Source organism: Oncorhynchus mykiss, chromosome 23 (assembly GCF_013265735.2).
Source record: "Oncorhynchus mykiss isolate Arlee chromosome 23, USDA_OmykA_1.1, whole genome shotgun sequence".
Taxonomy (NCBI): Eukaryota; Metazoa; Chordata; class Actinopteri; order Salmoniformes; family Salmonidae; genus Oncorhynchus; species Oncorhynchus mykiss.
This window is the reverse complement of record NC_048587.1, coordinates 26,564,590-26,636,678: the sequence shown is the minus strand read 5'-3', so window position 1 is coordinate 26,636,678 and position 72,089 is coordinate 26,564,590. Positions and strand designations below refer to the sequence as shown.

At 42.1% G+C, this 72,089-nt stretch overlaps 1 protein-coding gene across 1 annotated transcript; it reads right to left on the bottom strand.

The window, feature by feature from the left end:
* Window positions 1-33,593: 33,593 nt before the first annotated feature.
* LOC110502510 (wings apart-like protein homolog) lies at window positions 33,594-71,393 on the bottom strand. Its single transcript, XM_021580578.2, has 20 exons — window positions 71,006-71,393; window positions 66,046-66,438; window positions 62,551-63,280; window positions 61,916-62,214; window positions 61,590-61,711; window positions 54,347-54,442; window positions 47,850-48,014; window positions 46,253-46,389; window positions 45,948-46,059; window positions 45,478-45,711; window positions 45,267-45,378; window positions 38,970-39,067; window positions 38,730-38,806; window positions 38,310-38,482; window positions 37,937-38,052; window positions 37,361-37,615; window positions 37,026-37,239; window positions 36,832-36,920; window positions 35,776-35,871; window positions 33,594-35,656 (listed from the first exon to the last, which is right to left on the bottom strand). The coding sequence occupies exons 2-20, from the start codon at window positions 66,410-66,412 to the stop codon at window positions 35,591-35,593; spliced, it is 3,558 nt and encodes a 1,185-aa protein (XP_021436253.2). The 5' UTR covers window positions 66,413-66,438; window positions 71,006-71,393; the 3' UTR covers window positions 33,594-35,590.
* Window positions 71,394-72,089: the final 696 nt, after the last annotated feature.

Here is a 72,089-nt window from a genome sequence, read left to right as displayed (position 1 = left end):
TGGGGCTGTATGCGAATTGGAGTGGTTCCAGGGTGTCTGGGATGATGGTGTTGATGTGAACCATGAGCATCCTTTCAAAGCATTTCATGGCTATCGAGTCCGTTCTACGGGGCGATAGTCATTTAGGCAGGTTCCATTGACATTCTTGGGCACGGGGACTATGTTGGTCTGCTTGAAACAAGTTGGGATTACTGACAGGGTCAGGGAAGGGTTGAAAATATCAGTGAAGACACTTGCCAGCTCGTTGGGAAATGCTGTGAGTACGTGTCTTGGAACTTTATCTGGCCCCATGGCCTTGCGAATTTAGACCTGTTTAAAGGTCTTACTCACATCGGCTACGGAGAGCAAGATCATACAGTTGTCCAGAACAGCTGGTGCTTTCATGCATGGTTTAGTGTTGCTTGCCTCAAAGCGAGCATAGAAGGCATTTAGCTCATCTGGTAGGCTCAAGTCGCTGGGCAGCTCACGGCTGGGTCTCCCTTTGTAATCCATGATAGTTTGCAAGCCCTGCGATATCCATCGAGTGTCAGAGACGCTATAGTAGGATTCAATCTTAGTCCTGTATTGACGCTTTGCCTGTTTGATGGCTCGTCGGAGGTCATATCAGGGTTTCTTAGTGTCCCACTCCTTGAAAGCGGCAGCTCTAGCCTTTAGCTAAGTGCGGATGTTGCCCGTAATCCATGGTTTCTGCTTGGGGTATGTACATACCGTCACTGTGGGGATGACGGCGTTGATGCACTTATTAATGAAGCTGGTGACTGATGTAGTAAACTCCTCAATGTTATCGGATGAATCCCAGAACATATTCCAGTCTGTGCTAGGGAAACAGTCCTGTAGCTTAGCAGCCTATTCATCGGACCACAACCGTATTTGGCATGTCACTGGTACTCCCTATTTGAGTTTTTGCTTGTACGCAGAAAGCAGCAGGATATAGTTATGTTCTGATTGAGGGAGGGCTTTATGCATTTCTGTGTGTGGAGTAAAAGTGATCTAGAGTTTGTTGCCTCTAGTTCCACAGGTGACATGCTGGTAAAAATGAGGTTCAACGGATTTCAGTTTCCCTACATGAAAATCGCTGTCCGTGATAAACATTGCCTCTGGATGTGCATTTTCTTGTTTACTTCTGGTCCTATACAGTCCTATATTGAGTGTTGTCTTAGTGCCAGCATCGGTTAGTGGTGGTAAATAGGCGAGCAAGACTTGAGACTCCCTTAACATTAGAGATTGCGCACCAGATGTTGTTAACAAAGAGACACACCTCTACTCCCTTTGTCTTACCAGAGTCTGCTGTCCGGTCTTGACGATGCATAGAAAAACTAGCAAGATGTACATCCATGTCCACAATCAGCCACGACTCTGAGAAACATAGGATATTACAGCTTTTCAGGTCCTATTGATAGGATAGTCTCGAACTAAGCTCATCCAGTTTGTTCTCCAGTGACTGCACGTTTGCCAATAGAACAGAGGGCAAATTTGCTCGCTGACAGAATTGGTCAGGAACCGTAAGACGGATGCTATCCAATACCTTATCGTTTTTTATAGAGATATTGAGATAAAGAGAAAGACCACAGACAGGCACCTACATAGAGAGGGAAACAAAGCTTTTCATAGAGGGCAGAGAAGAGAGGAAGATAATGTCCCACAAAAGCCTCCTGAACAGTTTGAAGCCTGGGTCCTGGGTACCTGACTGTCATCATGGCATCTCTGCTCTGGGTGTACCATGGATGTTGATCCAGAATGGCCAGGCAGCGAGCCCATACAGCCCAGTATGGATCCCTCTGAGTGAGCCTGGAGCAGCTGCTCTGTGCCCAGGGACTGGTCTGGGTCAGCTAGCTGAGTGGCGCTAATGCGTCTTGACTATTATCACAACCCCCACGGCCCCACAGCCAATGAGCCCAGAGATTGCTGTGCCTCTTTCACTCTAACAGTGTAGCATCTCAGGCTTCAGAATGGGAGCAAAGACAAATCTGCAACATTTTATGTTGGTATTTAGCTGTTTCTTCAAGCCTGCTATCCCCTGATCTGTATTCAACACCAGCATACCAACACAAAGGATCCCGTCTCCACCTGCTGGAATATTCTATTCTTTCTGCCATCATCCCCTAGGTAAATCTGAAACAGATGTAAAAACCTATGAATTCAGTTTTCTGCATGGGCCATGTGTATTTAAATTTGTCACAGGTACACTCCCCTACGTATTTTACATTTGTCTCAACACTCCAGTATTTTGGATTTCAGATCAAATGTTTCATATGAGGCGAAAGTATAGAATGTCAACTTTTATTTGAGGGGCACTTTACATATCCAGTCCCCCAATTTGACGGTGTCATAAGTTTTTGGACAAATTCCCTTATATGTGTATAAAAGTAGTCAAAGGTTAGTATTTGGTCCCATATTCCTAGCACGCAATGACTAAGTCAAGCTTGTGACTCAACAAACTTGTTGAATGCATTTGCAGTTTGTTTTGGTTGTGTTTCAGATTATATTCTGCCCAGTAGAAATTAATTGTAAATAATAAATTGTGTCATTTTGTAGTCACTTTTATTGTAATTAAGAATAGAATATGTTTCTAAACACTTCTACATTAATAACGGATAATCATGAACGGATCATGATTAAATGATGAGTGAGAAAGTTAGAGGCATTAATATCAGCATTAATATCAAACCCTTTTAAATGATAACCTCCCCTGTTATTGGTAATGGTGAGAGGTTATAAAGTCTTGGGGATCTTTGTGCCTCTGCAACTTTCTCACGTATAATTATTCTCTATTCATTCATGATTATCCGTTATTGAGGTAGAAGTGTTCAGAAACATATTCTTATTTACAATAAAAGTGACACAATATACACCGAACAAAACTATAAACGCAACATGTAAAGTGTTGGTCCCATGTTTCATGAGCTGAAATAAAAAATCCCAGACATTTTCTACATGCACAAAAAGCTTATTTCTCTCAAATTTTGTGCACAAATTTCTTTAAATCCCTATTAGTGAGCATTTCTCCTTTGCCAAAATAATCCATTCACCTGACAGGTGTGGCATATCAAGAAGCTGATTAAACAGCATGATCATTATACAGGTGCACCTTGTGCTTGGGACAATAACACAATGCCACAGATGTCTCAAGTTTTGAGGAAGCATGCAATTGGCATACTGACTGCAGGAATGTCCTCCAGAGCAGATGCCAGATAATTAAATGTTTGTTTCTCTACCATAAGCTGACTCCAACGTAATTTTAGAGAATTTGGCAGTACGTCCAACCGGCCTCACAACCATAGACCACGTGTAACCACACCAGCCTAGCAGACACAACCAAAACAAAATGAAAATGCATCCAACAAGTTTGTAGAGTCCCAAGCCTGAGACAGTCGTTGCGTGCTAGGACTATGGGACCAAATACTAAAGTTTTGCTACTTTAATACGCATAAGTGAATTTGTCCAAATATTTATGACACCTTCAAATTGGTATCTTTTATTTTAATTTTTTACAAATATTATGTGTCCCTGTTTTTAATGTCATTGTCATTGGCGTTACCGCCTTCAAAATCCCTCATTACAAACATATACAAGGACATTGAGCATTCGCTCCAAACTGTTATTGGGGGAGGTGTCTTTTTTTTTTTTTATGAACTAAAATGATCAGACCTTTTAGTATGTCAGAAATGTGAGGATTTATCACTTATCCAGAGTAGTAGAATGCTCTTTTCCTATGCCTATTCCATGACTATTGTTTTCTCATCATTTCCGTTTAGCAGACCTGAAAGGAAGGTAAAGTAGAGGCATAAGAGATTTTTGTGACTAAATTAACGCTTTACATTACGTTGCCCCTGTTACCATGTTACTACACAGTAATAACTGTAGTAACACAGTAGTTACATAGGCATTACTATGTACGTACATGGTAATAAGGTTGCAGTTCTATCAGTAAGTACACATCCACTTGCTGAAGGTTATTCTGCAAATGTAATTATTGACATTATTACACATTTTCTTGTTATACTATGTTAGGAATGTTTTTGTAATTACACGTTTGAAATTAACCTGTGAATTACTATGCTATTAACTCTAACCAAAATCTGACTTTCTTACATGTAACTTGGTGCCACTACCATGGATTCCACATGTAATACCAGAGATAATAAATAGGCCAGGACCTGGTGACAACAATTGTAACAAGGCACACCCTGTCATGAACTACCCGTCATTTTCATTTAGTTTATTTCTATATGATGACCTGACTCGAAGGCTATACCGAAAGAGGAGTAATGTAAGAACAATGTAGTTACTTAGGATGTACTTGTAATGACCATGTGCCTACCGACGAGCAAGCAACTTAATGTAAAGCCAGTAGGTTCAACTTTATAATTACTATATTGTGACAATGTAACAACATTTGCAGAAAATAGGCTGACCAGGAGAAATTAGTAGACAGGATAACATTAGGTATGACCCTTTAAATTACATTGTTCTTACAATGTAACAGTCTTTAACAAAACATTAAGAGACAGAAATAGCATGTGGCTTCCATTTTGGCTGCAGAGGAGCATGTGAGAGGTGAGAGGTCGGTGTGATCTCATTTAATTAATTTGAATGTGCCAACATACAATTTTAGTCATCTAAAGAGTGAACAAAAAAAGGTTAAAGTCCAGGTAGCAGATAATGGACCTTCATGTGGTTGGATAATATACATGGGTTTTAACTTGAAAAATGATTTAATATTTTACAATTGTAGAATGTATGCTCCTGTTAGCAGTTTATGTTATTCTTTAATAACACAGACCCCAAAGCAAATCAGGGGGAGGAAAATGGGTTTATTCAAATAGGACAAATCATGCTTGGAAGTAGATGGTCATTCTCCCCTGTCCTCAGGGATGCTCTCTCAGTTCTCTCTCCTGTGTTCTCTCCACAGAACAAAGGGTCATCATGTAGTTTTCTAACCCATCCCTAGCCTGTGGTTGGCCAATTAGAATGCCTTGCAATGAAACTGGGCCAATGGCCAAATAACAAGTATCCAATTTCAGACTCAATATATAGACTAATTCCTACCTTCTCTCTGCATTGATCCCCTAGTACAGAAAAAACACTATTTCCATTGATCGTTATTACTCTATTGACCTCTCGTCCTCTGTCTCTGCGTTGTGTATTTAAAAATATTCTTATATTTTATATATATTTTATATATATACCATTTTAAAAAGAGATATACTTCAAATGTATTTTTAGAAAACAATAGAAAACATGAAAACATAGACAGTATAAGTCATTAGCGGTAAGCATAAAATCATTTACATTAAACACCTTGCATTTCTATAAAACACAAAGCGCATATTGTACTTGCTGTTACAATAAGAAATACATTTCAAACAAAGTTATAGAAAAGTATTAACAGGTATAATGATGATGTCCCTTACGATTCCTACCACATCCTGTATTAGGAGGAAACTCACAAAAAAAAGTATTGTCTACAAGACAATAATATTAAATTGTCTGAATGGCAAGGTAATCATTCACCAAGTCCTTTAAAAGTGACCAGCTCCTCCTCACTGGTATCAGTCCCACATAGATAACTATTAGAAATGATGATCTGACATTCTGCCGGTAGTGAGGTTTTCTTCTTCCGTTCCACTGTTTGCACTTTTCTAACAAACACTTCACCGGTGATCTTCACCGGTATCATTTCAGGTACAGTCCTTGGGTCAAGAAATATTGCTTCAGCTTCAGACTGTAGATTCTCATAACCTGTAAGAAAGGAAACAAAAAAGTGAAAGTAACATTTATCGTAGCAGAATCAGAATTAGTTAGGTAACATTGATAAATACAATGTTTTATTTACATAATAATGCTTATGTGAGATATTTGTCATTAGAATGTCTTCTTTTGGATAATACTGTTGGCAGTTGCATTTTCCTCTCTCTTCTCCAGGGAAAAGTCACCTGGAGCCCAGAGAGGGGAGAGGTCAGGATTGTCTTCATATGTGAGGGTATCTGTTAAACCATGTGAAGGGCTCCACAATGTATGTGTGCCAGTCACTCCCCTCTGTGAGTTTATCCAGGAGGAGGGTATTTGAGATGGGAGTATCTAGAATTGACAATTGATTTATGCCATTAGATGAGGTAATGTTTTGTTACAATGTTGTACCAAGAACGAGATAAGAATCTTGGTTTAGGAGACCAAACTGAACAATAATTTATAGCTAATGCTATCTGGCTATGGGATACTCCTCTTTCAAGTAAAAGGCACTTTTTGAAGTTCCTAAGACCTGTGGTTCGTCATTGTGAGTTGAGAGGGGTGTGTCTTTGCTATAAAAGATCTCAGTTGCCATTATGTTGACTCTCTCAGAATTCATTTATAGACACTGAATTGATCTGAGAGTCACAGGACTATGGTGAAGCTCATTTAATTAAAATATGAAGTTTATGTATAACTCTGACTGGTGTGTGATTTGTAACTCTCCTTATTTAGTAATACAGGAAATTTCCACGACAACATGTCCTGGTTTCAAGAGAAATTGATATTTCACATAGATTTCCCTAAGAAAGCATGTCTAAATTTTCAGGGAAAAGTTGGACATTTCACCTACATATCCCTAATATGATGACTGTGGTGTACAACATAGATGCTTATCAGGTTCTGATCATCTTACTATGCTTCTTCACCTGAAATTGGCCCCCAATTGCTAATCAATCAGTTCTTTATTCTGCAGGATCCGCTTTGTCATCAAAATGGACAACCTTGCATTGCTTGAACCGTCTGTGTATAAGATAAACTCAGGGTTTTCCAACGGATGACTCTTAATAAACCCATCAGAGAGCTGATCCAAAACCAACTCACAACAGTCGTGTTCAAGAAATGTGGAATCTGGAGGAAGCATCAGAGTAGCTGGATTACATGGTGTGCCACGTTGTATGATGATGTTAGGAGCCTTCACTACTTTAGTAGCGGCCATAGCTTTCTTTGCTAATGGGATATTGTTTTGTGCAAGGTGGGGCAACACCTGTCAAGCACACTGGTAACATATCCAAAGTTACACACTAATTATTCTTCATAGTCCAAGTAGGATGGTTCTGAACTGTAGAGCCCTGCAGTTGTCTAATTGTCAGTTGTCACGTCACCTTCCCTTCAGAAATGATCAGTCAAGTAGCATAATAACATCAAGGCTTAAAATAGGTTGTTCAAATGAGCCTATTCTCACCCCTGCATCAATCTTCATTGGACCAATATAAATTGATAATGGTTTGGTTTGTTTCATATCTGTCTTCCCCCCACTCCTGTTGCTCTCATCTTCTTGCCCATGTACTGAGGATATATATGTTTTACATACTGAGGACATATGTGTACTTAGGACATACGTGTACTGAGGACATACAAAACATGTAGTATCTACTAAAAAATTGACTGCAAAGTTATTAACCATCATGTTCACATATTCCATCCAATGTCATTGTACACAAGCTGAGATGGGATGTAAGAAGGGGTCTATTAGTTTTCCTCCGGAGCATCCAGCAAACACTACTGCTTAGTCGTGGAGAACTTCCAAAATGTATGCATCAGCATTGTATCATTGGGGTTGGCGTCCCGTTTCCATTTTCCTTAGACGGTCCGTCTGCTTCTCCCGACAACTTCTCATAAAAACACATTTTCTTCGCCGACATTCTATTTGCCAGTCACCAGAAATCCCGCAATAAAGACATTGACCAGGTTTCTCTTCTACTGAACAAATAATGTTGTTGGTTTCACTCGGGAACCTGCACAACTATGATAACAGCCGGTTTATTATGTTGATTGATGTCTCTGTCCAGTAGCGACAACCTTCTCCCTACTTCTCCCTGCATTAATCCCCGATTACAGAAATACCACTATTTCCATTCATCTTTATTACTCTATTGACTTCTCGTCTTCAGTCTCTTTTAGTACTGTTTTCCTTCCTCATGATGTAATCTATTTTGAGATAGATGATGCTGCCATGGGATGGTGTTCTTCGGCATTCAAACATCCTCCTTTTACCTCCAAACATAACAATGGTCATTACGGCCAAACAGTTCTATTTTTGTTTCATCAGACAAGAGGATATTTCTCCAAAAAGTACGATCTTTGTCCCCATGTGCAGTTGCAAACCGTAGTCCGGCTTTTTTATGGTGGTTTTGGAACAGTGTCTTCTTCCTTGCTGAGCAACCTTTCAGGTTATATCAATATAGGAGTTGTTTTCCTGTGGATATAGATACTGTTGTACCTGTTTCCTCCAGCATCTTCATAAGGTCCTTTTTGTTGTTCTGGGATTGATTTGCACATTTTGCAAAGAACATTCATCTCTAGGAGACAGAACACATCTCCTTCCTAAGCGGTATGACTGCTGCGTGGTTCCATGGTGTTTATACTCGCATACTATTGTTTGTACGTATGAACGTGGTACCTTCTGAGCTTTTGGAAATTGCTCCCAAGGATAAATCAGACTTGTGGAGGTCTAAAAAAAAAACAATTCTGAGGTTTTGGCTGATATCTTTTGATTTTCCCATGATATCCCAGCAAAGAGGCACTGAGTTTGAAGGTAGGCCTTGAAATATATCCACAGGTGCTCCTCCGATTGACTCAAATGATGTCAATTAGCCTATCAGAAGCTTCTAAAGCCATTACATAATTTAATGGAATTTACCAAGCTGTTTAAAGGCACAGTCAACTTAGTGTATGTAAACCTCTGTCCCACTGGAATTGTGATACAGTGAATTATAAGTGAAATAATCTGTCTGTAAGCAATTGTTGGAACAATTACTTGTGTAGTGCACAAAGTAGATGTCCTGACCAACTAGCTAAAACTATAGTTTGTTGACAAGAAATTTGTGGAGTGGTTGAAAAACAAGTATAAATGACTCCAACCTAAGTGTATGCAAACTTCCGATTAAACTGCACATTAAATTATTTGCAAAATGAATAGGAAAGGCGTTGACAAGGTTATAAATAATGATTTTTAATTGAAATAATAATTGTGTCCTTCAAACTTTGCTTTTGTCAAAGAATCCTCCATTTGCAGCAATCACAACCTTGCAGACCTTTGGCATTCTTGTTGTCATTGTCACGGTCTTCCTCCTCTTCATCGGAAGAAGAGAGGCGAGAAGGATCAGAGGACCAAAATGCGGCGTGGTATGTGTTCATAGTGAATTTTAATAAAGAAAACACTGAACACTGCAACACTATACAAAAACAATAAACCAATGACGACCGTGACGCTACAAATGAGACCTGTGCTGACACAAGCCACTAACATAGACAATCACCCACAAACAAACAGTGCAACCCAGGCTACCTAAGTATGATTCTCAATCAGAGACAACTAATGACACCTGCCCCTGATTGAGAACCATACTAGGCCGAAACATAGAAATCCCCAAATCATAGAAAATCAAACATAGACTGCCCACCCAACTCACGCCCTGACCATACTAAATAAATACAAAACAAAGGAAATAAAGGTCAGAACGTGACAGTCATTTTGTTGAGGTAATCTGAAGAGATGTCACCCCATGCTTCCTGATGTACCTCCCACAAATTGTATTGGCTTGATGGACCAAGCTGCTTCCACAACATCTCAATAGGGTTGAGATCCGGTGATTGTGCTGGCTACTTTATTGTAGACAGAATACCAGCTGACTGCTTCTTCCATAAATAGTTATTGCATAGTTTGGAGCTGTGCTTTGGGTTATTGTCCTGTTGTATGAGGAAATTGGCTCCAATTAAGCACCGTCCACAGGGTATGGCATGGCGTTGCAAAATGGAGTGATAGCCTTCCTTCTTCAAGATCCTTTTTACCATGTACAAATCTCCCACTTTACCACCACCAAAGCACCCCCATACCATCACATTGCCTCAACCATGCTTGACAGGTGGCATCAGGCACTTCTCCAGCATCTTTACATCTTTCTGCATCTCACGAATGTTCTTCTTTGTGAACCTCAAACTTAGATTTGTAAGTCCATAACACTTATTTTCCGACCTTCCTCTGTCCAGTGTCTGTGTTCTTTTGCCCATCTTAATCTTTTCTTTTTATTGTCTTTGCAACTGTGCCGAGAAGGCCAGCATCCCGGAGTCGCCTCTTCACTGTTGATGTTGAGACTGGTGTTTTGTGGGTACTATTTAAAACTTCTTCAGGATCGGTGTCCCGTCCGTGGGACGGTTGAGCTAACGTAGGTTAATGTGATTAACCTCTTAGGGATCCCTTAAGCTCGAATCCCGCTACCGGGATAGATTTGACAACATCCAGTGAAATTGCAGCGCGACAAATTCAAACTACAGAAATATAAATATTTAACATTTAATACAATACAAGTCTAATACATCATAATAAAGCTTAACTTCTTGTTAATCCAGCCGCTGTTTCAGATTTCAAGGCTTTACGGCAAAAGCAGACCATGCGATTATATGAGGACAGCGCCCCGCGTACAAAAACATGAAAACCATTTTGCAACCAGGCAGGTGCGGCACGAAAGTCAGAAATAGCAATATAATAAACGCCTTACCTTTGAAGTTCTTCATCTTTTTGCAATCCCAAATGTGACACAATGAATGTAATTTTGTTCGATAAATTCCTTCTTTATATCCCCAAAATGTCAATTTATTTGGCACGTTTGATTCAGAAATACATTGGTTCCAACTCGCTCAACATGCCTACAAAGTATCTAATAAGTTACCTGTAAACTTGGTCCAAACATTTCAAACAATGTTTCTAATCAAACCTCAGGTACCCTAAAATGTAAATAATCACTCACATTTAAGATGAGATAAACTGTTTCCAAAACCGGAGAGAATTAACGAGGAGCGCGCTCCTGTTCACGCATACCAAAAGACTTGAGTCTATCTGAGTGACACATGGAAAGAATGGGACTACTTCTTATTAATTTCTCAAAAGAAAAACATTGAACAATTTCTAAAGACTGTTGACATCTAGTGGAAGCCATAGGAACTCCCTGGATGGATTGTTGCTCGGGGTTTTGCCTACCAAATCAGTTCTGTTATACTCACAGACATTATTTTAACAGTTTTAGAAACTTTAGAGTGTTTTCTATCCAATACTACCATGCATATGTATATCCTAGCTTCTGGGCTTGAGTAACAGGCAGTTTACTTTGGGCACACTTTTCATCCGGATGTGAAAATACTGCCACCTAGCCCAAAGAGGTTTTAATCTAACTGCACTGTCCAATTTACAGTAGCTATTAGAGTGAAAGAATACCATGATATTGTTTGAGAGTGCACAAATGTGTGTATAAACCAATTAGGCATATTTGGGCAGTCTTGATACAACATTTTGAATAGATACAGTGCCTTGCGAAAGTATTCGGCCCCCTTGAACTTTGCGACCTTTTGCCACATTTCAGTCTTCAAACATAAAGATATAAAACTGTATTTTTTTGTGAAGAATCAACAACAAGTGGGACACAATCATGAAGTGGAACGACATTTTTTGGATATTTCAAACTTTTTTAACAAATCAAAAACTGAAAAATTGGGCGTGCAAAAATATTCAGCCCCCTTAAGTTAATACTTTGTAGCGCCACCTTTTGCTGCGATTACAGCTGTAAGTCGCTTGGGGTATGTCTCTATCAGTTTTGCACATCGAGAGACTGACATTTTTTCCCATTCCTCCTTGCAAAACAGCTCGAGCTCAGTGAGGTTGGATGGAGAGTATTTGTGAACAGCAGTTTTCAGTTCTTTCCACAGATTCTCGATTGGATTCAGGTCTGGACTTTGACTTGGCCATTCTAACACCTGGATATGTTTATTTTTGAACCAATCCATTGTAGATTTTGCTTTATGTTTTGGATCATTGTCTTGTTGGAAGACAAATCTCCGTCCCAGTCTCAGGTCTTTTGCAGACTCCATCAGGTTTTCTTCCAGAATGGTCCTGTATTTGGCTCCATCCATCTTCCCATCAATTTTAACCATCTTCCCTGTCCCTGCTGAAGAAAAGCAGGCCCAAACCATGATGCTACCACCACCATGTTTGACAGTGGGGATGGTGTGTTCAGCTGTGTTGCTTTTACGCCAAACATAACGTTTTGCATTGTTGCCAAAAAGTTCAATTTTGACCATCTGACCAGAGCACCTTCTTACACATGTTTGGTGTGTCTCCCAGGTGGCTTGTGGCAAACTTTAAACAACACTTTTTATGGATATCTTTAAGAAATGGCTTTCTTCTTGCCACTCTTCCATAAAGGCCAGATTTGTGCAATATATGACTGACTCAGGGTCTCGAGCTTGATGACGAGTTTGCAGGGTACTATGGTGTTAAATGCTGAGCTGTAGGCGTGGAACAGCATTCTTACATAGGTATTCCTCTTGTCCAGATGGGTTAGGGCAGTGTGCAGTGTGATTACAATTGCGTCGTTTGTGGGCCTATTGGGTCGGTAAGCAAATTGGAGTGGGCTTTGGGTTTCAGGTAGGGTAGAGGGTGATATGATCCTTGACTAGTCTCTCAAAGCACTTCATGACGACGGAAGTGAGTGCTACGGGGTGGTAGTCATTTATCTCAGTTACTTTAGCTTTCTTGGGAACAGGCACAATGGTGGCCCTTTTGAAGCATGTGGGAACAGCAGACTGGGATAAGGAGTGATTGAATATGTCCGTAAACACACCAGGCAGCTGGTCTGCGCATGCTCTGAGGACGCGGCTGGGGATGCCGTCTGGGCCGGCAGCCTTGCTATGGTTAACACGTTTAAATGTTTTCCTCACGTTGGCTACGGTGAAGGAGAGCCCGCAGGTTTTGGTAACAGGCCCTGTCAGTGGCACTGTATTGTCCTCAAAGCAAGCAAATAAGTTGTTTAGTTTGTTTGGGAGCAAGACGTTTTGTAATCCGTGATTGACTGTAGACCCTGCCACATATGTCTCGTGTCTGAGCTGTTGAATTGCGACTCTACTTTGTCTCTCTACTTTCTACTGACGCTTAGCTGATTAAAAGCAGTGGTTCGTGCTTTCAGTTTTGAGCGAATGCTGCCATCAATCCACAGTTTCTGGTTGGGGAAGGTTTTAACAGTCACCGTGGGTACAACATCACCGATGCACTTGCTAATAAACTCACTCACTGAATCAGCATATACATCAATGTTGTTGTCTGAGGCTATCCGGAACATTTCCCAGTCCACGTGAATGAAGCAATCTTGAAGCGTGGAATCAGATTGGTCGGACCAGCGTTGAACAGACCTGAGCACGGGCATTTCCTGTTTTAGTTCCTGTCTATAGGCTGGGAGCAACAAAATATAGTCGTGGTAAGATATGCCGGGCGGGTGAGTGCTTTTTATGCGTCGCGGAAGTTAGAGTAGCAATAATCCAGAATTTTGCCCGCTCTGGTCGCGCATTCGATATGCTGATAAAATTAAGGGAGTTTTGTTTTCAGATTAGCCTTGTTAAAATCCCCAGCTACAATAAATGCAGCCTCAGGATATATGTTTTCCATTTGCTGTCGAGGTGTCTGCTTGGGGGTGGGGGGATATACACAGCTGTGATTATAATCGAAGAGAATTCTCTTGGTAGATAATGCGGTCGGTATTTCATTGTAAGGAATTCTAGGTCAGGTGAACAAAAGGACTTGAGTTCCTGTATGTTGTTATGATCACACCACGACTCGTTAATCACAATCTCTGATGTCTCTCTGGAAGGCAACCCTTGCTCGAATTTCGTCTACCTTGTTGTCAAGAGACTGGACATTGGCGAATAGTTTTGGGTCGCCTACTCGGATCCGATCCATTGTCCTGGGTGGTGGTCCAAACAGAGGATCCGCTTCGGGAAAGTCGTATTCCTGGTCATAATCCTGGTCTTCCCTGCTGTATGTAAGAAGACTTAAGATTTCCTGGGGTAACAGTGTAAGAAATAATACATAAAATAACAAAATACTGCATAGTTTCCTAAGAACGCGAAGCGACCATCTCTGTCGGTGCCATCCCATTCACATTTAGCCTTTTAAAATGATATACTTGTATCAGCTAACACAACGCACCATTGGAACACAGGAGTGATGGTTGCTGATATTGGGCCTCTGTACGCCTATGTAGATATTACATAAAAAATCTGCCGTTTCCAGCTACAATAGCCATTTACAACATTAACAATGTCTACACTGTATTTCTGATAAATGTTATGTTATTTTAGTGGATTTTTTGGGGTGCTTTTCTTTCAACAACAAGGACATTTCTAAGCAACACCAAACTTTTGAATTGTAGTGTATCCTCCCTCTGCCATTTGTCTTTGTCGGTCATTGTAAATGTTACTTGTTTTTCTGAGAGGAATCTCTGCTACTATTTCCTGAGTACTTTATATTTTGCACTTTGGGTTCGCCCTGTGCCTTTTTGTTTATGAAGATATTTTTTGAGCACAACAGCATTTGGGTTTCTTCCCACTTTGATCTATGGTGCTTAAATAAATTCCGTAGTTCGAAACCTGCGACTGCCTCCTGCCTACTCCTCTCTACACCAGTGACAGGTCTAGATAAAACACAAGTAAAGACGCAAGCTGAAAGCACTGTAACTGGTAGCTTAGCAACATGAATCACATGTTTTCGGTTGCAGAGTTCCAACTGTCATTTTTTACCTTGCGGGTGTGCAACTTTTATTTTCTGTTAAATAAATTAAATAACATTTTCGCAAAGATTAGCCTACGTTTGCATCTTTCCAGCAAACTTGTGTTGTAATTGGAGCTCAGGATTTGCCTTGCAGCATTTTTAAACAAAAATAGCAGAGATGCAACTTGGATTAAATATGACGATGTTTGCCTTTCCGTGCCTTGTATTGCCTACTACTCAATAGGTGGAAAATGTATGCTCTGATATGTCCCTTCATGTAAAGAAGCACAATGATTTTCGCCACCAGAACAAATCTTTTCTGCTGAACATTTCACGATTGCCCAATTTAAATTGGACAGACGAGGGTGAAACATTAACATATCTATGACTCGCATATCATGTAAAGATATCTATTGCGCTGGTAATTTGTTTAAAAATACGGATACATAATTGATCAGGTAATGACTACAGATAAGATACACTTCTGAATATAAAGGCTTAGATATGTCAGCATGTTGACACGTATCTCACCCCAGATACGTCCATGGAGACAGGGAGATTTTGGAGGTCCGGATTGGTTGCATGTAGAAACTGTTCCATTACGGAGAGTATCTTAGCTCCTTCTATGAAATGAAGCACGTGCATAACTGGAGCATGTATGGTTTTTATATCTAATAAAATGTCAGATATCTGGAAAAAAATATATAGATCAAGATATCCCCTGATAATGACCATTTTCGCCTAGTGTAATAAGAAATGTCACTTTGCTTTACATTACAGTCGCTTGCTCCTGGGGAAGTACATTGTAAAAACATGTGTATCCCTTGTAGCAACATTGTAATTACAGAGTTGGTTGTTACTTTGGAAGTACAATGTAACTAAAAGGGTTATACCTAGTACTGTTTTCCTGTCTCCTAATTTCTCTTGGTAAGCCAATTGTCTGCAAAGGTTGTTACATTGTAACCACATAGTCATTATAAAAGTTATACCCTACTGGGTTTCACTTGACATTAAGTTCCTTGCTCGTCACTAGGTACATGGTAACTACATTGTTCTAACATTACACTTGGTTCTGTATAGCCTTTGAGCCAGGTCATAACATAGAAATAAACTTATTGAAAATGACCAGTAGTTAACGACAGGGTGTGCCTTGTTACAGTTGTTGTCACCAGGTCCTGACCTAATTATCAACTCTGGTATTACATGTGGATTCAATGGTAGTGGCACCAAGTTACATCTAAGAAAGTCAGATTTTGGTATGAGTTATTAACATTGTAATTCACAGGTGACTTTTCAACATGTATTTAGAAAAGATGACTTACAAAGTGGAACAAGAGAAAATGTATAATAACATCAAGTGGATTTGTAATTACACATTTCTTGTTCCAATTGTGTAATAACTGATAGCGCTACAACCTTATTACCATGTAATTACATAGTAACACCAAAATAACTACTATGTTGTTAATACAGTTACTACTGTGTAGTTACATAGTAACACCTAAATAACTACTATGTTGTTAATACAGTTACTACTGTGTAGCTACATAGTAATAGACGCAACTTCATGTAAAGCGTTATCGTGACATCAAATGAATATCTACTACATACAGTGATGCCAGGAAGCACATACATCAAAGTGGTCTGGCTCTGGCAGGGTCAAGAGCTTGCAAGTCAATTTCACAACCCGTCATTGGAGACAGAGATTTTGATTGAACACCCTTCACAGGGCCAAACCTTCCTGATCATTCCACCACCCCTAAACCTGACTCTATCCCCTACACCATTTACATTGACATTTTAGTAATTTAGCAGATACCCTTATACAGAACGACTTACCGAAGCAATTAGGGTTAAGTACCTTGTTCAAGGGCACATGTTGGGTCAGTGACCATTCGGTTACTGGCTCAACGAGCTTAGCTGCTAGGCTACCTACTCCCCCTATAGTACATGAGGATTGGTTGCGATCCTTGATTTCTGTATGTTTACTTTGCAAGACTAGCAAACTTGCTTCCAGTGGTTTTATGGTACAGGTGTGTGTCATGGCCAATCCTTCATACTTCACATTCCAAAGTACGGACAACTACTATGCCCCCCAAAAATCATAGCTGTAAACAGTAGCTTTACTTAGGGAAAACCAAAGGCATCCCACCGAACAAGAGGAGGCCCTAACTGATCCAGCCAAAATGACACATTCACCATAGAAGTGCAACAAACACACAGAAGTGACTGATCCTTCTACATCACAATGTTAACCAAGCAGCCTTGGAATTGGCGTCTAAAACCAACACACACAGACACAAACACAACACACAGAGCAAATCAGAGTGGATTTTCACTCAAACCCCAGTTTACTGGAGACTGGACATTTTGGATTTTGTAAGCACAATTCTGGATTTTGTAAGCACAATGCATATTTCAAAGGGTCTGCCTGGTGGAGGGCATATTTTGGTTATTGTCTGGAAAGGCTTCAGAAACGGTCAGCACACCCACAATGGGAGCGCTATGATAGATAGAGAGATGGGGACGGAGAGAGATGGAGAGTGAGAGAGAGAGAAAGAGGGTGTCACACCCTGACCATAGTTTGCTTTGTATGTTTCTATGTTTTGTTTGGTCAGGGTGTGATCTGAGTGGGCATTCTATGTTGGATGTCTTGTTTGTCTGTTTCTGTGTTTGGGTCTGATATGGTTCTCAATCAGAGGCAGGTGTTAGTCATTGTCTCTGATTGGGAACCATATTTAGGTAGCCTGTTTGGTGTTGGGTTTTGTGGGTGATTGTCTCCTGTGTCAGTGTTTGTTCCACACGGGACTGTTTCGGGTTTACACGTTTGTTGTTTTTGTAGTTTATTCATGTATGATTTTCTTATTAAAAACAAACATGAATTTCAACCACGCTGCATTTTGGTCCTCCTCTCCTTCGACGGAAGAATCCCGTTACAGAGAGAGAGAGAGATGGAGAAAAAGATGAGAGAGAGGAGGAAAGGGAGAGAGAGGCAGATATACAGATGTAGGATCTTAATTTGATCACCCTGTCGCAGGAGAAATGTAAAAAGGTTTAAAAAGTATTCTAAAGTTTGTAATTTCCACTTAGAAATGTCTGACTTGATTTTCCCTTATGAGAGAGAGAGAGAGATAGATGAAGGCATACATAATGTACATAGTACAGAGCAACCAGCTTACATCACACAGGGTTTTACATTTCAATCTGCGATTCGACACCGCCATGGAAACAGAGAGAGGAGGCTTTCAATCATACAGCTCTTTGGTCTTCTTCACTGGCTCCATTCAATGATTCCTCATTTGGTTAACAGCAGGCCACTATTTTACAGAAACTCAGGATGATGTGGTTGGGATAGTAAACAGGGTGAACGTAAAGAAAATAATTAGATGCTTTATATTGCTCTCCTACAATCAGGGGTGAAAGTAAAGAGGTCATGATCTGGTGTTTTAAATAGTTGACTACTTTAGCAATGTCATAGTATTTCCAGGCACTATAAAAATGTGCCTGGGTGACTGGGCTTATCACCACATTAGGGCACCACTATGGCGCCGCCAACAGACTTGAGAACGGCAGCTTGAGAACATTCATAACAATGGCATGACGCGACCGAGTGACAGAGTTGCAACCTATGACTAGGCTATTACACCACTATTACTGCATGTCAGCCGCATGAAAAATGTTAAAATTTACTGGAAATCTGGTGCTATACGCTTCAAATTGAGTTGTGGTTCGACGAGAACACGTACACAACAGTGGATTCAATTCAGTCTTTAAGTGTACCGTAGGCCTAATGACAATCGCAGAATGTCATTATAATTCACGTAGGTGTTTTCTAACAGATGTCTCTTTCCGTGCATCAAATTGCAGGTGCACAGTACACTGTTGGGGTTTGGGTGCTGAAATTATTTGTGGACGTGGGGTGCCTTTGTGAAGTGATTGTTTGACAACCAGATGAAAACATCATGACTGGTTGTGTTCATGCCACATTAAAAGGCACAGGTGGCATGTCCATAAGGCTAGAGGAAGCTTTCCCTTTAAGTAAATTGAATTTAATAGCCCAAATGATATGCCCTAATTAGATTATTCCTATCTATACATAAATATATCAAATCATTCAAATAGACTTCTACACCAGAAAACATAATTTGGCTACAGAGGATCATTAGGCTTCTTTTATTTGTTAAAATGTGGATTGTTCTAAATCTCACTTACTATAGTCAGAAAGGCCCTCAATTTGGGTAGCCAAATAGATGATTGTTGAGTTGCAACTGTCAGAGAAAATCAGAGACCCAGCCACGCATATTGCAATATTTTAAAATACAATTGCGAAAAAAATGATTGGAAAGCAAATGGCTATTGCTGTAAACAGATGACACTGAAAAGACTAGCTAACAGATGACACTGAAAAGACTAACTAGCAGTCCTTTAGGTGCCTTTTGGCAAACTCCAAGTGGGCTGTCATGTGCCTTTTACTGAGGGGTGGCTACCGTCTGGCCACTCTACGATAAAGACCTTATTGGACAGACAGATTACATTTTTTGTTGAGCAAGAGTAGTGGCAACCAGGGAAAATTGTGACATGAAATAGAGGAAAAGGGTGTGTTACCCCATTTGGCTGTTTACCCCAAGTTATCCTTCAATTGACCCAAGCTATGTTATATTCACTGGGTTTTTGGGACATATAATTCATCAATAGGATGTTAACTAGTTAAAAGATCACATTTGGGTTCTAGCTAATGATTAGACAATTATGTAAAATGCAGATAGGCCACCCCATACTTCAGCCTATAATTTTTCTAGAGTCATTATGCTGCTTCAGTTAGGCTACAGGTCATAATGTTTATTGCCAATAGCATACTTGATAATATGAACCATGCATAGGCTACATGCATAATTTAAACAAATAATTTTACCAATATGTTACTGGCTCATATCAGGACGTGGAAATTCTATTTGAAATGGTGTCAGCAACATTTTTTAAATGAATTTTGGACTGTCCTCTTATTAAAAAGTCACCAGAACTACGCTTCTCAGTCCTTCTACAGAACGTAAGGAATAAATTACTACACTAACTGATCACTAGCTCAATGGAGAAGTCAAGTCGTCTTTGCCAAGTAGAGGAAAAAGCGCCCCTCAGAATCCTGGGCTGAGGGGGTTTGACAGTGAACGCTGGAAACCTGTCATCCCATGAAATGGGGGAGCGGAATGGTTAAGGTCCCCTTACCTTGTACAGAGTAGCAATGCCCTCTGGCGAGAGAACTGGAGCAGCACATACCCTAACTGGCTTTACTGTGATAGCTCTCGCCATATCAGTCAGAGGCAAAAGGCCATAGGCATGGGGAAAACAGGGCCACAGTGCATGGTGAAAGGCAGATTGCCATCCTGCTCCGTGTGTTGCTGAGACCAGAGGGAGGGCTGACATGTTGACTTCTGCCCCGGCCATAAACTTGAGAAGGTGCAAGGGGAGAGGCTGAGGGAGGGAGGCACTCCCGGGGAACAAAAAGTATGTTTCCTTCATTTTCTCATGTGAGCACGGTCACGAATGTGAGCTGTTTTGGCTTAAAAAAGGGTTTTGTCTTAACACAGCCCTGCCTTCTTACTGCTGCGAAAACTCGGAGAGGGGAAGGAGAAGCAACAATTAAACCCAAAGAGAGAGTTTCTTACCTCCCCTTGGAGGGACAGCAGGGTGGATCCTTGCTGCGTGTATGACTGCTTCCCTACAGGTTCGGCCTGGATCAGGGGCCTAGCCTGAGTCTTCGGTCCACCAAGGCCAGCTTGTTGCCCCCTACCAGCTGTGAGGCTGGGGAGAAATTCAGGAACCGACGGGCTGCCAAGGAGCCCGGGTCTGCGAGGCAAGCAGAAGTTGAAGGCTTCGCCTTGCTTTTTTGAGGCGACAGAACAACTCATTGGGTGTCACTGGGGCATCCAGGAGGAACACTTTGTCTGTTAAGCTGGATAAGCTCAGCCAAAGAGTCCTTTTTGGATGACACAACAGGAGGCCCGGAGGCTCAGGTTTGTAATCATACAGATCTCCCAAGTATCTGGGTATTGGGTTTCCGAGTACAGTTGCTTCCCCACCTTCTCTTGTAACTCAGTCTAATATGCCAACAAGAAAGAGGTCACGTTGAGAGCTCTAATTTCTTGGGCTGTTGCCTTGTGCATCTTCTGAAAAACAAAGGCAGTAAAGCGCTCCACCTTCCCAGGGAGTGAGGTGCTGGTAATCCAGTGACGGCTCCACCATGGGGGGGTTTCCAAACCGGGATTCCTCCATATTATGCATGTCCAGGCTTGGGGTACCGTTAGCAAGAATCCTTCTAGTTAGTTTTTCACACAAGCTCTTAGCTTCCCTGAGGCAAGCTAGTACTGCAGGGAGCAGTTCCTTTAGCGGAGCTGAATGGGACTGCAGTCTCTTCCCATCGTATAGGTCCCTTGAAGGGCGCTGAGCCCCTACAGAAGACGGCCACTCAATGTAAAATATTAGCTTGTGTAAATGGCTTACCAAAATATATAGTTAGGAGCCTTGTGGCTAACATCTACTGTAACAGTATTGAGCACTATATAACCCGATAGCAGTGAGGCTAGTGGGGCATTAGCTCGCTAGCTAGAAGCTACCTCTTGGTGAAAGTATGCCATGGCTAGCTCAGTGCTGGCTTAAAGAAACCGAATGACTGAGTTAGCTTTCAGAAAGAGTGCTCCCATGACCAACAGTGCTGTGAAGGAAGAGATGGTCTGTCTAGTTAACACAATAGGTGAAAATACATGACATGGCCAAAAGTATGTGGACACCCCTTCAAATTAGTGAATTTAGCTATTTTGCCACACCCGTGGCTGACAGGTGTATAATATTGAGCACACAGACATGAAATCTCCATAGACAAACATTGACAGTAGAATGGCCCATACTGAAGAGCTCAGTGACATTCAACGCGGCACCATCATGGGATGCCACCTTTCCAACAAGTAAGTTCATCAAATTTCTGCCCTGTTAGAGCTGCCCTGATCAACTGTAAGTGCTGTTATTGTGAAGTGGAATGCAGACTGCGAGCCAGGCCTAATCGCCCAACATCAGTGCCCAACCTCACTAATGCTCTTGTGGCTGAATGGAAGCAAGTCCCCGCAGCAATGTTCCAACATCTAGTGGAAAGCCTTCCTAGAAGAGTGAAAGCAGCAAAGGGGGGACCAACTCCACATTAATGCACATGATTTTGGAATGAGATGTTTGACAAGCAGGTGTCCACATACTTTTGTGTAGGTTAACTAGACTAGAGAAGGGAGCTAACAATTCTACCATATTGCAGATAGGGTATGGTAGTGAGTTACTTCATTCTGTAGCTAGGAGACTCCTGATATCTCCAGGAGTGATAAGTATAATTTTTGTCTTTATCTGTTGTCTAGTATTGCATTTTTGCTAGCTGGGGCCCATCTTCTTTAAGTGCTGCCTGTCTTCCCAGTACATGGTGTGTGAACTGCTGACTGCTCGTAACTTGCAGATGATTGCTGACACATCATACAAGGTTAAGGGGCAGGGAAATCTGCGACTTGTTTTGGTAATCAGTGGCTTAATTGGAGGGGGAGTGGTTTCTTCTCTCCTAGGAAATCAGCAATTAGTACAGTTAGTGCAGGCAATATGCCTAGCAGAGGTTTCTCAGCGACAGCCGTGTAAGCGGCAGTCGAGTTCTTCGAGTAAGGATTGAAAGGAAAGATCCACATCACTCTCGCACTTGAATATCTTCCCTAGTTATTTTCTGATGATCTAATTAGCTATTTAGTAGCTTTGGCAACTATGTGTTTTCTATACCTGTTCACTCCTCTCCCTGTAGGCTTTTCAGACACTCACCACCCCTTGGCTGCAACCCTTCTAATTTAGTGTACCCGGCGTGCACAAACCATGTAGAATTCTGGGTCTTTGGCAGTGTTTGGAACTGCTAATCTGCGGTCAAAATGCAGAGTTCATCTCAGCCGATGTTGCCCTTCCGTGCCTTGACTTTTTGGTCCTGACGTAGACATGGATCACCCCAGAGAACACTGCTACTACAGCTGCTCTCTTTTCATCTGACTACATTTTCTCTGAGTCCAAGAGCATCTGGTAACGGGGGAGGCACAGGGTTGCTCATTTCTCCTAACTGGAGATTTTCTCTTTTCGCCCTCTCTCACCTGTCCATCTCCTAATTTGAATTCCATGCTTCCACTGTCACTTGTCCACTCAAGCTTAACACTGTTGTCATCTTCCGCCAACCAGGTGCCCTTGGAGAGTTCCTCAATGAGCTCGACACCTTGATAAGCTCATTTCCTGACGATGGCTCACTGCTCTTCGTGCTTGGTAACCTCAACTGACGTCTGCTTTCAATTAATTTCTTTCCCAATCCCCTCCAACTCCCAAGGCAGACAATACGCTTGACCTCATATTTGCTTGTTCAATGAGAGTTACTTACTGCTTGGACAGTTGCTTTCATTTGTTGTGAATTTGTTGTTTTTCATTGACTGGACAATGAAGGAGTGGAACTGCTGTCTCCTCTTCTATCATATCTCCCCCTTCTGTTAAATCCTTCTCTCTCCTGATTCTGCATTTTTGACCCTACTCTCCTCCCTTTCCGCATCCTATGACTTGCACTGTCCCCTTTCATCCTGGCCGGCTCGGCCCTCCCTTCTTGCTCTGTGGCTGTGTGACTTGTAATCTTACAGAACAGGGCTGTGGGCAGCTGAGCAAAAATGGAGGAAAACTGAACTTCCGGAGGACCTATCATCCTTTCACTCCTTCCTCTCTACCTTCACTTCCTCTGTATCTGCTGATTTAAAGCAACTTTTATCACTCTAAATGTCAAGCTTCTGCCTCTAACCAGAGGAAACTGTTTTACACCTTCCTCTCCCTTCTTAATCCTCCACCCTCTCCCTCCCCCACTTTGAAAACAAGGTTGACGACATCTGCTCCTCATTCACTCAGCCTATTGAGTCCACTTGTCCCACTCACAAAGAACTACCCTGCGCCTTGACCTCTTTCTCCCCTCTCTCAAGATGAAATCTTGCGACTAGTGAGATCTGGCCGACTGTCAACCTACCCGCTCAACCCCATCCCCTCCTTCCTTCTCCAGACCATCTCTGGAGACATTTTCCCATTCCTCACTTCCATCATTAACTCCTCTCTGACCACTCGCTGTGTCCCCTCTGACTTCAACATGGCCGGAGTCACTTTCCTCTTCAAGAAACCAACACTTCACTCATCTGACGTCAAAAACTATAGACCTGTATCCTTTTCTTTCCAAAACACTTGTGTGTGCTGTCTCTGATCAACTCTCTCGTTATCTCTCTCAGAACGATCTTCTTGACCCTAACCAGTCAGACTTCAAGACGGGTCACGCAGGCAAGACTGCTCTCTTCTCTGTGTCACAGAGGCTCTCCGCACTGCCAAAGCTGACTCTCTCTCCTCTGTTCTCATCCTCCTACATCTATCCACTGCCTTCAACACCGTGAACCATCACATCCTCCTCTCCGTCCTCTCAGGGCTGGGCGTCTCAGGCTGTGAACACTTTTGGATTGCATCCTACCTGGCAGGTCTTTCCTACCAGGTGACGTGTAGAGGATCTGTGTCTGCACCATGTACTCTCCCTATTGGTGTACCCCAGGGCTTGGATCTTGTCTCTCTCCTCTTCTCTCTATATACCAAGTCACTCGGCTCCATCATATCCTCACATGGTCTCTCCTATCATTACTATCCGAATGACACTCAACTACTTTTCTCACCCCCCCCCCCCCCCCCCCCCCCCCCCCCCCCCTTGTGACACCCAGGTGGTGACATGCATCTCTGCGTGCCTGGCAGATACAGTGCCTTGCGAAAGTATTCGGCCCCCTTGAACTTTGTGACCTTTTGCCACATTTCAGGCTTCAAACATAAAGATATAAAACTGTATTTTTTTGTGAAGAATCAACAACAAGTGGGACACAATCATGAAGTGGAATGACATTTATTGGATATTTCAAACTTTTTTAACAAATCAAAAACTGAAAAATTGGGCGTGCAAAATTATTCAGCCCCCTTAAGTTAATACTTTGTAGCGCCACCTTTTGCTGCGATTACAGCTGTAAGTCGCTTGGGGTATGTCTCTATCAGTTTTGCACATCGAGAGACTGAAATTTTTTCCCATTCCTCCTTGCTCGAGCTCAGTGAGGTTGGATGGAGAGCATTTGTGAAGAGCAGTTTTCAGTTCTTTCCACAGATTCTCGATTGGATTCAGGTCTGGACTTTGACTTGGCCATTATAACACTTGGATATGTTTATTATTGAACCATTCCATTGTAGATTTTGCTTTATGTTTTGGATCATTGTCTTGTTGGAAGACAAATCTCCGTCCCAGTCTCAGGTCTTTTGCAGACTCCATCAGGTTTTCTTCCAGAATGGTCCTGTATTTGGCTCCATCCATCTTCCCATCAATTTTAACCATCTTCCCTGTCCCTGCTGAAGAAACATGATGCTGCCACCACCATGTTTGACAGTGGGGATGGTGTGTTCAGGGTGTTGCTTTTACGCCAAACATAACGTTTTGCATTGTTGCCAAAAAGTTCAATTTTGGTTTCATCTGACCAGAGCACCTTCTTCCACATGTTTGGTGTGTCTCCCAGGTGGCTTGTGGCAAACTTTAAACAACACTTTTTATGGATATCTTTAAGAAATGGCTTTCTTCTTGCCACTCTTCCATAAAGGCCAGATTTGTGCAATATACAACTGATTGTTGTCCTATGGACAGAGTCTCCCACCTCAGCTGTAGATCTCTGCAGTTCATCCAGAGTGATCATGGGCCTCTTGGCTGCATCTCTGATCAGTCTTCTCCTTGTATGAGCTGAAAGTTTAGAGGGACGGCCAGGTCTTGGTAGATTTGCAGTGGTCTGATACTCCTTCCATTTCAATATTATCGCTTGCACAGTGCTCCTTGGGATGTTTAAAGCTTGGGAAATCTTTTTGTATCCAAATCCGGTTTTAAACTTCTTCACAACAGTATCTCGGACCTGCCTGGTGTGTTCCTTGTTCTTCATGATGCTCTCTGCGCTTTTAACGGACCTCTGAGACTATCACAGTGCAGGGGCATTTATACGGACACTTGAATACACACAGGTGGATTGTATTTATCATCATTAGTCATTTAGGTCAACATTGGATCATTCAGAGATCCTCACTGAACTTCTGGAGAGAGTTTGCTGCACTGAAAGTAAAGGGGCTGAATAATTTTGCACGCCCAATTTTTCAGTTTTTGATTGTTAAAAAAGTTTGAAATATCCAATAAATGTCGTTCCACTTCATGATTGTGTCCCACTTGTTGTTGATTCTTCACAAAAAAATACAGTTTTATATCTTTATGTTTGAAGCCTGAAATGTGGCAAAAGGTCGCAATGTTCAAGGGGGCCGAATACTTTCGCAAGGCACTGTATCTCAGCTTGGATTTTCTCCCACCACCTCAAGCTCAACAAGATGGCATTGCTCTTCTTCCCGGGGAAGGCCTGCCCGCTCAGAGCTCTCCATCCTGATTGACAACTCCAATGTCACCCTCCCAGAATGCAAAGAACCTTGGTGTGACCCTGGACAACATCATGTCATTCTCTGCAAACATCAAAGCAGTAACTCGCTCCTGAAGGTTCATGCTCTACAACCTCCGTAGTGCACAACCCTACCTCACACAGGAAGCGTCAGAGGTCCTAATCTGGTCTACTGCAACTCGCTGTTGGCAGAGCTAGGTTGTACTACCTAGCGATCTTAAGATGAATGCATTAACTAAGTTGCTCTGGATAAGAGCATCTGCTCAATGACTCAAATGTAAAAAAGTATTGCAGGCCAACTAGGTCTCAATAGCTAGCAGTGACGCTAGCTACCAATGGAGACTGAGAAGTAGGAAAATAATTTATACTCGAAAACAAAAGCCTTTCGGTTAGTACTCAACCTCTTGACAAGCTCTGAAGACCTACGCTATAAAGCGATATCCTTCACTATTAGATTAAGCAGACAAAAAGGTATCTAGTCGATATGAGGAGAGCTAGAGTAGTGACTCTTTGTGAGGAAGAGAAGCGAGAATAAACAGAGGGTGGGAGAGTGGTTCCTGTCTCCAACAGACGCTTTTGATAGGTACTTCCGAGAGAGTAGGCAGTCCTAGCGAACCCCCACGTGAGATGTTGAGAAAAAAAATAATTGAAATAGAACCCTGCTCTGTATATTTCCATCTTGGATCAAAGCAGGTGTTACAATAAAATGTATCTCTGAAGGGTTATGACTAAACCCACAGTGTTTACTCAAGTCTGAATCAGCTCAAGTCGGAGGTCCACACCGCTCTCATCCTGCTGAAGCAGAACAGGGCTCACATCCCCATCCATTTGCCAATGAAATCGTCACAAAAACAGCCCAGGACGACTAGCGCACAGTCACTGTTGTGATGCCCTCACAGCGCAGCAGGCCTAAAAGTAGACGCCACATCCACCCAGGAGGGCTGTAGAGTCCCAGGACCATGTGGTCCAGGCTGGGCCGGCGCTACAATGATGAAGGTAAGTAAACGTAGAGAGAGAGAGAGCTTCATTAATAGGAATAAAATCTGAATCTGAATGCCCAGTGTTAAGCACACTCTGTCATCCCCAGCTGACTACACACTCAGGGGACCAGGCGGCTGTACACAAACACAACCACGCACACAAGGCCAAATGAGTTGTTCTGCATGAACACACACATGCGAACACAAACAATGTAATTGTTTGCATCACACCTTGAGTAACGTTCTCCACGACATTCCAATGAATAAAACAGATCAATAAGCAATTCTTTGTTCCCATTTCTATTTGCCCATCTACATTCTGTATGGGTCCGAGATGGAGAGAATGAGAGGAATTGAACATGTGAGCAGGGGTGAAGGGGGAATAGATAGACATGACAGGAGAGAAGCAGAGATATCTGCTCTGCTTGATGGTTAATTTGTTCCATGTAAGATACTTATTTGTGGTTCAGGTGTAGTTGTACCTGAAGGGGTTGTTAAATTGGACTAGACAGAATGAAGAACATCTAAGTAAACTTTCCATACTCTACCGAGCATTCTTAATAAAACCAAGAGCTTAGCAAAAAACGGAGAGGCACGCATTTTGGATTTCCGAGCAAAGTTTTGATCTCATATGACTCCAGGAGCACAATAGTTTATTGTTGACCTGTGCTACAAGATCCCTTTTATGCCAAATAAATTCACATCATATTCTTTAAGGTTAATGTACGCTGTCAAATATCAGTATATTCACTTCCATCTATACTTTAATGCATTAAGGGCAGGGAGTATAGCTCCACAATGGGCAACATTAAGGATCTCACTCTGATTAATGTCTCCGTCCCATTACATGACCTCCATACCAAATACAGTACTAGCTACCACCCAGAGGGTGGCTGACCCTGCACTGGAAAGCGTCTGGGTATGAAGGCTTTTGCTCCAGCACCGCACAAAATAAGGTGTGTTAGAGCAGGGTTGGAGGAAGATCCTGCACGCCAGTAGCTCTCCAGGAGGAAGGTTGGAGGAAAGTTGTCCACCCCCTGCTAGTTAAGATGGAAAGAAACTTCCATTGGCCTTCCCATGTGTGGTTGTCTCCTCTCCCCCAGGCAGCGCAGCTTCACAGGGCACCAGGCAGAGGGGAGGATTAGTATGAATTTCCTTTTGAATTACTCAGATTCAATTATGCAAGATAATGCAAATACAAGGCCTTTCAGGTCTGTTTTTCTTCTCAGAAATACACCTCTTTAAATAGCATCCCCTGGATAACTGACACAGCTGCTCATCCTTTAGTCCCACACTTTTCTCTTTGTACTTCGTGTGACATGGGAACGAATGGGCTTCTCTGTGAAGTGTCTCACTAAAGGGGGGCTAGCATCTTAGGGGTATTACCGGTGCTAATGCTACATAATACAACGAATATCTGGCACTGGCTTCTAACAGAACTCAATATCAAACATTCTGCTGCCATCAAGGCTCGTCCCACTGAATGTCCTGTTCAGATGAGTCCACTTCCCTGTGTATTACTTCTGAGACTCAAGAGTGCCCCGAGATATGTTTCTGACTGTCAGCCCCTCTGAAGTCAGTAGAACCTCAGCTATTTCATACAGTCAAGCTAGTAGCTGGGCCTTCAGATGTGGTGTACTGGCAGTCAATCAGAAACATCTCCAAAACATGCAGGGTAAATTAAACAGACAGTGGAAAATGGAGGAGAGAGGACCGAGTTGAGAAGGGATCAAGAGACAAAGCTTACAGAGAGACAGACATTGATTGAGAAATGGAGAAAGAGTGAAACAAATAGCATAAGCAAAGAGTAAAATAATACTGAGTAGAGAGAGAGAGAAAGATCTAGACGACAGTCTGCACTCTCTGGTCCCTGTATGGTATTGTTCAGTACATGAGGCTTTATGTCTAAGATTATTCCATGTTCCCACACATACTGTCATAAGAATTATAAAGTCTCTCACCTCCCTTAAGACCCTATCCACACGCTTAACCTCTGTCCAGGGAGACAATTGTCAGGGTCAACTAGGATTATATCAGAGAGGAACGGAAAGTCTGTGTATTTAACATGTACAGTGCAATCGGAAAGTATTCAGACCCCTTGACTTTTTCCACATTGTTACCTTACAGCCTTATTCATATATATTTTTTAATTAATCGTATCAATATTCACACAATAACCCATAATGACAAAGCAAAAACAGGTTTTTAGAAATGTTTGCTAATTTATTTGTAAAAAATATTTAAAAAATAATAACATTTACATAAGTACTCAGACCATTTACTCAGCACTTTGTTGAAGCACCTTGCGCAGCGATTACAGGCTCAAGTTTTCTTGGGTATGATGCTACATGGCACACCTGCATTTGGGGAGTTTCTCCCATTTCTTATCTGCAGATCCTCTCAAGCTCTGTCAGGATGGATAGGGAGTGTTGCTGCACAGCTATCTTGGCTGTGTCTTTGTCCTGTTGGAAGGTGAACCTTCACCCCAGTCTGAGGTGCTGATCACTCTGGAGCAGATTTTTATCAATGATCTCTCTGTACTTTGCTCCGTTCATCTTTTCCTCGATCCTGACTAGTCTCCCAGTCCCGGACTCTGAAAAACATCCCCACAGCATGATGCTGACACCACCATGCTTCACCGTAGGGATGGTGACTGGTTTCTTCCAGATGTGACGGTTGGCATTCAGGCCAAAGAGTTCAATCTTGGTTTCATCAGACCAGAGAATCTTGTTTCTCGTGTTCTGAGAGTCTTTAGGTACCTTTTGGCAAACTACAAGCGGGCTGTTATGTGCCTTTTACTGAGGAGTGTCTTCCGTCTGCCCACTCTACCATAAAGGCCTGATTGGTGGAGTGCTACAGAGATTGTTGTCCTTCTGGAAGGTTCTCCAATCTCCACAAAGGATCTCTAGAGTGCTGTCAGAGTGACCATCAGGTTCTTGATGACCTCCCTGACCAAGGCCCTTCTTCCCCGATTGTTCAGTTTGGCCAGGTAGGCCAGCGGAAGAGTCTTGGTGGTTTCAAACTTGTTCCATTTAAGAATTATGGAGGCGACTGTGTTCTTGGGGACCTTCTATGTTGCTGACATTTTTTTAGTACCCTTCTCCAGATCTGTGCCTCGACACAATCCTGTCTCGGAGCTCTCTGGACAATTCCCTTCGAACTTATGGTTTGGTTTTTGCTCTGACATGCACTGTCAACTGTGGGACCTAATATAGACATGTGTGTGCCTTTCCCAATCATGTCCAATCAATTGAATTTACCTCCGGTGAACTCCAATCAAGTTGTAGAAACATCTCAAGGAATATCAATGGAAACAAGATACACCTGAGCTCAATTTCGAGTCTCATAGCAAACGGTCTGAATACTTATGTAAATAAGGCATTTATTTTAAATGTTTAATACATTTACTAAAGAGATTATAAAAATAAAAAAATTAATTTTTAGAATAAGGCTGTAATGTAACAAATTGTGGTCTGAATACTTTCTGAAGGCTGAAGTGTTCCTTTTTACAATGCATTGAAACTACGTGTGTTCAATCCCACAGATAATCTGCTGAGGCTGAACCAAGACACTCCATTGGGTTGACCATCTCACATCAACACTCTTATACTGTACATGAACGCAAACACACATGCACGCACATCCCTCTTCTTCTCCTCCTCACTCAAGACTGACTCACCTCTGGCGTGAGAAATGTGTTAACTAACCTCCAGACGAGCTTCAATTCCATACAACACTCCTTCCGTGGCCTCCAACTGCTCTTAAATGCAAGTAAAACTAAATGCATGCTCTTCAAACGATCGCTGCCAGCACCTGCCCGCCCGTCCAGCATCACTACTCTGGACGGTTCTGACTTAGAATATGTGGACAATTACAAATACCTAGGTGTCTGGTTAGACTGTAAACTCTCCTTCCAGACTCACATCTCCAATCCAAAATTAAATCTAGAATTGGCTTCCTATTTCGCAACAAAGCATCCTTCACTCATGCTGCCAAACACCCTTGTAAAAATGACTATCCTACCGATCCTTGACTTTGGCGATGTCATTTACAAAATAGCCTCCAACACTCTACTCAGCAAATTGTACTGCCCTCCAGGACACCAACAGCACCCGATGTCACAGGAAGGTAATAAAGATCATCAAGGACTACCACCCGAGCCACTGCCTGTTCACAGTCTATCACAGTGCCATCCATTTTGTCACTGAAGCCCTATATACTACCCACCACTGTGACCTGTATGCTCTCGTTGCCTGGCCCTCGCTTCATATTCATCACCAAACCCACTGGCTCCAGGTCATCTACAAGACCCTGCTAGGTAAAGCCCCGCCTTCTCTCAGCTCACTGGTCACCATAGCAGCACTCTCCCGTAGCACGCACTCCAGCAGGTATATTTCACTGGTCACCCCCAAAGCCAATTCTGCCTTTGGCCGCCTTTCCTTCCAGTTCTCTGCTGCAGATGACTGGAACGAATTGCATAAATCACTGAAGCTGGAGACTCATATCTCCCTAACTAACTTTTAAGCATCAGCTGTCAGAGCAGCTTACAGATCATTGCACCTGTACATAGCCCATCTGTAAATAGCCCATCCAACTACCTCATCCCCGTATTATTATTATTTTTTGCTCCTTTGCACGCCAGTATCTCTACTTGCACATTCATCTTCTGCACATCTATCACTCCAGTGTTTAATTGTAATTATTTCGCCACTACGGCCTATTTACTGCCGTACCTCCCTAATCTTACCTAATTTGCTCACACTGTACAGACTTTTCTATTGTGTTATTGACTGTATGTTTGGTTGTGTAACTCTGTGTTGCACTGCTTTGCTTTATCTTGTAAATGAGAACTTGTTCTCAACTAGCCTACCTGGTGAAATAAAAAATAGAAAAGTAGAAACAACTCTAGCATGGCTCATATCTACCTTGCCTTCAAATAAGTCATCTGGCTGGTCTGAAGACATGAAAGCCATCCATTACAGTGCAGGTCATACACACTCAGGAATACAGATGTGCTATTGACTCTGCTGTGCCAGTCAATAATTTAAGGTGCAAGATTAAAGAGCCCCCAAGTGTGTGTGTTTGTGCATTGATGACGGTCATGGGAAAGTGTACATTTTCCCCTGGTTCCTAGAGTGTGTACTTCTGCGTCTGCGTTTTGTCTTCTTCATTTGGTGTTTTCGGCCTGTGAGAGAAAAGGCAGGTAGCACCACTGATGAGGAGGCTGCTGCGTGTTTTTTTGAAGGCACAAATGAGAAACTCAAGTCTTCCAGTGTAAGATCAAATCTAGAGCGTGTCTCTCTCTACCTGTTCACCGGTATATTGAGGCACATATGGTCAGTGCTTTGGTGCTCTCGCCACCTGGTGGCCATTCTGCCCAATTGAAAACCCCTCAGAGAGATGAACGGAGAATAACGGGCTGATTGGGAGAGACAGGAGAGATGATGATTTTCCTTTCTCCCCCCCTCCCCATCCTCCCAGCAGGATCTCGATGCTCATTGAGGGAATTAACATCAATCCAATTAGCCTCTGGGTAAAACCAGAGACAGAAGAGGAAGCGAGACATTTCACTCGCTCCTTTTTTTCTGGTTCATATACGGTCACTGAACTAACCAGACCAGACCCCGCTGCAATCACATTGGTGTCTATGGTAAACAGCCTGAGTAAGACATCTTAATTTATCTGCCATCTTTGGTAATACTACCTCTCCATTCATATTCATCCACGTTTTCTACACTTAAGTATCCAGCACTTCTGACATTGATTACATTTGAATTGAGAATAGATCTCTCTTGCCTGCCTGGAATTCAAACACAATAATGAGCTATGAAAAAAAAAGAGAACACATGGAACTCCTGTCTATCCCTTCCATTGACATACTGTCGCCATCGAGACGTTGCACTCCATGATCTCACATTGGCCTCGTACATTAAGTCAAGGTAGTTGTGCTGCATGGCTACATTTTCACAGCTTATGTTGCCATGTCTTGTCAGGTTCAGACATAATCATGTGTATTTGTCTGTCAGGTTACCAGATATTAAAATAATTCCCAGAAGGCTTCCTTTAGCATTTTGTTGGTTTAAGAGAATGGGGTATTAACATATACCAGCATATGTCTCGATTAAACAGCTGCCAGTCAAGCAGAAAGCCAACTGTCAATATGTGGTGCTTTGTTAAGTATAAAACGCTTGTTTCTATTGTGTAACTCACTCGGTCTGTGTACAGTCGAAGTCAGCTCTGTGAGTCTGTCAGGGTGAATGAACACACACAGAGACACAGAGAGAGAGGGCGAGTGAGAAGAGAAGCATCACACACGCACACTGCCAAAAAAAACAGAGGCATGGCCTCATAGGGGTGAGAAAATAAGGATAAACAAGATAGAATACAGTCATGCATACGGTCTCTTCTTCACACAAATACCAATATGAAGTTCTATTACATTTTTTTTTTTTTAAGTGTCTGCCACCTGAGGCTAAGCACATCAGTATGGTAATGGCAGAATGCATACACAAGTATTTCTCAAAAAATACATGAGAAAGATAGTAGTATACTGAAAGTAGCAACTTTTTATTTGAGTTACAATTCTGTAGCCAAAGAATGTCCTCAAAACCAGTACAAACATTTTTTGCCTTGCAGTTGTCTTTTTTTATACATTTTTTGTTTTTACTTCAAATGACAACTGAGAAATGTTGTATAAAATAAAAATATCAGCTTCAGAAAAGTAGTCTAGCATTCTAACATCCATTAACCACTATTTACAGATGTTTTTATTTACATTCTGAAATTCCATCCACGACCAGATTTGCAAATCAACTCGCAAGAAACATGTCTGTTCAACTGCAGCTCTACAAATCAGAGGGAAATTACATGAAACGGCTATCAGTATAGCTGTCAGTCAAACACTATCTTCTTGGAGGACAAGGACTAGTTATAGTATAGCTGGAAGGATGTTAAGGGGATTCACCGCTCAGAGTAGGAAGGTCAGGTCCAACTAGACATAAGACACAAAGCCAACCACTGCCACCACTTGTGTAGAGCCGAAAGGATATGCATAAAAAGATATGGTAGCAACTTCACTTTTCCCTCTGTTAGGCTAGGTAGAATTTTACCATCCAGTCCTCTCAGACCTCCACAAGTACCTAGGGGGTTGGGGCTAGGACAGGGGTCACCAACACAGGGTACTAGGTCAAATCAAATCCAATTTTATTTGTCACATACACATGGTTAGCAGATGTTAATGCGAGTGTAGCGAAATGCTTGTGTATATAGGCTTGCAATCCAGCCTTGCAGTAACAATTGATTAGATTTGATCTTTATTATATATATATTAATCAGGTGTGTTATTGCAGGACTGGATGGACCCTGCAGCTCTCCAGGACCAGAGGTGAACCCTGGGCTAGGTGTTCGTTCCGGATAGGCACTACTTGAAGTGGTTAGATACAATGCCCACAGAACAAATGTTACAATATAATAGGCAAAGAACAATCCTTTTCAGTGAGGATTATGCCAGTTTGCTGAGGTTTGGTTATTATTAATGTCAGGCCGGTTTACCAAGGACTCTCCGAGTCTAATAAAACCGTATATACAGCAGTTATTATACCCAGCCACTTCAAGTGACATGTTCGGTGGAACATGTAAAAGGTAAAGAGACTTGAAACATCTTAAGCAGCATCAGATCTGGATCATTAATGGTAAAATAAATACATGAAAACCACAATCATTAAAATCATCTGAACTGCTATTTTAAAAACAAACAAAACTCAATTTCTTTACTGTAAAGTCAAATTGGGAAAGGCAGGAAGGAAAACAATGCCAAGTGCCATTATTTAAAAACAAAGATTTAAATAACATTAACAGTCATCCAGAGCTGCTGAGCTCTTTTAAATCTATTTAGATTGTTAAATGACATGCCATTCTAAAAACTTAAACAAGCATGATGCACTGAAGAAAAACATATTTCAACAGAGGTGAATTTCGACATGACAGTAAGCTTATACAGATACTGGACATATTCAGAGCTGAAGCTTAGCTTAGAGAGAACTACAGGGGTCTTCCACAATGACCTTCCCTTTTCTACAACCGTCAGGGGCAAACATGTAAATGGCTACACTGATCTTTTGCATTCAACCATTCCACACAACTTAACAGACATTGTTGACACGTGTCCATGAGTGCTATTTTCAAGCTAATCAATGATTACATCCTTGATTCAATATATATATATATATATATATAAAAAATACAAAAACTCACTCCACATGCCAGCAGTCTCAAGCTGTCCTCTGCAACTAGGAATCTTACCAGTAGTTGGATGGTGTGAAGATTTAAAACAGCATTGATTCAAATCAATGGTACATGTTTACGTGGCTTTGGTTCAGAAAGTGCTGAGTTTGTGTGTCTTGCTCTTCAGAATGAGGACGCAGGTTGAAGCGTTGCCGGGGAACACTGTTGACCTCTGGTGGATTCTCTGTACAGCCCCTCCTGCTGGGGTTGCCAGATCTAGCAGGACCGTTATGTGCAGTCAGAGTGCAAAGAAGGATTTGCTAACAGTGCTCCAGGTAGTCTATGACACGAGAGATGGATTTATGCCCTGTGGTTCCAAATGCACACTGTTGAAAAAGAGAGGGTGGAAAGCAAGTTAGCTTGTATTGTGTTTGTGTGTCTGGTATATATTGTTTTACGTCATGTGAGACGCTAGGCCATTATCAAAAAGACATTCCCCACTTACAGTGAGGTTCATGAAATTCAAGAACTTCTTCAGCATTTCCGTCATGATGGAGAAATCTCCCTTGGGTAGGTTTCCCCGCACATTAATCACATTAACCTGAGGAGAGATGAGCAAATACACATCAAGTGGCAATCTGCAACATTTTCCTCTCGCCTAAAATATATGTGCAACCAGCTACAAAACCTGAGCAATAACAAGTTTGGTTTTTGAGTCCGGAGAGCTCTTGGTCAACTCTGCACCGATGTAGGTGGACCAGAATATCAGTATCACAATGAGATGTTTAGGGGAGTAGGATACTAGCTTTTCCCACAGATTTCAATTTAGCAATAGGCTTCAACGAGACACTTAAGCTTCAAACTAGGTTTTTTTCTTAAATTCCAAAAACAGGTTGTTTTAATGTGAATGTATTGTTTCATTATGTTCTGTTTAATAGCTAACTATTAACACAAGTGAATTCTGATACAGCATTATGCATCAGTGATCAGGTTCACTTTTATTTTGTAATGTTTCCTTCTAAAGTCCCAATCCTCTTGTACTTGTTCATTGGACAGGACAGAGGTAAAGAGGAAAGAGAGAGTTGCTGAAATAAGTGGTCCGGATCCGAACACATGCTGCAGCGGTATATGGAAGCAGCGTCTTAGACCACGATCATGTCCTCTTTAATTCACCATGAACAAAGTACCGCACTGCAGCTGCCTTACCTTTTCACTTATTTGTTAATATGTATACTTTATTTATTTTGTAACTAATATTGTAATAGCCTTTCGCTACACCCGCAATAACATCTGCTAAACACGTGGACGTATGTGACCAATACATTTGATTTGACAAGCTTCAACTTCACGCACAAGTGTGAAGCACACTAAGAGATCTGTGATCAAGACAGAAGAATGGCACTGGTTTGCAGAAGCCTATACTTCAATCCTGCATGCTCAGAAATCAAGCCCTTAATTGATTCATTGAATCAGGTGTGTGGGTGCTGAGATGGAACAAAAGCCTGCACCCCCAATGGCAGGATCGAGGAACAGGGTTATAGCTAATTTGCCAGAAGCTTACCTGACTGCCCTGACACAGACAGCCCAGGAGCAGAGCTGTGTAGGAGGCCACGATGCTGTCCTCCATGTGCTTCCCAGCATGCTGTAGAGCTACAACACCACAGAGCGAGAACAACACTCAACATGGAGCAATGATAGCATTGAAAATTGCTGTTGCAAAAATAGGATTTTACACACAGAGACACACATCTTTACCTTTGTTGAGGTCCAGCTCTTCCTCTTCCTCCTCTTTCTTTGTGTCCTTCTCCTTGTCATTTTCACTGTCGTTCGTTTCCGTGGCGACCCACTGGATCTCGCCTGACGTCTCCTGCCACTCCCCGCTCTGGTCCTGGGGTTTTGGCGCCTCACTGATGAGGTCATCAGTCTGCGCCTCGGCCAATATGGCCGCTCGCTCCCGCTCCAGGAAGAACTGTGGACGGAGGAAAAGACAGACACAAAATCACAAGAGTAACTCAATTTCCTGTGTTATTTGGCCTCATTTCTCTGCAAGTTATGCTGAAGTTGTGATGTAGTTATAACAAAACTCTTACCTGCACCAGAGCAGCCAGGGCACCCGAGGAAGAGTCCTTGGTCTTCTCCTCAGCACCCTCTGAAGGGGCTGCTGTAGGTGGCTCTGCCCCGTTCTCGATCTCTGTAGAGGCTGGGACTGGTTCAGGGGTCTGGGTCTCATCTCCTCCTGCCTCTCCCTGGCTGCATTCAGGGCTGGTTGTGTTGAACTCCATGTCCACCAGACTGTGGCGGTTCTTTGCACTGTACTCCACCAGGTTAATCAGCAGCCCCAAGCCCTGTACCAGCACACACACCGGACGAGAGATGCTGTTAAAAAAAAGCACTCAAGGACATACACTTCAATAAGATCCATAACAAAACAACCCTGAAATTACTACATTGAAGCTTCGGTTTTAATAACTACTTAGTCATTCATTAAGATTAGAGGACTGACAAAATATTTCGGCATTCAAGCTATTGTCAGCGTTCAAGGTCTCCTCAACCTGTGGGCACTTCAAATAAAGTGGGTACAAAGGACCCACATTTTTCAGAGATCGTACAGGTAATTGGATTTGTGTGCTCATTTACATAAAGGCCTCTCACACACACACGCTCACCAGGACTCGGATGTCAAAGCGTTGTTCCTGAGGTATGTAGCGTGGGACCCGTAGGACGCAGTTGAGTGCTGTGATGATGAGCTGGTCCTGCTCTCCAGTCTTAGTGCTTCCCCACTCTAAAAACCACAGTACAGTCCATAGTTACCACACTCCCTCCACCCTGCAGTAGTCAGCTGTGGCCTGAGACCAGTCAGGCTTAAGTACTACAGCCCGAACACACCAAGAAGGTGTGTGTTATGGGGACTCTAAGCACAGCTGTGATGAGGTCCGTGGGACAACGGAGAGCAGAGAGCACAAGGCACTAGCTAGGGACCGCAATGCGCTAGCTACAGTGTTGCCGAATGTAGAAGTCGTGCTGATGCAGTGATATTACCATTGTCGTGGGTGAGGTTGAGCTGAACCCCTATGACAGCCCTCATGCAGTCCTCCACGGCCTTGCCCACGTTGCTAAAGCTGGAGTGGGGCAGCGCCGTGCCTGACGAACACAAAGAGCTGTTCACCTCCCGGCTGTAGCGCTGGATCATGTCCACACAGTACCGCAAACCTCTGAGTGAGAGAGAGAAATGAGATTAGATCATACAAATTAAATGGGACTTCCTTGGCCACCTAAGGGTGTCAAAGCCTTAGGGTCCCAGAAAAACTGAGGGCACAGAGATTTAACACAGGGTCCTTTACAGGGACTGGTCTCTATACTAGTATACTAGAGGTGGGGACTGGGCAGAGCGAGAAGAGGTGGAGTGAAAGATCAGGGCTCAGTCACCAAAAGATGAGCATGTGTTCCAGTCGCTCTCACCTGGCAGAGGACATTATGAGCTGAGAGTCCTTGTAGGCGATCAGGTAGCCCTGGTTCTCTGGGTTCTGGACAGTCACCTGCAATGGAAGGACAGGAAGACATAGAAATGCCTTTTAAAATGGTCAAATAAAAAGTGGTTAGATGAGGCTGAGAGTGCAGTTCATTTACTTTCCCATTTTGTACTCAATGAATGAATTTAAAACATCTGAGCCTACTAACACTCCTTGATGTTGTACTTACACTCTCTAGTACTCTTAGACACCTCTCTGCCCCCCATAGCGACGACACCAGCTTCTCCTTGTCATCCTCTTGGCTCAGGTTCTGGACACATTCTTTTACTGCAGGAGACACACACAATGAATGAATGACTGAATGAATGAACATACATACAGTTGAAGTCGGAAGTTTACATACACTTAGGTTTGAGTCATTATTAATGGAGTCAGATTATTTCACTTATAATTCACTGCATCACAATTCCGGTGGGTCAGAAGTTGACTGTGCCTTTAAACAGCTTGGAAAATTCCAGAAAATAATGTCATGGCTTCAGAAGCTTCTGATAGGCTAATTGACCTAATTTGAGTCAATTGGAAGTGTACCTGTGGATGTATTTCTAGGACTACCTTCAAACTCAGTGCCTATGCTTGACATCATCGGAAAATCAAATGAAATCAGCCAAGACCTCAGAAAATAAATGTAGACCTTCACAAGTCTGGTTCATCCTTGGGAGAAATTTCCAAACGCCCGAAGATACCACGTTCATCTGTACAAACAATAGTACGCAAGTATAAACACCATGGCACCACACAGCCGTCATACCGCTCAGGAAGGAGACGCGGTCTGTCTCCTGGAGATGAACGTAATTTGGTGCGAAAAGTGCAAATCAATCCCAGAACAACAGCAAAGGACCTTGTGAAGATGTTGGAGGAAATGGGTACAAAAGTACCTATATCCTCAGTAAAACAAGTCCTACATTGACATAACCTGAAAGGCTGCTCAGCAAGGAAGAAGCCACTGTTCCAAAACGGCCATAAAAATGCCAGACTACGGTTTGCAATTGCACATTTGGAGAAATGTCCTCTGGTCTGATGAAACAAAAATAGAACTGCTTGGCCAAATGACCATCGTTGTGTTTGGGGGAAAAAGGGAGAGCCTTGCAAGCCGAAGAACACCATCCAATCATGAAGCATGATGTAAAATTCTGACCCACTGGGAATGTGATGAAAGTAATAAAAGCCTAAATAAAATCACTCATTACTATTATTCTGATATTTCACATTAAAATAAAGTGGTTTTTACTAGGATTAAATGTCAGAAATTGTGAAACTGAGTTGATATGTATTTGGCTAAGGTGTATGTAAACTTCCGACTTCAAATCAAATCAAATTTTACTTGTCACATACACATGGTTAGCAGATGTTAATGCGAGTGTAGCAAAATGCTTGTGCTTCTAGTTCCGACAATGCAGTAATAACCAACAAGTAATCTAGCTAACAATTCCAAAACTACTACCTTATAGACACAAGTGTAAGGGGATAAAGAATATGTACATAAAGATATATGAATGAGTGATGGTACAGAGCGGCATAGGCAAGATACAGTAGATGGTATTGAGTGCAGTATATATATATATATATATATATATGAGATGAGTATGTAAACAAAGTGGCATAGTTAAAGTGGCTAGTGATACATGTATTACATAAAGATGCAGTAGATGATATAGAGTACAGTATATACGTATACATATGAGATGAATAATGTAGGGTATGTACACATTATATTAGGTAGCATTGTTTAAAGTGGCTAGTGATATATTTTATATCATTTCCCATCAATTCCCATTATTAAAGTGGCTGGAGTTGAGTCAGTGTGTTGGCAGCAGCCACTCAATGTTAGTGGCTGTTTAACAGTCTGATGGCCTTGAGATAGAAGCTGTTTTTCAGTCTCTCGGTCCCAGCTTTGATGCACCTGTACTGACCTCGCCTTCTGGATGAAAGCGGGGTGAACAGGCAGTGGCTCGGGTGGTTGTTGTCCTTGATGATCTTTATGGCCTTCCTGTGACATCGGGTGGTGTAGGTGTCCTGGAGGGCCGGTAGTTTGCCCCCGGTGATGCGTTGTGCAGACCTCACTACCCTCTGGAGAGCCTTACGGTTGTGGGCGGAGCAGTTGCCGTACCAGGCGGTGATACAGCCCGACAGGATGCTCTCGATTGTGCATCTGTAGAAGTTTGTGAGTGCTTTTGGTGACAAGCCGAATTTCTTCAGCCTCCTGAGGTTGAAGAGGCGCTGCTGCGCCTTCTTCACGATGCTGTCTGTGTGGGTGGACCAATTCAGTTTGTCTGTGATGTGTACACCGAGGAACTTAAAACTTACTACCTCTCCACTGCTGTTCCATCAATGTGGATAGGGGGGTGTTCCCTCTGCTGTTTCCTGAAGTCCACAATCATCTCCTTAGTTTTGTTGACGTTGAGTGTGAGGTTATTTTCCTGACACCACACTCCGAGGGCCCTCACCTCCTCCCTGAAGGCCGTCTCGTCGTTGTTGGTAATCAAGCCTACCACTGTTGTGTCGTCCGCAAACTTGATGATTGAGTTGGAGGCGTGCGTGGCCACGCAGTCGTGGGTGAGCAGGGAGTACAGGAGAGGGCTCAGAACGCACCCTTGTGTTGAGGATCAGCGGGGTGGAGATGTTGTTGCCTACCCTCACCACCTGGGGGCGGCCCGTCAGGAAGTCCAGTACCCAGTTGCACAGGGCGGGGTCGAGACCCAGGGTCTCGAGCTTGATGACGAGCTTGGAGGGCACTATGGTGTTAAATGCCGAGCTGTAGTCGATGAACAGCATTCTCACATAGGTATTCCTCTTGTCCAGATGGGTTAGGGCAGTGTGCAGTGTGGTTGAGATTGCATCGTCTGTGGACCTATTTGGGCGGTAAGCAAATTGGAGTGGGTCTAGGGTGTCAGGTAGGGTGGAGGTGATATGGTCCTTGACTAGTCTCTCAAAGCACTTCATGATGACGGAAGTGAGTGCTACGGGGCTGTAGTCGTTTAGCTCAGTTACCTTAGCTTTCTTGGGAACAGGAACAATGGTGGCCCTCTTGAAGCATGTGGGAACAACAGACTGGGATAGGGATTGATTGAATATGTCCGTAAACACACCAGCCAGCTGGTCTGCGCATGCTCTGAGGGCGTGGCTGGGGATGCCGTCTGGGCCTGCAGCCTTGCGAGGGTTGACACGTTTAAATGTTTTCCTCACGTCGGCTGCAGTGAAGGAGAGTCCGCATGTTTTAGTTGCGGGCCGTGTCAGTGGCACTGCATTGTCCTCAAAGCGGGCAAAAAAGTGATTTAGTCTGCCTGGGAGAAAGACATCCTGGTCTGTGACGGGGCTGGTTTTCTTTTTGTAATCCGTGATTGACTGTAGACCCTGCCACATACCTCTTGTGTCTGAGCCGTTGATTTGAGATTCTACTTTGTCTCTATACTGACGCTTAGCTTGTTTGATTGCCTTGCGGAGGGAATAGTTACACTGTTTGTATTCGGTCATGTGTCACCTTGCTCTGATTAAAAGCAGTGGTTCGCGCTTTTAGTTTCACGCGAATGCTGCCATCAATCCACGGTTTCTGGTTTGGGAATGTTTTGATCGTTGCTACGGGAACGACATCTTCAACACACGTTCTAATGAACTCGCTCACCGAATCAGCGTATTCGTCAATGTTGTTGTCTGATGCAATACGAAACATATCCCAGTCCACGTGATGGAAGCAGTCTTGGAGTGTGGAATCAGACTCGTCGGACCAGCGTTGAACAGACCTCAGTCGTGGTCAGCTTTTCCGAAAGGAGAGCGGGGCAGGGCCTTATATGCGTCGCGGAAGTTAGAATAGCAATGATCCAAGGTTTTTCCAGCCCTGGTTGCGCAATCGATATGCTAATAAAATTTAGGGACTCTTGTTTTCAGATTAGCCTTGTTAAAATCCCCAGCTACAATGAATGCCGCCTCCGGATGTATGGATTCCAGTTTGCAAAGAGTCAAATAAAGTTCGTTCAGAGCCATCGATGTGTCTGCTTGGGGGGGAATATATACGGCTGTGATTATAATCGAAGAGAATTCCCTTGGTAGATAATGCGGTCGACATTTGATTGTGAGGAATTCTAAATCAGGTGAACAGAAGGACTTGAGTTCCTGTATGTTGTTGTGGCCACACCACGTCACGTTAACCATGAAGCATGCCCCTCTTCTTACCAGAAAGATGTTTGTTTCTGTCGGCGCGATGCGTGGAGAAACCAGCTGGCTGCACCGATTCCGATAGCGTCTCTCCAGTGAGCCATGTTTCCGTGAAGCAAAGAACGTTACAGTCTCTGATGTCCCTCTGGAATGCTACCCTTGCTCGGATTTCATCAACCTTGTTGTCAAGAGACTGGACATTGGCGAGAAGAATGCTAGGGAGTGGTGCACGATGTGCCCGTCTCTGGAGTCTGACTTCAACTGTATGTATGTCAGAATAATAGTAGAGAGAGTGATTTATTTCAGCTTTCATTTCTTTAAACACATTCCCAGTGGGTCAGAAGTTTATATTCACTCAATTAGTATTTGGTAGCATTGCCTTTAAATTGTTTAACTTGGGTAAAATGTTTCAAGTAGCCTTCCACAAAAAGTTAGGTGAATTATGGCCCATCCCTCCTGACAGATCTGGTGTAACTGAGTCAGGTTTGTAGGCCTCCTTGCTCGCACATGTTTTTCCAGTTCAGCCCACACATTCTCTATAGGATTGAGGTAAGGGCTTTGTGATGGCCACTCCAATACCTTGACTTTGTTGTCCTTAAGCCAACTTGCCACAACTTTGGAAGTATGCTTGGGGTCATTGTCCATTTGGAAGACCCATTTGCGACCAAGCTTTAACTTCCTGACTGATGTCTTGAGATGTTGCTTCAATATATCCACATCATTTTCATTCCCCATGATGCCATCTATTTTGTGAAGTGCACCAGTCCCTCCTGCAGCAAAGCACCCCCACAACATGATGCTGCCACCCCCATGCTTCACAGTTGGGATGGTGTTCTTCGGCTTGCAAGCCTCCCCGTTTTCCCCCAAAACATAACGATGGTCATTTGGCCAAGCAGTTCTATTTTTGTTTCATCAGACCAGAGGACATTTCTACAAAAAGTACAAACTTGTTTTACAGTGGATTTAGATACTTTTGTACCTGTTTCCTCCAGCATCTTCACAAGGTTCTTTGCTGTTGTTCTGGGATTGATTTGCACTTTTCACACCAAAGTACGTTCATCTCCAGGAGACAGAACGCGTCTCCTTCCTGAGCAGTATGACAGCTAAGTGGTCCCATGGTGTTTATACTTGCATACTATTGTTTGTACAGACGAACGTGGTACCTTCAGGCACTTGGAAATTGATCCCACGGATGAACCAGACAACTGGAGGTGATTAAAAAAAATCTGAGGTCTTGGCTGATTTCTTTTGATTTTCCCATGATGTCAAGCAAAGAGGCGCAGAGTTGGAAGGTAGACCTTGAAATACATCCACAGGTACACCTCCAATTGACTCAAATTATGTCAATTAGCCTATCAGAAGCTTCTAAAGCCATGACATAATTTTCTGTAATTTTCCAAACTGTTTAAAGGCACAGTCAACTTAATGTATGTAAACTTCTGACCCACTGGAATTGTCTGTAAACAATTGTTGGAAAAATTACTTTTGTCATGTACAAAGTAGATGTCCTAACTGACTTCCCAACTCTATAGTTTGTTAACAAGACATTTGCGGAGTGGTTGAAAAACAAGTTTTAATGACTCCAACCCAAGTGTATGTAAACTTCCGACTTCAACTGTACATATACACACCTACTTCTACAAGGATTTTTCTTTAGTTTTACTATTTTCTACATTGTAGAATAATAGTGAAGATATCAAAACTATGAAATAACACATATGGAATCATGTAGTAGACAAAAAAAAGTGTACAAATCAAAATATATTTGAGATTCTTCAAATAGCCACCCTTTGCCACTCTTGGCATTCTCTCAAACAGCTTCACCTGGAATGCTTTTCCAACAGTCTTGAAGGAGTTCCCACATATGCTGAGCACTTCTTGGCTGCTTTTTAAAATTATAAACTTGGATTAGCTAACACAACATGCCATTGGCACCATCACAGGCATGATGGTTGCTAATAATGGGCCTCTGTACGCCTATGTAGATATTTCATACATTTATAAAAGTAATCTACCGTTTCCAGCTACAATAGTCATTTACAACATTAACAATGTTTACATTGTATTTCTGATAAATGTTATGTTATTTTAATGGACAAAAAAAATGATTTTCTTTCAAAACAAGGACATTTCTAAGTGACCCTAAACTTTTGAACAGTAGTGTATATGCCAATGAATATAGCCTAACAAAGTGAGTTGAACTTGAGAAGATGCAACTGTCAAATAAAGGAACTAGGACAACTAAAAAAAAGTATGCTTCTGGCGCAGAAAGCTGCTCCGACAGTTCAACAGAACATGCACACACACAAACACCCACCTTTGTCTACAATGTGGTCCAAGCCTCCCAGTAAGCGCAGCTCCTCTTTGAACCAGTCGCCGGCTCTCTTTGAGGTCAGCGACAACAGGGTCTCCATGGCCAAGTGACACGACTGCAAAATAAACAAAATAAAGTGCTGTAGAACTCCAACCCACAATCATCATCAATATAAATATTAAACATAATCATTATTCTGATTGTCCCTGCATACCGTGATGTTCTCCAGGTCCAGGTGCTTGTTGTGGACCGTCTCACACAACTTGCGAATCTTCTCCTTGACCTTGGTTATCTCCTTGGCAGTCAGTTGGTCCTGGTGGTGGCCCGTGTGATCATGCTCCAGCTCCAACAGTCTGATCATCAACTCCAGACTGGCCCGGTCCAGGTCCATGTTCAACCGGTCTCTGCTTAGGATGTACATTAGAGAGGCCGTACACAGGGCAAGGTTCTGGAGACGAGTGAAGGGAGAGCGGGTAGGGGCAACAATGAGTTCAGAAGCAACTGGTGGCAGGGGAAGTCCTTGAATCGTTCCCTTATATATTCAAATAGCGAACTTTTAAGTATCTACAAGACAAATAGTAGGGCATGCTACCACCACAAATAAGCAGAGTGAGGTTAATTGTAACCCTACTGAAGCCCTTTATTTTGGGTCAATTGCGGTTGTAGATTAGAACAGATTCCTACCGGATGCTGCGGGGCATCATTCAACATCTTGAAGACCTGAGCCACCTTCCCTCTGGCCCGTAGGTGCATCCGGAAACTGGGCATTGCACACCTTGCAGCTAGACTGATTATACTACACAGAGAGCAAGAGAGGGGTTGGTTGTTTAAAGAAGTTCAGAGGAGAAGAGTACATAGAAGATTAAGTGGACAAGTATAACTAATACTAAATCTGCTCATATCTTCTAGACTTGGAAATGTATTGAACGGATGTTAAATCAGGTAAGATCCTTCCCCAACGTGGACAATTTTGAGTGGATTTGTCTTACCTAAGGCACCGTGTGTTGAGTGGCTGGCTGCTCTTCAGGCCAGTCTCCAGGTACTCAAAGTCGTCAGTAAACTCCTGGTTCTCACCAAACTCTACCACATCGTTGAAGTGCTTCACATTATGCACAACCGTGTACAGCTGCAAGGGGGAGCAATAATGACATGATGAGTGACATTTACACAAGCAAATGGTACCGAGCATAGAGCAACAATAACCGCCTATTTATTTTTTTCGGGCTGCCTATGTCCAAACAGTAAAATCCTTTTTTTTTTTATTTTACATTTCAGGGATGGAAAACTGTTTAGATATAAAGTATGAAGAAAATATAATTGATCTATATATTGTGAAAAAACATCCTATTTGAGAACTGTAAAAATCCCCAAAATAAAAGTTTAGTCAATAAGAATCTCAAATTTAAAAAGGATGCATTCGGCAGGATTTTTGCCATGGCATGGGCTCCCATTGATTTTGTTATAAGGACAGCATAAGTTATGGCAAAATGCGTAGAATTGCAGGAAATTAGCTTAAAAACGGCTATATTTTGTCATTGGGCCAACAGGAGGGCCTCTACAATGTTTGGTCGGCGACGCCCCCCTCATGCCTTCTGCCACGTCCAACCACCTAAGACTCGTTTTGATCCAGAAAAAAAAACGATATTTAAAATAGAAGGAATATTATCAAATGCAAGTTCCAAAATGTTTCTCTGTGTATTCATGTGTGTCCAGAGAAGGAAAGAAAAGTCACCCAGCATGCAAAGCAGCTCCACTCCATCAGTTCTATTAGCTGACTGGGATAATACCCCCTCATCAAGAACACCGCTGGGAGTGGAAGTGTCTGATCAGCTGTGTGTGTTTGCTTGCTAGAGATTAGACCATGTCTGTGTTTACTGGCGAGTGATTGGACCTAGGCACGCGATTGTGTGTGTGGCCAAGGAACTGCCCAACGAGATAGCTAAGCTTCAGTCCCAATTGGCAAGGGGGATGTGCAGCTAACCGTCTGGTCAAGAACCAGAAGGCAGATCTGCTAGCTATAGCTAGGCCTTAAAGGGGGGCTGAACTTCCCGATTCGGCTTGGTTATTAAGAAATGCAGCCTCTTGATGAATACTTAGGTGATTCCAGCTGTGGTCAGGATTGAAATAAACCCAACCCAAGGAAAACTGTTACAGTACCCTTCATTTCGTGACATAACATTTTTTTCCTATCATCTCGCAAATCTCTGTTTAGGACGAGATTGACTTCATGACCAAAGTTATCCTATTTACACTTTGTCGTACACTCATAACGATGCCACATAGGCCATTTTTTAAACGAGAAGTTTCTTTGTAGGGGCAGTGGTGCTTTAATAAAACAAGATGCTCCTCAGGCCATGACCAGCCCATGCTGTGTTTTAAATGAACAAAGACAAGCTTTACACTGCGCTCCAAATGGACATTAACAGGCTAAACTGTGTCTGAAATGAATAATGAGACTAATAAATCTCTAACAGCATGCAAACAAGTTGTGAAAATAGCAGATGAGTGTTTGGGGGATGTTTACAGTGAAAAGATAATGTTGACTGTCTTGAGGGCGTGAAGTATCCCCCAGCATGGCTGGCTCACCTCCTTGTGTTCTTTTCTGCATTTGAGGGCCGTGACGATGTCCTGGTAAGGCTGAGTGGGGATGGTCACAGACTTGATGACTTTGGGCGGTGGGGGAGGAGCTTTGAACAGACCGTCATCCTTGTGGGAGTTGGTGTCCTTGCTGCTTCCGCTCAATACGCTGGCCTGGAGAGTCAAAAAGCAGAAAACATTTGAAAAAGTTAAAAAGACAAACAACTTTCATTCCAGTTGCCCTTATCTGAATTGTTGTCAGGTCTTGACTAAACAGAATATGGTTAATATTGATTTAGATTTCCTCCTCTGAAATGTAATTTAGGTGAGGCTGCTTTTGGGTTAATGTAGGGCTGCACGATTATTCCAACTTTAATAAACATTGCGATATTGACATGTGCAATATCCATATCACAAGAGGCTGTGATATTTTGAAGGGAGTGGCTCCTAATCCGTGACAAGATTTTATACACATGAGCACGCAAATTCTCGCAGTATCTCGTGGGAATTTGGGACTTCAAAATGAGATTCTAATAAAGTGCCATTGTGTAGAAATAGCAAAGAAAATACTGTTTGATGAGCTAAGTTAGCTAGCAAGTTATACCAGTTATCAAAGAGGTTCTAGCTAGCTTTGCATGCATGGCAGGACCAGCGTTGTCAAAGAAGTTAGACCATCTCTGGTGTCATGTCAACATTACAACTAGAGGTCGACCAATTATGATTGTTCAACGCTGATACCGTTACCGATTATTGGAGGACCAAAAAAGCTGATACCTATTGATTGGCCGATTTTTATTTATTTATTTGTAATAATGACAATTACAATACTGAATGAACACTTATTTTAACTTCATATAATACATCAATAAAATCAATTTAGCCTCAAGTAGATAATGAAACGTTCAATTTGGTTTAAATAATGCAAAAACAAAGTGTTGGAGAAGAAAGTAAAAGTGCAATATGTGCTATGTAAGAAAGCTAACGTTTCAGTTCCTTGCTCAGAACATATGAAAGCTGGTGGTTCCTTTTAACATGAGTCTTCAATATTCCCAGGTAAGAAGTTTTAGGTTGTAGTTATTATAGGAATTATAGGACTATTTCCCTCAAAACAATTTGTATTTCATTAACCTTTGACTATTGGATGTTCTTATATGCACTTTAGTACTGCCAGTGTAACAGTATAGCTTCCGTCCCTCCCCTCGCTCCTCAGGGGGCTCGAACCAGCAACACAACGACAACAGTCACCATCGAAGCAGCGTTACCCATGTAGAGCAAGGGGAACAACTACTAGAAGGCTCAGAGCGAGTGACGTTTGAAACGCTATTAGCGCGTGCTAACTAGCTAGCCATTTCACTTCGGTTACACCAGCCTCATCTCGGGAGTTGATAGGCTTAAAGTCATAAACAGCGCAATGCCTGACGCACAACGAAGACCTGCTGGCAAAACGCACGAAAGTGCTGCTTGAATGAATCCTTACGCGCCTGCTTCTGCCTACCACCGCTCAGTCAGATACTTGTATGCTCAGTCAGATTAGGACACGTTCAATAATATCTAGTAAGATCATCAACCATGTGTAGTTAACTAGTGATTATGATTGATTGTTTTTTATAAGATAAGTTTAATGCTAGCTAGCAACTTACCTTGGCTTACTGCATTCGCGTAACAGGCAGTCAGTCTCCTTGTGGAGTGCAACGAGAGAGAGGCAGGTCGTTATTGCGTTGGACTAGTTAACTAAGGTTGCAAGATTGAATCCCCCGAGCTGACAAGGTGAAAATCGGTCGTTCTGCCCCTGAACGAGGCAGTTAACCCACCGTTCCCAGGCCGTCATTGAAAATAAGAATGTGTTCTTAACTGACTTGCCTAGTTAAATAAAGGTATAAAAAATAATAAATAAAAAAAAATATATATATATTTTTTTTTTAGTCGGCAAATCGGCGTCCAAAAATACCAATTTCCGATTGTTTTGAAAACTTGAAATCGGCCCTAATTAAATCGCCCATTCCGATTAATCGGTCGACCTCTAATTACAACCAGGACGGACTGTCCAATGGGAAGCTAAAACGCCGGCACAGACACAGCTCTCATGCAATGCAAAGACCTTTTATTATCTGCAGTTAATAATAGTCAGTACACATAAATTCACATAGCCATGAGCGAGCATGTCGTAAACTGTAAAGTAGCTAGCTAGATGTGTCATCTCCATTAGCTATACATCTAGCCATCACATAAAGAAATGCATACAACAATATGTCTCAATACACAGCATTTTTTGTCCACAATCTCTCAGACATTTGGCTCGTAGTGGACAGTTTTCAGGGGCCTACCAGAACACAACAAACAGTAAACAGCGTGGGTAGATAAAAATGGTTAGGGAGAAATCAACCATACGACCACTACAAAGTGTCATCGTATACCCACAGATCAAATTGATTTTAACAGTATTGATAAGAGTCCACTAGTTTACTGCACTGGTGTAACATGTCACTATTGCATATGACTTGTAAATATTAACATATCTGGGAAATCTATGAATCTGTTAGACAGACAGAGACAGACATTCTCTGTAAACTGATTTGCATTTCTGGGGTGAGGTGGGGCTAACATAAGAAATGGCAATCCAGTAGATATTGAAATAGAACATACTTTGTGAAATAAAATGTCTTCTTACACGAAGATGGGAGAATGCAACCCATCTTACATAAAACCAGTCATTAAAAAAATTATCTGAAGTACCTGCTGATCATAAAAAAATGAAGATAATTATACCCCAAAATAGATTGAATGGGCATGTAATTTACACAGTACTGATGAAAAATCTAGAACATTGACCTAAATATGGGTATACGAGAACAACTAGTGGTCACCGGGTTTTTCATCCTTGGTCACTAGCCTTCATAAATGTGTATCCCCTCTTCACAAACTTGATGTTGGATGGGTCCCCTTTCCTATGCCCAAAAAAAACAACTAGAGATTTTATGCACTAGCATGCAATGAGATATAGTTGAAGCGGGTATTTACTTTACAACATGTTTGTCATTGACAAACAAAATATAATTGTATGAGCTAATTGTATGAGCTATCTGTGTATGCGGTTTTTGTACCCCTCTACTAGCTAGCTAGATGGGGAGGTCCAGTTCCAGAGGCTGTCCGTTCTGCATGCCTTCTTGATTTCGATACAATGTGTCGTCATTCGTTTGTGCATGCACACTGGTAGCCTAACTGTCATAGCCATCTTTCTAACCAATGATCAAGAAGCCTATGATGACTAGCTAGCTAATACCATAGTCATGGATTTGCAAAATCAAGAAAATGGTACTGAACGCATGTCAAAATCAAGTTTCTTGCTTAGTGATGACATTGTGAATATCATATTTTTGGCATTTAACTACCGGTATGTATCTAATCCTGTTTGGGCATGAGGAAATGAGTCCATTTCCAAATTCCCACTAGATACTGCAAGAATTTGCACACTTGGATACAGAGCCTCAGAAATATAAGATCTGGACTATAAGATCCCTCCCTATTTTGAAATGACACTTAGCTGTCTAACACCCGTTTGTTTTGTTTTACTTTATTGCTCGAGTTCCCACTCATTGCTCCTCTTTTTTCTGCTTCCCAGTCCCACACACCAAGCCCCACCCACTGTCACTCAAGCAGGCAGTCACTCGTGCTCAGGATTCACTCCGCATACATTGAGCAAAAATAAGCATGCAGTCAAGATTTTTTCAAACCAAGAACGACGCAGCTTTTCACTTTGCTTATTCTGCAAAACGCTAGTTAGTTGATTTTAGCAAGCTGCAGATGTTGCCAAAAATTGTGATAGCTAATGATTAGTATTAGGGGCTAACTAGCTGGCTCACTAAATCCATTGAGAAACTTTTGCTCTAATATACAGGCCAGTATCTGTGGGAGTATATCAGCATTGTTTGTGCAACAACTTGTTCTTAGAAAGGAAAAGGCAAAGAATATTCTAAAGAATCTGTCTGAATGTACCTATTTAAATCTAATTAGGTTCCCCTTGGAAACACTGACCAACACTTTGCTTCCTACTCTGTCAAAACTATAGAATTAAAATACTAGAATGGACATGAACCTTATGATAGTCAAAAGGTCATCCCTTTGGTCAATCATGGTTTTCCAAAGCTGTGAGACGTGTAAAATAATGCATTTTAAGAAAGTATCTGCACTACATGTTTGTTAGCTAGCTAGCCAGCCAGTTTAAGAGGAATGATTCCATTAATGTTTCAAATGAACTGCCAATGTGCCAACATTCCATTCAAACAATGCCATACACTGGCTGAAATCAGTTGATGGTAGGACATAAAACAAGTTGTAAATGCAACAAGTACTGATATTGTATCATCAAATAGCACTCAACTTTCCAAGAAATCAAAAAATTAGACATTTATGGTCAGTTTACATATATTTAAAAAAGGCTATTTATACAGAACATTTATATGACCATATTTTAGGTTGACGATTCTATTACACAATTTGATATATCACATGCCTTACTATTATTTTCCTGCATAAGAAAAAAAAACTGGATTATGCCTCTACAGCCATTCATTCCAATTAGACTGGTTGGGATTTATCCCTGAACTTTTAAGGTTTATGACATAGTCCCTCAAGTAATTTAATAGACCAAATCAGAATATTTTTTAACAAAGCCGTTCTGGTAGTTTCGGGTTCCGCGTGTCAAAGCATAGGAAATCATATGCAGACCACCGCCGGACTAGCTAGATTATCTAATGCATAATGAATCTAGTCAGTTTTCTAGCATTTATATAAAATCATCAACACTACTCTTGTTATCAAGTGTCCATTTTTCTGGAGGTCAGCCAGATAGCTTGTTTGCTTCATTCATGGAGGAAATGCTAGCTAGCTACATTGCGGCTGACCTGTATGCTAGCCAGGGACATGTATTTATATGCATACATTTTTTAAATAATAAATAAACAAACACATAGCCAGCCAGCTAGCTCTAATTACAATGTTGGATAGCTAAAATCGGTTCCATCTATCTCACCATATTTGAACTTACCCTATCTTCAGCCACTGGCACTTTGCAGCATCCATTACTCAAAAACAGTAACGTTAGCTAGTTAATGTTAGCTAGCCCATCTGTAGCCCTCAACTACCTAGCTAGTTAGCTAGCTAGCCAAGTTCCAGTTATTGTCGTTATTTTTCAGCCATCTTGTTGGAACACCGAATGACCACAAGCTGCCTGCCAGTGGGTGCAGTAGCTAGCTAGTCCTGCCTTGCCATTGCATTGGCTATCTTGCCAGCACGCATGGATGAATGCAGATGTTAGTAAAGTTAGCAAGCAAAGACTACCCTCGTTTTCAATTAATAAGATGGCTTGGTAGCTACATCAGCACACAAATATATCCTTACCCAGTGTCGATGATGGTTCCATAGCCTGCCATTCGCTGAGCTGGGGCTACGAGGTTATCAGGAAGTGGACTAGTTATCTACTTGTCTGGCATAAGCCTAGCCTACATGTTGACCTATAATCATTGCAATTTGACTGTTTTGCTCTGCTAGCCATCTAGCTACCAGGTTTGGACTAGTTGCCTGCTTAATTGCTAGTAACTGAATGTTATACATAGAAAATAACCTCTGTTTAAAATATTATTATTTCTTGACTGTAATATCCATATATGAATGAGTGAACAGGAAGGCTACCATTGTTCGTTGTTTATTGAAAACAAACCGGTTTTGGACTTAGTCAACTAATGTGAGGCTGTGTGTCCCGAGTGGCACAGTGGTCTAAGGCACTGCATTTCAGCGCTTGAGGCGTCACAACAGACCCTGGTTCGATGTGATTGGAGTTCCATAGGGCGGTGCACAATTGACCCTGCGTCGTCTGGGTTAGGGTTTGGCCGAGGTAGTCAGTCATTGTAAAATAACTGACTTAACTTAACTGACTTGCCTAGTTAAATAAAGGTTCAATAAATAACTATCTGCTTGATCATTTCAAGATTACACCATGAAATAGCACTGCGACATTGCAATAACATAATCCATTGTCAAAGTCGGTTTTGCCGGCTCCTTACCTACGTGATTACTGATTTGTAAATACAGAGCACAACCATACAGAGAATCATGCACAGAATGCAACTTTCTCCATGCGGAACTACATCCGTTGTGAGACATTGTGATCTCTCATATAGGATCTCTATGGTTACAACCTTCTCCTCCATTCGTTTTTTTATTTGTTGTAATGCCAAACAAAAACAGCATTCCAAGTGCACACTTGTCCAACCACACAATTTGAATGACCATTCTATTTCAGCTTACTCAAGCTGTTTTGATCTAAAATTGCAAGTAAAAATGTAATTACCTTCCAATATCGCGCAGCCCTAGGTCAATGCATTATTCTAGGACAACACATTGTTAGACAACACATGGTTATCTTCGTGCTAGAGATAGCAAATTCAATAGAGAGAGGGAGAGAGAGAGAGAATGTGTGTGCCTTGCTAGTGTCCTAGAGTAGTACTCACCGGAGCAGTGTGCGCGCGGGCCAGGGGTGGCATGGGCATCTCTTCAGGCTCGGGCTGGTTCCAGTGGCGGGCATTGTACACAGCTTTAGCAGGGGACTGCACACAACAAAAACAACCACAGATCCAGGGTAAGTACAGTAGCAGTAGGAATGATGACAGAGGTTTCAGTAGCAGTGGATATAATTCAACATGAAGGCCTAAAACCAAAGACATACTTGACCTGTGTCCTCAGTTTTGGGAACAGTGAGCAAGACACACATCTGACGTGTTGTTATTATTAGCATCACAATCACCATACGAGCGGAATGGTGGAGACTGCTGAACGCAACTTCATAACGTCTACACTTATGACCCTGCATGGCTTGTTTCATCAACAAGTTGCTTTCAGAATCAGACTCCAGGACAAAAATGGTCAACTAGACCTAGGACACTTCTTTAAACATTTACCAGAAACTAGACGACTTCCAAAATAAATACATACATCCCCTACATTTCCACTCTGAGACATTTATGTTCATCCTATCTTATCATTCTAAAATCAAATCAAATTGTATTTGTCACATACACATGGTTAGCAGATGTTAATGCGAGTGTAGCGAAATGCTTGTGCTTCTAGTTCCGACAATGCAGTAATAACCAACAAGTAATCTAACTAACCATTCCAAAACTACTGTCTTATACACAGTGTAAGGGGATAAAGAATATGTACATAAGGATATATGAATGAGTGATGGTACAGAGCAGCATAGGCAGGATACAGTAGATGGTATCGAGTATAGTATATACATGAGGTGAGTATGTAAACAAAGTGGCATAGTTAAAGTGGCTAGTGATACATGTATTACATAAGGATGCAGTCGATGATATAGATTACAGTATATACGTATGCATATGAGATGAATAATGTAGGGTAAGTAACATTATATAAGGTAGCATTGTTTAAAGTGGCTAGTGATATATTTACATCATTTCCCATCAATTCCCATTATTAAAGTGGCTGGAGTTGAGTCAGTGTTAGTGTCAGTGTCAGTGTGTTGGCAGCAGCCACTCAATGTTAGTGGTGGCTGTTTAACAGTCTGATGGCCTTGAGATAGAAGCTGTTTTTCAGTCTCTCGGTCCCAGCTTTGATGCACCTGTACTGACCTCGCCTTCTGGATGATAGCGGGGTGAACAGGCAGTGGCTCGGGTGGTTGATGTCCTTGATGATCTTTATGGCCTTCCTGTAACATCGGGTGGTGTAGGTGTCCTGGAGGGCAGGTAGTTTGCCCCCGGTGATGCGTTGTGCAGACCTCACTACCCTCTGGAGAGCCTTACGGTTGTGGGCGGAGCAGTTGCCGTATCAGGCGGTGATACAGCCCGCCAGGATGCTCTCGATTGTGCATCTGTAGAAGTTTGTGAGTGCTTTTGGTGACAAACCGAATTTCTTCAGCCTCCTGAGGTTGAAGAGGCGCTGCTGCGCCTTCTTCACGATGCTGTCTGTGTGAGTGGACCAATTCAGTTTGTCTGTGATGTGTATGCCGAGGAACTTAAAACTTGCTACCCTCTCCACTACTGTTCCATCGATGTGGATAGGGGGGTGTTCCCTCTGCTGTTTCCTGAAGTCCACAATCATCTCATTAGTTTTGTTGACGTTGAGTGTGAGGTTATTTTCCTGACACCACACTCCGAGGGCCCTCACCTCCTCCCTGTAGGCCGTCTCGTCATTGTTGGTAATCAAGCCTACCACTGTTGTGTCGTCCGCAAACTTGATGATTGAGTTGGAGGCGTGCGTGGCCACGCAGTCGTGGGTGAACAGGGAGTACAGGAGAGGGCTCAGAACGCACCCTTGTGGGGCCCCAGTGTTGAGGATCAGCGGGGTGGAGATGTTGTTGCCTACCCTCACCACCTGGGGGCGGCCCGTCAGGAAGTCCAGTACCCAGTTGCACAGGGCGGGGTCGAGACCCAGGGTCTCGAGCTTGATGACGAGCTTGGAGGGTACTATGGTGTTGAACGCCGAGCTGTAGTCGATGAACAGCATTCTCACATAGGTATTCCTCTTGTCCAGATGGGTTAGGGCAGTGTGCAGTGTGGTTGAGATTGCATCGTCTGTGGACCTATTTGGGCGGTAAGCAAATTGGAGTGGGTCTAGGGTGTCGGGTAGGGTGGAGGTGATATGGTCCTTGACTAGTCTCTCAAAGCACTTCATGATGACGGAAGTGAGTGCTACAGGGTCGGTAGTCGTTTAGCTCAGTTACCTTAGCTTTCTTTGGAACAGGAACAATGGTGGCCCTCTTGAAGCATGTGGGAACAGCAGACTGGTATAGGGATTGATTGAATATGTCCGTAAACACACCGACCAGCTGGTCTGCGCATGCTCTGAGGGCGCAGGTGGGGATGCCGTTCTAGCCTATCCAGGTCTGAGGAAGCTCACTTCGTCATTATCAAAACATTAGATCTGATAGAGTGGTGAATGGTGATGGAAGGAATACAAAAATCAGAGATAATTTAGACATAAAAGTATCTTAATTTCCTAGGTAGACCTTTCAGTATGTTCTAACATTGCATTCTAATGAAAAACCATACATTTTTTGAAGTAGTCCAGAGCATGTCCTGAATAGGAAATGGCCTATATTGAGAGGATGTTATGATTATATAACCCATAAACCATGCTTCTATCCAACAATGTGAGTTAAGTACATGTCAGAAACTCATGACAGGCCTGAAGGAAACAGCAAATATCTGCAAACTTCCCAAATGTCGACAAAACAAAACACACTACACAGGGTTGGATAATATTTAGTCTGTTAAATAGATAATGTGACAAATAACATTGACAAATAACATTTTTGCGCAATTGTTGGTAAAATAACATAGGGTCGGGACAATACCAGTATTGCGATACTAGTATCGTGGCAAGGAAACAAAACATGAAGCAGATTTAACTTTTTGGGAAAACAGCCCTAATGTTTGAAACAAACATCTGTCGTCATTCAGATTCACATTTATTTATTTATTTTCCAAGCTATAGCACAATATTTTACATACAGCAGGTTTTTAAAGAACCAAATAGTTTGGTGAGCTTCATTTTTCCATGGTAAAAATATTGCGATACTGGTATCGACCCGGCCCTAGAACAACCTTAATGTCGAAGTAAACTACAGTCACACAATGCTATGTTGTGTGGTCCACTAGGACATGGAAAAGCATGCACAGTTTATTATTTAGGCTACATATGAAATAAATGGATGTTGAACTTAACAGGATGGTGAAAGTGCACAGCAATGAACTTGGTGCTCATTTCCCAGAAATATAATTATGTATAAAAGTCTTAATTTGTATAATGGTGACATGATTATCGGTGCTTGTCTGCCAAATAAAATTATTGCGCTCTGATCCATAGTCTCATCATGTACAGTTGAAGTCGGAAGTTCACAGACACATTAGCCAAATACATTTAAACTCAGTTTTTTACAATTCCTGACATTTAATCATTGTAAACATTCCCTGTCTTAGGTCAGTTAGGATCACCACTTTATTTTAAGAATGTGAAATGTCAGAATAATAGTTGAGAGTAGAGGTCGACCGATTATGATTTTAAAGCCGATACCGATTATTGGAGGACCAAAAAAAGCGGATACCGATTAAATCGGACGATTTTTAAAAATTTGTAATAATGACAATTACAACAATACTGAATGAACACTTATTTTAACTTAAAATAATACACCAATAAAATCAATTTAGCCTCAAATAAATAATGAAACATGTTCAATTTGGTTAAAAAAATGCAAAAACAAAGTGTTGGAGAAGAAAGTAAAAGTGCAATATGTACAATGTAAGAAAGCTAACATTTCAGTACCTTTCTCAGAACATGAGAACATATGAAAGCTGGTGGTTCCTTTTAACATGAGTCTTCAATATTCCCAGGTAATAAGTTTTAGGTTGTAGTTATTATAGGAATTATAGGACTATTTCTATACCATTTGTATTTCATTAACCTTTGATGTTCTTATAGGCACTTTAGTATTGCCAGTGTAACAGTATAGTTTCCGTCCCTCTCCTCGCTCCTACCTGGGCTCGAACCAGGAACACATCGACAACAGCCACCCTCGAAGCAGCGTTACCCCTCGCACCACAAAAGCCGTAGCCCTTGCAGAGCAAGGGGAACAACTACTCCAAGTCGCGGAGCGAGTGACGTTTGAAACGCTATTAGCGCACACCCCGCTAATTAGCTAGCCATTTCACATCGGTTACACGAGCGTAATCTCGGGAGTTGAGAGGCTTAAAGTCATAAACAGCTGCTGGCAAACGCACAAAAGTGCTGTTTGAATGAATGCTTACGAGCCTGTTGGTGCCTACCATCGCTCAGTCAGACTGCTCTATCAAATCATAGACTTAGTTATAACATGATAGCACACAGAAATACGAGCATTAGGTCATTAATATGGTTGAATCCGGAAACTATCATCTCGAAAACAAGACGTTTATTCTTTCAGTGAAATACGGAACCGTTCTGTATTTTATCTAACGGGTGGCATCCTTAAGTCTAAAATATTCCTGTTTCAATGCACAACCTTCAATGTTATGTCATAATTACGTAAAATTCTGGCAAATTAGGCAGCCCAAACTGTTGCATATACACGGACTCTGCGTGAAATGAACGCAAGAGAAGTGACAATTTCACCTGGTTAATATTAGGTACACATTGGAGCAACCATACGCACCGCATCGATTAGGACAACGCAGGACACGCTGCAACGCAGGACACGCTAGATAAACTAGCAATATCATCAACCATGTGTAGTTAACTAGTGATTATGATTGATTGTTTTTTATAAGATAAGTTTAATGCTAGCCAGCAACTTACCTTGGCTTACTGCATTCGCGTAACAGGCAGTCTCCTCGTGGAGTGCAATGAGAGGCAGGTGGTTAGAGCTTTGGACTAGTTAACTGTAAGGTTGCAAGATTGAATCCCCCGAGCTGACAAGGTAAAAATCTGTCGTTCTGCCCCTGAACGAGGCAATTAACCCACCTTTCCTAGGCCGTCATTGAAAATAAGAATGTGTTAACTGACTTGCCTACTTAAATAAAGATTAAATAAAAAGGTGTAAAAAATAAATAAATAAAATAAATAAACCGGTGTCCAAAAATACAGATTTAGATTGTTATGAAAACTTGAAATCTGCCCTAATTAAATCGGTCGACCTCTCGTAGAGAGAATGATTTCACATCACATTCCCAGTGGGTCAGAAGTTTACATACACTCAATTAGTATTTGGTAGCCTTCCATGAGCTTCCTACAATAAATTGGGTGATTTTTGGCCCATTCCTCCTGACAGAGCTGGTGTAACTGAGTCAGGTTTGTAGGCCTCCTTGCTCGCACAAGCCGTTTCAGTTCTGCCCACAAATTTTCTATGGGATTGAGGTTAGGGCTTTGTGATGGCCACTCCAATACCATGACTTTGTTGTCCTTAGGCCGTTTTGCCACAACTTTGTATGCTTGGGGTCATTGTCCATTTGGAAGACCCATTTGCCACCAAGCTTTACCTTCCTGACTGATGTCTTGAGATGTTGCTTCAATATATGCACATAATTTTCCTTCCTCATGAAGCCATCTATTTTGTGAAGTGCACCAGTCCCTCCTGCAGCAAAGTACCCCCACAACATGATACTGCCACCCCCGTGCTTCACAGTTAGGATGGTGTTCTTCGGCTTGCAAGCCTCCCCCATATTCCTCCAAACATAACGATGGTCAATATGGCCAAGCAGTTCTATTTTTGTTTCATCAGATAAGAGGACATTTCTCCAAAAAGTACAATCTTTGTCCCCATATGCAGATGCAAACCGTAGTCTGGGTTTTTGATGGAGGTTAGGGAGCAGTGGCTTCTTCCTTGCTGAGCGGCCTTTCAGGTTATGTCGATATAGGACTTGTTTTACTGTGGATATAGATACTTTTCTACCTGTTTCCTCCAGCATCTTCACAAGGTCCTTTGCTGTTGTTCTGGAATTGATTTGCACCTTTCACACCAAAGTTCGTTCATCTCCAGGAGACAGAACGCGTCTCCTTCCTGAGCGGTATGACGGCTACGTGGTCCCATGGTGTTTATACTTGCATACTATTGTTTTTACAGATGAACGTGGTACCTTCAGGCGTTTGAAAATTGCTCCCAAGGATGAACCAGACATGTGGAGGTCTATACATTTTTTGCTGAGGTCTTGGCTGATTTCTTTTGATTTTCCTATGATGTCAAGCAAAGAGGCACAGAGTTGGAAGGTAGGCCTTGAAATACATCCACAGGTACACCTCCAATTGACTCAAATGATGTCAATTAGCCTATCAGAAGCTTTTAAAGCCATGACATAATTTTCTGGAATTTTCAAAGCTGTTTAAAGGCACAGTCAACTTAGTGTATGTAAACTTCTGACCCACTGTTATTGTGATACAGTGAATTCCAACTGAAATAATCTGTCTGTAAACAATTGTTGGAAAAATTACTTGTGTCATGCACAAAGTAGATGTCCTAACCGACTTGCCAAAACTATAGTTTGTTAACAAGAAATTTGTGGAGTGGTTGAAAAACAAGTTTTAATGACTCCATCCTAAGTGTATGTAAACTTCCGACTTCAACTGTAGCCCATCTCTACACTGCATCTGCAAGCTGTTGGCTAGAGCGCACTGCCAAGACCAGAGTGGACACATTTACTGTGTTTGTGTGTGTGTGCCAAAACCATTGTTCCTGAAAAACTCAGCTACTGTGGGGAGTGCAGTTAATACTTATTATTGGAATTAAAACAAATCTAGTGGTCCTCTTTCAAGGCTTGAAAATCACTCGTTTTGATGGTCAGTCTAGACATGTGTGCTATGACAATAGTGTGACTTTGCGCTTGATTTGGTAAAATGCTTGAGTTGAGGCGAGAGGTTCTTGTGATGTTTCTGAAGATGCATGTAATTATGCCTATCCCATTCATCTGCCTTGCAAAAAAAAAGCAGTGTTCTATATCCAGAGACGCAAAGCAGAAGGAATCAATAACAATATCACAGCACAGAAATCCCTTTATTGGGAACGTTCTCCCACTGCTCACCCGTGACTGCTTGAAACATTATTGAACATGTACTCACTCCCCTTAGTGAAAGCAATTCTATCTGGGTTACCTCATGAGCACCGCTACAAATACACTGTGAATCAAACAACTATTTCCATACACACACTCCATCACACACACACACAAAAATCAGACTTATAATCAGACATAGATCCCTCACCTTTTTGGGCCCACTGAAGATCTTCCTGCCAGCCTCCATGGATTTGTCCCCCTGTTTTCCTGAGCGACCCTTCTGCCCTTCAGACCCACCAGGGATCGAGTCATCAGAAAACTCCAGAATATCTGAGAGGGGGAAACAGCACAATAAGGTGGAATCAACATGATGGAAATACATGTACAATAGAAATCCTGTTACATGTTGAAGGAAAAAGTAACGCATCCTATTTAGACTGTATATGACATAGCTTATCAAATCACCTGTGTTTTTCATAGAGCTAAACTCTTTATTGCCTTTAGACAAACACAAACATCAACAGTATATGTCACCTGTACTGCTGCTGCCCTGGCTGTCCTGAGAGTCGCTGGGCTGGGGGCTGTCCACAATAGCTGCCATTGGAGCTGCTGCAGCCTTCTTGGCCTTCCTCTTCTCTTTGGCCTGGGAGCCCTCCTCTTCATCACTGTCGCTCTCGCTGAGGTCGTCAAAGCCAAAGTACTTGATCTTGTAGCTGCTGCTTCCACCAGCCGCGTGGTCCACTCCCTCCTCCCCCTCCTGGTCACCTTTATCCTCGAAGCCAAAGAACTCCAGCTTGGTCTCCTTCTTGGTCTTACTCTGGGTGGTTCGGGACCTGACGGTTACAAGAGGAGAATCGATTAATTTCAAATCAGCAGCTGACATTAAAAACACGAAAACAATAATCAAAGGTTAATTGTCTTCTTAAACAGAACAGGTGCTTAAATCGAGAAAACAGATTCACCTAGGTTTAGGTATAGTGGAAACATTTGGTAAACCACATATGAGGGTGAGCTGAGTGTGTATAAGAAGGGACGTTATGCGCTTACCTGTAAATATACAGTTGTACAATATTAAGCAGTATCAAGCATGTCATGAAGGACCAGTGGGAGGCAACTACGGCAAGAGTCCTGAGTGTACGGTCTGGGCCACAGCCAGTGGAGTCGTTTACCTGGTGGGTTTGGCTGGAGGTATGTCTGCCTTCTTCCTCAGCCGTCCCGCCTCCCCCAGGTCAGCAGGGGGTGCGCTGGTGATGAGCTCGTCCATGCTGCGCTCTATGGAGTCCTGGATGGTGACGTTACACACCGACAGGCAGGATGGGTGCAGCACCGTATAGTCCCGTACCCGACCCCTGCCAGCAGGTTTAGTCGCCGGTTTGGCCACTGTTGTGATAGCATTAGTGCAACCCCTGGCAGTGGACACACTTTTGGGAATCAGTGCAGCCGGACTGCTGGTGGCTAAGGGCAGTTTGCTGTCGCTAGTAGCAGAAGCATCTAGAACATCGGAGAACTTGTTTGGCTTGGGCCGGATGTATTTCCTAGTATTGGACGGCCTGAGGAGGAACGGGGAGGGAGGGATGTTGTCAACAACCGGCTCGGCCGGAGACTCGTGTTCAGCACTTTTCATCCCACCTGAGGAGAGCCCATCCTTGGAAGATGAGGACTGGGAGTCCCCACTAAACCCTGGTGCCTCAGCTGAGTCTTTTTCCTGGAGATGATCCATGCTAGGGGAGGAGGTAGAAAACTCCTGGGTTCCTATTAGGCTCCATTCCACATAGGGGTCCTTGGGCACAGTCTTTGAAACAGAGGACTGAGCAATAGGCTTCTGGTTACTCTCTGATTTATTTCTGAACAAGGACTGTCTACTCTTTTCTGCACCCTCATTGGACAATGTTTGCTTGCCTGTGAGCACAAAAGAGACAAAAAGAGCATGTTAACAAAAAGGAAGCATTATAAGACAAGCATTATAAATTACTGTTTCAGATTTTGTTCAACACGGTTGTTTGGTTTGTGTCATTTCTAATCAGTAATCTAATTCTAAATGAAAGGGGTACAGGCCTATTGAGACGATGGCGTTGCAGTAAAGCCCGATTTATCTTTAGTGAGCCGTCAGGGACAGATAGAGACGAGATAAGCTGACACAGAAGCTGGCAGCAGACTAAAAGCCCACAGGGGAGCCCATCACTTTATCTTCTCCAGAAACATCCACACACCACAGCTATCATCCCCATTATCACAGACACACAGTTTTCCTTCCATAATATATTTTTTAATTTTTTTAAATCGCAATAAATAAAGTGAAATACAAGAGACAGGCAGGTGTTCTTTAGCTACTGTATACACACACACACACACACACACACACACACAATTATTCTACAAGCACCTGTGGAAACAAAACCAGGTTTCCATCCAACCTTTTAATTCAAGTATAGTACATGTCGGATAATTATGTTGTTTTCTTCACAACAGGCCTGATGGAAACACCAAATTTGTCAGTAAACTGATCACCGCTAGACTTCCATGTTCAGGTATTACCATACAAGTCAAAACTAACTCGGCCACTCAGGAACGTTCACTGTCTTCTTGGTGAGCAACTCTAGTATAGATTTGGCCTTGTTTTAGAAGGTTATTGTCCTTCTGAAAGGTGAATTCATCTCCCAGTGTCTGGTGGAAAACAGGCTAAACCCAAGATTTCCTCTAGGATTTTGCTTGTGCTTAGCTCCGTATGTTTCTTTTTTATCCTGAAAAATTCCCCAGTCCTTAATGATTATAAGCATATCCATAACATGATGCAGCCACCACTACGCTTGAAAATATTGAGAGTGGTACTCAGGGACAGAGTACCACTCAGTAGTGTGTTGTATTTGCCCCAAACATAACACTTTGTATTCAAGACAAAAAGTGAACTGCTTTGACACATTTTTGGCAGTATGATTTAAATGCCTTGTTGAAAACAGGATGCATGTTATGGAATATTTTTATTCTGTACAGGCTTCCTTCTTTTCACTCGTTCAATTTTTTTAATGACTACCTCATCTCTGTACCCCACACACAATTATCGGTCGAATAGTGAATCTCAAACAGATTCAACCACAAAGACCAGAGAGGTTTTCCAATGCCTCGGAAAGAAGGGCACCTATTGGTAAATGGGTAAAAAAGAAGACATTGAATATCCCTGCACATGATGAAGTTATTAATTACACTTATTGTGGAGAAACTTGAATGTTGTCAATTCATCCTGTTTTCTACCACAGCAATTCAACTCTGTAACTGTTTAAGTCACCATTGGCCTCATGGTGAAATCCCTGAATACACCTGTATCTTTGTAGTGACTGCAGGTATTGATACACCATCCAAAGTGTAATTAATAACTGCAGGGTTTTTCATGCTCAACAGTTTCCCCTGTGTGTCATGAATGGCCCACCATCCAAAGGACATCCAGACAATTTGACAACTGTGTGAAGCATTGTATTCCACATTGGCCAGCATCGCTGTGGAACGCTTTTGACACCTTGTAGAGTTCATGCCCTGACGAATTGAGGCTGTTCTGAAGTGGGGACAAGTCAATATTAGGTAGGTGTTTCTAATGTTTGGTATACTCAGTATTTATTGGGACTATATGAATTCTAGCTACTTCTGAAGCACATGTGCCCTAGAAACTAATATGTAACACTGTAAAAGACATTTGTTTATTATAAAATCTAAAATGTTGATACGAATACCTGTCATTGAAATTACAAAGTCATTTGTGGAAAATTTGGTGTCCACATTGTGTTAAAAAAAATATAAAAAAATGTAATAAATAAAAAAAAGCACAATTTTCCTATTGCGATGCATTACATTTAAAATTGTAGTCTCTTTAAAAACGTCAGGTTTGTGGGGACGACATGCAAGAGATCTGTCATTCATTCATTGCTATGATCATTGATCTCCTGAAGGAGCTATCCTTTCTATTTTATTTTTGTGCCCCCAAATGCTTGGATATAATGGTAAGGTTACCAGGTTGCCAGCTAGCTAGCCAATGAGGTAATGTGATCAAAGTGTAAACAAATGGTTAACGACACACAAGTCGTTTTAGAACAGCCCACGACATGGTTAAGATTTTTTTTTTAAGTAAGCAATGTTCGCTCTAGTAATGGTGCAAACATGACGCTATTAAATATGCACTCACTTTTTTTTCTAAAAACAACAGTACAGCGAAGCCTTATCAGCACAACAATTATTTCCTGGGAGATATTTTTCCAAGTCGCTCAGTGCTCCCAAAATAAAACTCCTGATCGCACAGCAAAATATTTTGTTGCATATGCAACCAAATTGGTCGCACTTTAGAGCCCTGTAAAAAAGCAACATTTTTTTTGTAACAAAACCCCTCAGTAGAGCTGAAAAAGCAATGGAAACCCATTTTATGTGCACTACAGCATCAAGCACATCCTTTTATCCACAACAACTCAATTTGATGGAAACATCTCTGGAAAAGCCACATATTGTTTTTATTCAGATTTTAGAATGTTCTCATGAAACTCTGTTGCTAATTGGATGGAAATCCAGCTCGTGACAAAGTGCACACAACATCTCATTCTAAACTTCCGAGAGCATCCTCTCGAATGAACATATCCAACATGTTTATGGCCAACAGTCAGAGTTATCTGCCATCCAGTTCTTACCTGTAGATGTGCTGTTGGAGTTCCTACTGGTATCCACTGGTACTGTGGCTGTAGCAGAAGGCAGTTTACTGGCCTCCCCCTCAGCCGGTTTAGACTGGGGCAGACCGAAGGAGGTGACAGGCTTGGACTCATCATCGCTGTCAAAACCAAAAGGATCTTCTGAGCTGTCATCATCCTCAATCCGGGGCCTCTTGAGTAACTCGACTACTTCAGGCTTCAGAGTGGGCCGCTTAGAGCCCAGTTGGGCCTTGTAAGTGGTCTCTCCCCATTTGGTGCTAAGTGTGGCCTTGTTGGAGAAGACCTCTTCAAATTTGGAGTTTGCCTCCCCTCCCTTACGGCTGTAGGTTTTACCAAATCTGGATGTCATGGTGATTGATGTATGTTACATATTCTCTGTAACACCAGAAAACAATATTAGTTTATCAATATTTATCTCACACAAAGCTGGGGGAGGGTGTGTAGGTCTACAGGCAAAATAGGTTGAATGTCTTTCCCTGACTATTTGTGATCAGACAATTAGCATACCTACAGATAGCTAATAAACTGGAGGGGGTCACATACTGCATTTATCTAGCCAACAGATCCGACCCGCTTGCATACAACTGCACTAGGGTCGGAACGCCTTCTAGTGTAGATTAAGGCACAGCGGAGCCGATGAGAAATGCTAAATAGTCTACCTACCTACAACTGGGGAAAAAAAAAAAAAAAAGCTATCATGATTGTGCTGCTCAGTCTCCTCTCACTCACGTGACTCTGCTGCCCACTGCACTGCTCTCTCAACACACACACCCTATGCCCCCCCCCCCTCCCCACCACTCACGCAACAGCCTGCTTCGCTGCCTGAGTCAGCAACAGCAGGTAAAAGTAAAATACGAAACAAATATTAATAAATGAGAAAGGCACATTATCCTTAGTGTTAAACCAAGAAGAAAACGTCTGCTAGTTTTTCTCAGAAACTGCCATTTTAGTCCTCATGTTAGCTAGCAGTATACACAGCAGCCATCATGAAATGGCACCAAGTTGAACAACAAAGGAGCTGGTTGGCTGACACTGCCATTCCAAAATGGCTGCTGTGACTTCCATAACCTAGCATGAGGACGAAAAGGACAATTTCAGGTCATGTGAGTGAGAGGAGACAGAGCAGCAAGCGTGCACATCGTGACAGCTTTTTACCAGTTGTAAGTAGGTAGGCTAATTAGCTTGTCATTAGAGATGCCCATGTCCAATGGTCAGTGCTATCCGGGATCCTAGGGACGCCTCTACCCTAAACTGGAGGTCGACCGATTAATCGGAATGGCCGATTAATTAGGGGCGATTTCAAGTTTATGACAATCGGTAATCTGCATTTTTGGACACCGATTGTGGTCGATTAAAAAAAAATATATATAAAAAAAAAAATGTCAACCTTTTATTTAACCAGGCAAGTCAGTTCAGAACACATTCTTATTTTCAATGATGGCCTAGGAACGGTGGGTTAACTGCCTTGTTCAGGGGCAGAACGACAGATTTTTACCTTGTCAGCGCTGAGATTTGATCTTGCAACCTTCCGGTTACTAGTCCAACGCTCTAACCACCTGCCTTACATTGCACTCCACGAGGAGCCTGCGTGGCAGGCTGACTACCTGTTACGCGAGTGCAGCAAGAAGCCAAGGTAAGTTGCTAGCTGGCATTAAACTTACCTTATAAAAAAAACAATCAATATTAACATAATCACTAGTTAACTACACATGGTTGATGATATTACTAGTTTATCTAGCTTGTCCTGCGTTGCATATAATCCATGCGGTACCCGTTAATTTCTCATCTAATCACAGTCTACTTCGCCAAACAGGTGATGTTCGTGAAAAAAGCACTGTCGTTGTACCAATGTGTACCTAACCATAACATCAATGCCTTTCTTTAAAATCAATACACAAGTATATATTTTTAAACCTGCATATTTAGTTAATATTGCCTGCTAACATAACATTAATTTTAACTAGGGAAATTAGGTCACTTCTCTTGCGTTCCGTGCAAGAAGCCAGGGTATATGCAGCAGTTTGGGTCGCCTGGCTCGTTGCGAACTGTGTGAAGACCATTTATTCCTAACAAAGACCGTAATTAATTTGCCAGAACTGTACATAATTATGACATAACATTGAAGGTTGTACAATGTAAGAGCAATATTTAGACTTTGGGATGACACAAGTTAGATAAAATACGGAATGGTTCCGTATTTCACAGAGAATAAATGTTTTGTTTTAGAAATTATAGTTTCCCGATTTGACCATATTAATGACCTAAGGCTCGTATTTCTGTGTGTTATTATGTTGTAATTAAGTCTGATTTGATAGAGCAGTCTGACTGAGCGGTGGTAGGCAGCAGCAGGCTCGTAAGCATTCATTCAAACATCACTTTCGTGTGTTTTCCAGCAGCTCTTCGCTGTGCTTCAAGCATTGAGCTGTTTATGACTTCAAGCCTATCAACTCCCAAGATTAGGCTGGTGTAACCGATGTGAAATGGCTAGCTAGTTAGCGGGGTGACGTCACTCGCTGATTCCTTGAAGTAATTGTTCCTCTTGCTTTGCAAGGGCCGCGGCTTTTGTGGAGCAATGGGTAACGATGCTTCGAGAGTGGCTGTTGTCGATGTGTTCCTGGTTCGAGCCCTGGAAGATATACTGTTACACTGGCAATACTAAAGTGCCTATAAAAACATCCAATAGTCAAAGGTATATGAAATACAAATGGTATAGAGAGAAATAGTCCTATAATATCTACAACCTAAAACTTCTTACCTGGGAATATTGAAGACTCATGTTAAAAAGGAACCACCATCTTTCATATGTTCTCATGTTCTGAGCAAGGAACTTAAACGTTAGCTTTTTTTACATGGCACATATTGCACTTTTACTTTCTTCTCCAACACTTTGTTTTAGCATTATTTAAACCAAATTGAACGTTTCATTATTTATTTGAGGCTAAATGGATTTGTATGTATTATATGAAGTTAAAATAAGTGTTCATTCAGTATTGTTGTAATTGTCATTATTACAAATAAAAATAAAATAAAAAAATAAAAAAAATAAAATGAATCCGATTAATCGGTATCGGCTTTTTTTGGTCCTCCAATAATCGGTATCGGTGCTGAAAAAAAACCATAATCGGTAGACCTCTAATGTAGACCAATCAGGGGCTAGTCTAACTGAATCTAGCTAAGCAAACCATCAAAGTTGAATTACAATCATAAACCCACTTTTGTCATTTCTTTGGCATAGGCTACTGACAAGTCAATCCCGCAAACAGGACATTTACAACAATTTGTACTTTGTAGTCTCAACATCTGGCACATAATAACGGCACAATTACCAGAAAACAGCAGGCGGGAGCGACACTGTGTGCTAGCTAGTTAACTAGCACGCTAGCTAGCATATGGTGTCCATAACTAGCTAACATACGGGTTGTGTTAGCGGGAGGACTACAGGAGGCAGGGGCAGAAAAAAAGTCAGATAATACTTTTATTTCCCTTTTGAACCACATTCAAAAGTGTCACAAGCATGAGGATGCCATGCTCGAGGCGGTTCATGCAGGAACCAATAGGGTGCACCCCAAATTGCAAATTGGGATATACATTTGTGCTAGACCTGGCAACCCTGCTCTACAGTGTCTTTAATCTACACACCCACTTAAGCTTCATGTCCACCAGACTCGTCAAATTCTTTGCATTCTGGCAGAAGTCATTCAGTGTCAATGGAGCCGTCCGCAAAGCTACGTTTGGGATGCCACATTAGGCTGTGGTGTGCTCAATATTTTCAACTCATGCGCTGCATTTCCATGCGGTGGTACAAACAGAAGTTCATAAAAGTTCCATGATCGAGATGGAACCATACAGAGGCCAAATGATGATGACTATTGTGTAGTTAGAGAGAAGATACATACACTGGCTGAATGACTGGAAATGTGTCTCTGGTAAGAATGACACAATTCAACATTACTACACTTGGGTAGTGTGCCCTGTTGGCTAGTTTTCACAAAACCATCCAGCAGAATGGCGTGCAAAATGAATATGCACAGAACTGTTCTGTGTGTAATTTAGCATGCCATCATGCAGGGCAAGCTAGTGATTTGAAAAAAAATCTGTACTATCTTTGGGAACAACCAGTTTAATGTATTGATGTTGCTAGAGATGAGTGACAGAATAGAAACAAACTAGATTAATTGTTGTAAATGTGCCCTTATGCACGCCGTCTGTTTGTAGCTCTGTCAGCCTATGAAACCAGTAGGTCGATAGGAAAATAACTTAATCCATTCTAATTATTAGCTATGGTCGAAAATGATCTTTTACATGCTGCATGCAACCCGTCCTGCATCAAGTACGGGAAACACGGTCTAGACATCCAGCAAAAACATAAGGCATTATTAGTCTGTTCGACCCTAATGCAGCTGTAAGCAAACGGGTCGGATCGGCTGGCTACATACTTAACGGTGTTAGTTAGCTAACGTTAGCCTTTTAACACTATATTTAGCATTTATCACTAACAGTTATAGCTATTTAGCTAGTTCTAAATGTAACTGAGCAGTAACGTCGTTATTTTCCTCATTGATGTAGCATAGCCAGCTAACTGGCTAGTTAGCTAACTACACAACTTTGACTGAGTTAGTCATTGCAAACCATGGCACGACTGGCTGGTTGATTGGGCCAATGCAAGGATAAGCTAGGCAGTTGTGAAGAAGAGCGACAGAACAGCCATTAGCAAGATGGTTTAGAAACGCTGTCATTAGTTAGTTAACGTTAGTTAGCCATGTTTACATTTTAGCCTAGTTAGCTACATTTTCTAACGTTAGCTAGCCAGTAAACGCAGCCTTGAAGATGATTGGTTATTTTCTGTAACAAAACGTGTGGAAATGTATTTCTCAACATTAGCAATGTTACACGTTAAAACAAGACATGGTGCGATATCGCTAACACCGGAAAAACACTCAACTCAGACAGTGGGACCGCTTCTTCTGCACCCGGCTAGGCCTCTTCTTAGACTTCGGCGTAATCACACAAAACAAGCGTTAACTCCGTGCAAAGATAGCCACAGTTTACAAACACGATACAGAATTTACCAATGGGAAAAACTGCGCTTATAGCGGTACTTAGATGACCGGCATTGTTTTAAATTCTTTCCGGATTCTGGACTTTATTTATTTTGTAGTGCCAATGACTCCCATTCTTCTGATTCTTCTTCGTGTGGTTCTCCAGCAGACTAGACGCTTTCTTCTTCGATGAGGTTTAACTGCAGTTGGCATCCAATAAATGTTGCATTACAGCCACCTATTAGACTGGAGTACAACTCCCTTATACTTTGCTTGAATAAAGAAATACCCTACCATCAAACACGACACTCACAAAAAAGTAATAATAATTCAAAATAACACCACCCTACTCCACTATTTAAATCTATTTAGCACTACTTCAGGCCAACAGCCTGAAAGGATGGGAAGTACAGGTGATAACCATTCCTATAAATGCTAAAAATCCAATCTTACTGAAACATACAATACCAGTCATTCAAGGGTTTTTATTTATTTTTACTATGTTCTACATTGTAGAATAATAGTGAAGACATAAAACTATGAAATAACACATATCATGTAGTAACCAAAAAAGTGTTAAACATATATTTGAGATTCTTCAAAGTAGCCACCTTTTGCCTTGATGTCAGCTTTGCACACTCTTGGCATTCTCTCAACCAGCTTCACGTGGAATGCTTTTCCAACAGTCTTGAAGGAGTTCCCACATATGCTGAGCACTTGTTGGCTGCTTTTCCTTCAATCTGTGGTCCAACTCATCCCAAACCATCTCAATTGGGTTGAGGTCGGGTGATTGTGGAGGCCAGGTCATCTGATGCAGCACTCCATCACTCTCCTTCTTGGTCAAATGGCCCTTACACAGCCTGGAGGTGTGTTGGGTCATTGTCCTGTTGAAAAACAAATGATAGTCCCACTAAGCACAAACCAGATAAGATGGTGTGTCGATGCAGAATGCTGTGGTAGCCATGTCATGCTGGTTAAGTGTGCCTT

Bases quoted from the DNA above. Each gene is read 5' to 3' on its own strand.
- LOC110502510 (XM_021580578.2), bottom strand. From the start codon at position 66,412: ATGACATCCAGATTTGGTAAAACCTACAGCCGTAAGGGAGGGGAGGCA. The intron at 35,872-36,831 runs GTAAGCTTCTGG...ATCTCTCCTCAG, and splicing joins GTCTGTGTCAGGGCAGTCAG to GTTAATGTGATTAATGTGCG. The intron at 35,657-35,775 runs GTAAGTGGGGAA...CTTTTTCAACAG, and splicing joins TGAATTTCATGAACCTCACT to TGTGCATTTGGAACCACAGG.